General features: G+C 36.3%; 4 protein-coding genes and 1 long non-coding RNA gene across 5 annotated transcripts; 1 reads left to right on the top strand and 4 right to left on the bottom strand.

Annotated features, from left to right (window-relative positions):
* Positions 1-1689: 1689 nt before the first annotated feature.
* LOC131957353 (inositol monophosphatase 2-like) lies at positions 1690-6697 on the bottom strand. Its single transcript, XM_059322092.1, has 8 exons — positions 6601-6697; positions 5813-5946; positions 5030-5137; positions 4873-4918; positions 4461-4569; positions 3908-4013; positions 2985-3136; positions 1690-2591 (listed from the first exon to the last, which is right to left on the bottom strand). The coding sequence occupies exons 1-8, from the start codon at positions 6664-6666 to the stop codon at positions 2485-2487; spliced, it is 828 nt and encodes a 275-aa protein (XP_059178075.1). The 5' UTR covers positions 6667-6697; the 3' UTR covers positions 1690-2484.
* Positions 6698-10700: 4003 nt separating this feature from the next.
* On the bottom strand, positions 10701-21618 carry LOC131957345 (tonsoku-like protein). Its single transcript, XM_059322080.1, has 19 exons — positions 21588-21618; positions 20977-21072; positions 20602-20773; positions 20227-20444; positions 19934-20006; positions 19612-19783; positions 19329-19443; positions 18909-19051; positions 18241-18387; positions 17728-17853; positions 16950-17163; positions 16581-16642; positions 16256-16336; positions 15664-15900; positions 15197-15314; positions 14724-14883; positions 12707-14394; positions 12332-12575; positions 10701-12250 (listed from the first exon to the last, which is right to left on the bottom strand). Exons 1-19 carry the CDS (start codon positions 21616-21618, stop codon positions 11896-11898), a joined length of 4452 nt encoding a protein of 1483 aa, XP_059178063.1. The 3' UTR covers positions 10701-11895.
* Positions 21619-23831: 2213 nt separating this feature from the next.
* LOC131957337 (protein asteroid-like) lies at positions 23832-26370 on the top strand. The gene has a single exon (XM_059322071.1). It carries the CDS (start codon positions 23864-23866, stop codon positions 26291-26293), a length of 2430 nt encoding a protein of 809 aa, XP_059178054.1. The 5' UTR covers positions 23832-23863; the 3' UTR covers positions 26294-26370.
* Positions 26371-28042: 1672 nt separating this feature from the next.
* LOC131957358 (cholinesterase 1-like) lies at positions 28043-42983 on the bottom strand. Its single transcript, XM_059322098.1, has 9 exons — positions 42848-42983; positions 40530-40700; positions 40234-40318; positions 39631-39804; positions 38856-39071; positions 34638-34882; positions 29737-29994; positions 28852-28994; positions 28043-28271 (listed from the first exon to the last, which is right to left on the bottom strand). Exons 1-9 carry the CDS (start codon positions 42973-42975, stop codon positions 28183-28185), a joined length of 1509 nt encoding a protein of 502 aa, XP_059178081.1. The 5' UTR covers positions 42976-42983; the 3' UTR covers positions 28043-28182.
* A 2404-nt stretch (positions 42984-45387) lies between these two features.
* On the bottom strand, positions 45388-52459 carry LOC131957357 (uncharacterized). The gene is made up of 3 exons (XR_009389098.1): positions 52159-52459; positions 49215-49289; positions 45388-45593 (listed from the first exon to the last, which is right to left on the bottom strand). It is a non-coding gene; the product is annotated as an uncharacterized LOC131957357 (long non-coding RNA).
* Between the last annotated feature and the right edge of the window lie 8735 nt (positions 52460-61194).

The following is a 61194-nucleotide window of genomic DNA, read 5'->3' as shown; positions in this document are numbered from 1 at the left end:
AGAGGGCGCCCTAGACAGACCAGGACAGTGGCGGGGCGAGTCTTTTTTAAAGAAGTTAAAACCGCAGGGATGTCTTGGGAGACTGCAAAATACACAGCCGGGGACAGTCCCAAATGGAAGTATATAGTTGAGAATGTATGCACTACAAGTAGTAAAGAGGACTAAGTGAACCACATGCAGTGTTTCTTCCAGACTTTTTTCTCCGGGGGAGGGGGGGGGAGGCACTTGACATTTTCGTGGAGGGGGGGTGGACACTGGTAAAAGTATGGTTTCTATATATATATTTTATTTTGTTGGGGGGGGGGGGGGCGGTAGACTTTCTCCCCCCCCCCCTCTCCCCCCTTCATACGGGCAGGTAGAGACTAGTTTCCTAACTCAGCTTCCTGCTGAAGACGATTTTAATCAATGCATCTTTTATTCTTATATGTCCACGCAAAGAGTAATAATGCAGGACGACAAAAATAAATGAACATAAATAATAAGTGATAGATCATTTTATTTAAAAATCTGTAAAAAATCAAGGCATTTTATTCTCAAATTCCCCTTCCCCCCACCCCCACCTAAATTGATTATATTCAACAATTAAATATCAAACAAAGATAAACTGTGACTCTTTTTTTTTTATGTGACAGGCAGAACATTAAATCGAGCTTTAACATTTTTACAATTATTTGATCATTTTTTTTTTTTTCAATTTTAAAACAAATTCCAAAATAGGAATGTAATTTTACCAACATCCGGCAATGTTCTTCTGTGGCTCGTGTCCATTTATAGTTTTTTTTAAAAATAGAAAAACTTTTGGTAACATTAAAAAAAAGTTGTAGACCTCTGCGTGTCGGCTAAATTAAACTCAACAAGACATCGAAGCTAAAAGAGAATACTATCAAACTACATTATTTTTTTCTGACTTGTACAAATAAAGGGAAACAACCCATTAATTTTGTTTAAATATTCTTGTGGAGAAGGGAAGTAAGCCACCTTTAGAATTTTTTTTTTCTTATGTAACTGAGAGTGCTAAGACTGACCTATACAGCATTGAATTACCAAAAACTACAACTAAATGACAAAAAAATGTGTAGACTAAAATAACAAATACAAAACTAAGCAGTTTTCTTGGCTAATTTTGGACCCACTTATTTGCCATTTAAAAATGTGTATAGACTAAATGTGAGAAGAATATGGTACACAAAGAACAATTTCTATCTTCTATTCTTGTTGTAATGCCCATATAAACATATTATAACCTGATGTTCTTTACACAAAGAAAACAAAGAATAGATAAATATCAACAGGTACTGGAAACAGTGCTTAAGTATGGTGAGAGGATCAAGTCAGAAAAGTGTACTGATGTAGATACAGGTAGCACTGTGATCAGATACAGGTAGCACTGTGATACAGGTAGCACTGTGATCAGATACAGGTAGCACTGTGATCAGATACAGGTAGCACTGTGATACAGGTAGCACTGTGATACAGGTAGCACTGTGGTCAGATACAGGTAGCACTGTGATCAGATACAGGTAGCACTGTGATCAGATACAGGTAGCACTGTGATACAGGTAGCACTGTGATACAGGTAGCACTGTGATACAGGTAGCACTGTGATCAGATACAGGTAGCACTGTGATCAGATACAGGTAGCACTGTGATACAGGTAGCACTGTGATACAGATAACTCTGTGATACAGGTAGCACTGTGATCAGATACAGGTAGCACTGTGATCAGATACAGGTAGCACTGTGATCAGATACAGTCAGATACAGGTAGCACTGTGATAAGATACAATCAGATACAGGTAGCACTGTGATCAGATACAGGTAGCACTGTGATCAGATACAGGTAGCACTGTGATCTGATACAGATAGCAATGTGATCAGATACAGTCAGATACAGGTAGCACTGTGATAAGATACAGTCAGATACAGGTAGCACTGTGATCAGATACAGGTAGCACTGTGATCTGATACAGGTAGCACTGTGATCAAACATGGGCAAATAGGATGCTGTCAAACATTTAGTCACATTTAAACAATCATGAATTTGTCAGACTAAAACAACTATGACATTGCCACAATAACCACACATTGCCACACGAAAACACCAAGCATACAATTCCGCACTAAAATAGCCATGAATCAGCAATGCTAACTCTTACAATACATGAAATAAATGTATGATAGATATGTAACTATGGGATCTTATAAATAAATAATGATGCGACAAAATATCCACAACTCATGAAAACTTCCTGCCAATATCACAGTTTCCATAGTTTGAGACATTTTAAAAATTCTTATATCTATATATAAACATATCAATAAGCCTAGCTATTAATGTTACACAATTATTTCTCATCAGCTGAGCTTAAAAACTTCTGTACAAAAATATTTAAAAATGTATTAAAATATTAGTTATTTTTATGGACTTAACTAAAATACTGTAGATAAAACAATATCATTAATGAATGATTCGTGAAGAGTGTATCAGTCATAGCCCATGTCCAGATGGACGAGGGAGGCAGAGATCTGTTTGGCCAGGTCAAGCGTGCAGGCACACAGGATACGACAATGCAGGTAATCCAACTCTGAACCTACGTACCAAAAGATGACAATGTTACGCAAAATGACATCAAGTGTATAAATACATCTCGTATAATTTTTTAGTCGGCAGGATTTATTTTGAACTTATAGCGAACGAAAAACTATTTGTTATATCATCATCATCTTAACTCTTTGAAGACCAAGACAAATGGGGCAGATGAAGAAGAGTTTTTCCATTTTGATGTGTGGTCAGCACTATGCTTTGTTGTATACTAAATTTAAAAAAAAGTTAAGATTCATAAACTTTTAATATACTTTAGATTATTTTTTTCTTCCGTGTTTATAATTTGTGTATACAACAAGAGCATCTTAATTAGGGTTACAAAAAATGTTCTCAGCAACACTGGCCCAATTTTTCAGTGGGTTACTAATATTTTCCTTACCCGTGGGGTCCAACACAACAGCTCCTGCTTCACTAGCTATGAGAGCACCAGCAAGGAAATCCCATATGTGTATTCCATACTCAACATAGGCATCACCCCTTCCAGCCGCCACGTGAGATAAATTCAATGCAGCTGAGCCATATGCTCGTACTCTGTCAACATAAACAAAAACATGTGTCTTTATGCAGCAGAGCCATATGCTCGTACTCTGTCAACATAAACAAAAACATGTGTCTTTATGTAGCAGAGCCATACGCTCGTACTTTGTCAACATAAACAAAAAATGTGTCTTTATGTAGCAAAGCCATATGCTTGTACTTTGTCAACATAAGCAAAAAATGTGTCTTCAGAATTTCCTTAAATAAAGATATCTCACTTTTTAACTGCAAATTAAAGATGTATCAAATTCAATTATTTTAATTAACTGTCTCCCATATTCAATTACTTTAATAAATTATTTCTAACACAGTCATAATGGAGTCATACAATGCTCTCAAGCCAGAATGGAATGTAGAATCAAACACTTTTCAAAAGCATGTTGTCTGCAGCTAGACTCCTTTTAATTACATTCCTTGCCATGCCATGCACCAGCTGGTTTAGATATGAGGAGCAATATGGTCAGAGGTTGACCTATGGTCTGATACCCAGTTACTGAACTTGTGACTTTCATGTTAGTATTATTGTGTTCAACAGCTCGAACAAGCTAACCTTATTTAATTTATCAATAAATGATAAAATACACTAATAAAAAAACTGTATGTGTGCGCCTGCAGATCTGGAGACCAGTCCTGTACATCCATGAAGTTGGACTTGTTTAAATCCTCCAACATAAATACAATTAACAACAAAGATGAAGACACTAATTGAAAAATTATTTTCCTAAAAACTACAACCTTTACTAATGCTATAAAACTTTGACTGACCCATGTGAGCGTGTGATCATTGATTGGATGTTCTTTACTTTATCATTCACAACTTGTGGGTCTCTGGAGCTGCCGCCTTCCATGATGACAACAGCTTTTCCTAGATCTGGTACACAAAGCATTTGATAAGGTTTACATTGGTACATACTTCTACAAAATTTAAGTAGTTGATGCTCTGAAACAGGCCATGCTTAGGTATGGCTTACAGCATAGGCAGGACTTAATTATGACAATGTATTAGCAAACATAGCTAACAAACCCTGGCACTAATCCAAACTTTGATTCAAACCCTATCACCCCCCCCCCCGAGCAAAAAAGAAATACTGGTTAAAAATAAAGGTCCTAATACAATATGAGAACCAAAAATATTGTCAATCAGACAAACAATGACCCCCCCCCCCCCCCCCATTTTTCATTTTGCAAGATTTTGCATGGTTGATCAACACAGAGATTTAATGGTGATTAAAAACCTTAGAAAACTGTTGCTTTTAAATGTTATACAAGTACATAATAATCAAACATTAGTTATAAATTAATCATTAAATTAGCATACCAGTAATTTTATTGGCGCTCAATTTCCTGCCATTCAGGAAAGCACCTTGACCTAATCTTGCAGTAAATAACTCTTCTTTCACAGGTACATAGACAATGCCAATAACAACCTGAAGTTTGTATAATAAATAATACAATTAAACTTGTCAATTACAATTTAAAAACTTTATTAATGTTAAGATGCCTAAGTAAGCAGTTATACAATCAAGTTTGACTTTTTACAATGAAGATAAAAAATGAGCATCTTTTTTTTTAATTATGAAGAATAGTAGAAAACAATTTTAGAAATGCCCAACATAATCAAGATAAAATGCAACAATTTTTCCTTGTTAAATTACATAAAACATATGTTCAGTTTTTACTCTATTGTACTGTGTTAGTTTAAGGTATTACAATTAATTAAATAAACTCACTTTTTTATTTACTGTGACTGCTAGTGAGAATGAAACTTCAGGGATGCTAGAACATACAAAAATAAAAACTACAACCAATAAATAAATCCTAACAGATATTACTCAAATTAAAAATTACAAAGTAAAGCACTTTTTCAGAGCCTAAAAAAGAACTTACCTATGTACAAAGTTAGTGGTGCCATCAACAGGATCAATAATCCATGTTGGATCGTCAGTAAATTCACATTTTCGACCAGTTGAAGCTGTTGTCTCCTCGCCAATAAACCTTTTAAACAAACACAGAGAAGTTATAAATGATACATCTATGCTTGCCAGCTGTTTAACTGATTTCAACTATCCTAATTCTGGCTCTAAACTCAAATTATGACCCTAAACAAGATCCTTAAACAAATGTAAATGCAATATTGATTCCATACTGATATCCAAAGAATAACTTTATAAATCAACTTACAAAGTGAAACAGTTCAACAGATTTACATTGAAAAGTCAGTTTCCAAAACTTTTAAAGTGTATTTCTGTATTTGAGTTATTAGGTGTTTAAATTGTGAATAAATTATTACTTTCACTCAAGTATAGGCTTACTTTATTTGTTTATAAAACTCATGGAACACATTATTCAATTTCTGCACATTATTGTTTAGTACAACCCCACTTTTTGGTAGCACTTTTAATTTGTTAAAATTTGTTGATCCAAGTCAGTTACCAAAATTTAGTTCAAATTAATATTATTTAACAAGTTTCATAGAATACAAATAGGGCTACATAATCTAATGAAATGCTTTCCCTGATAATAAGAAAAAAAAAATTGTTCTATTTTTTGCCATTTGCGTTTTGGAAAGTGACTTGTCCATTTTAAATAAGAATATTGTGCTTTTTTTTTTTCAACAAACGCCTCTGCTTTAAACCATGCTAGATCTAAATATAAAATATAAATGCCTACTTGTGATTTGGGAACTTTGCTTTGATCAAAGAATGCACTAAAGTTTCGACTGCCTGGTCTGTTTCTGTTACTAGGTCAGCAGCATTCATCTTAGTATCAACATGTTTCTCCTTGTCAAATGCATTTCTGATCATCTAGGTAAAAATATTCATAATTTACAAAATACTGTAGGCCTAATAAGTTGAAGTTTATTAAACTGTTTATTTTTATTTTAAAAAAAGAAGTATAGGTTTTTAACTGTCTTTTCAAGCTAAAGTCATTATTAGACTTTTGAGAGGAGGATGGGGGAGTGGATTTTTAAAGGAAATAAGAAAGCATAGATTTATCATTTTTTAGGTGAAACATGTTGAAAAACATTTATTTTCATTAAAATTGTGGTTTTAGAGAATAAGGTACAACTTTGAGACATCATTTTAGGAGAGAGAACTCTGCCTGTTTGGGTTGGGGCAAAAAAAGTGTGATTTTATGGATGAATGTAGTTTGCAAGCATTGCTATAAGGTCTTAATTTAGAAAGACCTCTTTATAATTATTGTAATAAGCTATAGCTAATTTGAAACCAAAATTATATCCTAGGGCTGAAAACAAATGTAAAAATAATTGTGTTTAAAGCATCCTACAGCCTACAGTGACAGAACAATATACACAGCATAGAATTATACAGTAAATAGCCTACTAAAGGGCTGTAAATAATAATAATATATAGGCCTATTATACTGGTTCAATAACATGTAAATTATCAAAAGCAATTTGAATAAATGCTCATCTAAAAGAAAAAAAATCTGGTTACCTGCCCTGCTTGTTTGGCTACCTCCAATGCTGTTTCATAAAATTCATCCAACTCCTTTTCTGACATTTTCTTGTATTTGGTGTGTCTAGGCCTGTACTCTGTACTTATAAATAGAAAATAGATATATTATTCATTAGACAGACATGTCATTCTAGTCTGTTTTGTTTTAAGCTTTAGTTTTTAACTATTAAACTAAAAAAATTGGGCCAAGATCTAGTCTAGAATCTAGGCCTAATGACTAATAATTTACTAGCTCTAACTAGTATAACTACTAAATTAGTATTAGGTCCACTAGATCTAGGCCTCTAGAATTTAGATCTAGATCTAGTTCTAATCTAGACCCTAGTTAGTAGATCTAGAATTCTAGATTTTAGAATATAAAAACCTAGTGAATTACCCTGCCATAATTTAGGTGTTTTTTTTCTTTATTTTAATTTTGTAATCAAAGTGTCTATTCTCAGTCGACTGGGAATAGCCATATTAAGGCTATTCAGTCGTGACTGGTTTTTTTTTATACATTTAATCTGGGTGGATGATGTGCAGGATGGTGTAGGTTCAAACCCATCAAATGCTTTCATACCTTTGGCCTTTATTGTAGGGTGTTGGGAAATTGCAAGACGCGAAAAGCGAAATGGCGAGGTGGGAAAATGCGAGAAGGGCGTGAAAACGGTCGGTCACGTACCTTTTTGTCTCGCAAATTACCACAACCCGATACTTACGCTAGGTGGTGTTAAAATCCAAAGATTTCTGCGAAAAATTTACCCCACCCGATTTACAGTGGTATTTGGTGCAGACTTCAAAGACGTTTCGTTTACATTGTTAAAACTTCTGATTTTTCCGTCGCTAGACATACTGATGATTTGTGAACTCCCCCCATTTTTTGCGTCAACTTAGAATACCACCTTGTTCGAAACCGCCGACGATAGATCTACTTCTTTCTTTTGTGTAGAACGCTGAGATTTACCATCTTTGAAAATCACCGTGCCCGAATCTGATGCCGCCGCAAACATATTTTGTATTGTTGCATAGAAATATTTTGTATTATAGCAAGTACAACTAGCCATGAATACATGTTGCAGAATATCTCTACTGTTGACTAGATTATACCAATTCACAATGACACAGCTCACGTTTGTATAAACATGAGCGGGCTAGATTTTTAAAATCAATGTAGACTGAGACGGGATTTTCTTTTTGCTAACGATAGCGGCCGATGACAGTAGCACAGCTACGATGTTAGGATTTGTTAATAGATAGATCTAGATATAAATCTATCTATCTTCTTAGTATCTATATATGTAACGAAATCTAGATAAAAAAATAACAACATACAACACTCGTGTTAAAACAAACAAAAAAATGGTTTAAACTTTTTTTGCAAAAGGTGTCTCGCTATTTACCTTTGATTCTGCAGGTATGTCTCGCATTATCTTCTAGCATTTTCCCGCCTCACCATTTTGCTTTTCGCGTCTCGCAATTTCCCAACACCCTTTATTGTAGGCCCCCCATTATCCAAATAATTTTATTTTTTGCAGCTATTCATGAGAGGGTCACTTTTGTTGATTTTGTTTTTGTTTGTGACGTGACTGGCATATTAAATTTGCATAGAGAAAAACAACTTGGGAAAATTGGGATGGAAACTGAATAATTAATAATATAATATAAATATTATTATTATATATAGGCCTATATTATTATTATTAGTAATAACTCAGTTATTAACTGGTTAAAAACGACTTGCTATTTTTATTTTACCTTGGCCTAAAACTTATTATAGACTATAGATCTATTATTCTATACTATAGAGTATAGACTATAGGCCTACAAATTTTAAAATTAAATTAAAATTAATGTGAGTTGAATAGCACCGTAACCAGCGTAACGTGAACTACTAGACTAGAAAAGATGACTAGAATTCTCTAGATCTAGATCTATTACTTACTAACTATAGTAACTAAACTGAATAGTCCTACCTGTAACTAAAGATGGCCCATTGGTAAAATCACGATATAGCGTCGGAAATTATTGGGTAATGTTCGTTGAGTTTCGGTAACATTCGTTACTGTAAACCATAGTTTATTTGACCGGTGAAATAAAAATAAAGTCAAGTGCATTAAATTAATGTTTTAACTTAATTTACAGTTTAATTGACAGAAAATTAATAACAGATAGAAAATCTAAATATTATTAATAAACTCGAGTGTAGTAATTAATTATTTTTTTTTAAGAAACAGAAAAAAACCTGCAGAAGATTTGCGACAACCAGCTCTTGTTCTGTTAGTAAATAAGACGATTAGATTAACTAAAGTTAAAAGTAGTAAGAATAACTAGAATAATGTTTAGTAGCAGCAATAATTAGCACATACACTTAAAATAATTAGAAATACAAAATAATTAGCAAAACAGTATTTAAAATGCAACTAAAATCAATCCTTGCACATTTTTAAACATTATGTATTAAAAATAATATGGCGGCAAATAAATTATGGTTTACAGTATTTCCGGTGGTTTCCGGAACGGCTCGACAGACTACGCCATGGTTTTACTGTTTTTTACTGCTGTACAGTTCCGGAATAATAACCGACGCTATATCGTGATTTTACCGGCCCATTAACTATTTGGGTAATCCCTTAGTTTAGCGTCGGTTATTATTCCAGAATCGTTTAGCAGTAAAAAACAGTAAAACAATGCCAAAGTCTGTCACACACTTCCGGAATTCACCGGAAGTACTGTAAACCATACTTTATTTGGTGTCATCTTTTATTTTTAAACAGAATGTTTAAAATTTAGATAGATTTATTTTTGTAATCATTTTTACATTTTGTAATCATTTTTACTATTTTCGTAATCTAGATTTTTTTACTTGGCCTAGCAGCTAGATATCTAGCTACTAGTAGCTAGATCTAGATCTAATTAATTAATGGTAGCAAATCCGCTGCAAGCAAAAAACATTAAATTATTAGTATTAGCCTACATTTACTACATTTGACTTCATTATTTATATTTATATTAATATGTTTTATTTTTATTTTTAGATCTACTAATTTAAATCTACTATTATATTTATTCTTGTTTCCTTTTGTCGATTAAACTTAAAAAATTAAAACATTAATTTTAATTTACTACAATCGACTTTCAATTTATTTATATTTCAATGGTCAAATAAACCATGGTTTACCGTAACTCTAGTTACCGAGACTCAACAAACATTACCCGATAATTTCCGACGCTAAACTAAGGGATTACCACTATTTGAATAAGAAATATAGATATTAATAAGGGCTTACTTGTAACTTGTTTTACTAGATCTAGATTTCTAGAAATTTACAAAAAGTCTTGTGCTGAAATATATATATATTTATGTAACTTGAGTTCCAGCAGTGCAATTAAAAAAAAACTGAGAGTAGCTTCCCTTGATCAGTATCAGAGTATTCGATTATTTATAAAATCGCACATTTAATAGGGGTTGCGATTCCTAAAGCTTTCTTAATTTATACATTTGCCTAAAACAATAAAATCTACATTCATCTAGGCTAAGGGCCTATAATATAATATATTTCCTTGGTTACCTACAATTTTGTGTTGTAAGCCTATTTCAAGAAATATTTGGCCTGCTCCATTATTTAATTTTTAATGCAGAGTAAGAAAAACAAGGATTGGCTAGTTATGTCACTTGTCAGACCAAAAGTACAAAAAGCAACACATTTTTATTTATTTTATTAAAACAAAGATGCAAAACTAAATATAAATTCACATGGTGTATATTAATTTGTTTTACATGGTAAATAAAAACCCTCTGATAAAAAAAAAATTATAAACTCAGTTCTTAAAAAAAAACTAATCATTATTGATGACGGAATTAAGTTAAAAAACCTAACATTTAAATAGTTACTCAAATTTAAATTTAACAATAATAATGTACTAATTCTATTAAATGGTCTACGTTTTATTCGCATTATAGCTTTGGATAACATAAAACATCAAATTTGAAAAGAAGCATTTTTCATATTTTTTAAATAAATAATTTTGTGTGAATCTCAAAGTTTAACATCTTGTATATATATAGAATGTTCACGACTTTTAGATAGTAATTACAGCAGAATAAATGTACACAAGATTTTATTTACAATTTGAACCAATTTATCTAAGAACTGAAACATATTTATTCAGTCCATAAACATAATGAATAATAAAGAAACAACTTAGGCAAAAGATCGAATATAATGAATTGGCAAGTTCATTTTTACCAAAAGTAAGAAAAGAAACATTTAATTTTCAGCATTGGAAATAAAAGACATCCCACTTTGATTTTTCATCTTATTCAAAATAAAACGGACCTAAGCCCTTTAGAAATATGGGACCAACTAAACTTCAATATTTATTATTTAGTTATTAAATATCTACCTTCATTTTTTTTAAATCTCAATAATTCCATTTAAACGATGTCTATGTAGGTTAACTATACTCCAACAAACATATTTGGGCTATACTATTATACTTGTATAGCTGATAAATTTACAAACTAAATAAAAAGCCTCACCAAATTAAATAAATACAAAACACAACCCAATCGAACAGCCAGTCCAGTATTCTCTATACTAGCAAGTCACCCCCTAAAATGTCCTTTGTTAAACCTCAATGTCAGAGACCAGTTTAATAGATGAATGAAAGTGATCTTGAACACCTGCTGCCTGTGACATACACATTACCAGTTGCCACCCCAGAAAAGAAAACCTCAAGGTCACGGACCAATTAAGAGTACATCTAAGTTATGGTATGACACCATCCTGGCAGAAAATTATCACGTTTCAGCCACACATGGCCCTCCCCTGTGAGTCGCTTTGCACCTCAAGCTTTTTAGTGATCCTTATTAATTTTTTGACAATATTTTAACTTTCTGTGAAGCATAATATAGGTAGAGTTAGCAGTAAAATAATCATTCCTTAATGATTGTTGTTCTGATTTCTAAACTTAATCACATTTGAAAAAGGGTTAAAAATATTGTCTCATCATTGAAAAACTTATTTAGGCATAGGTGCTAAGCGACTCAAAAACACAAATGATTGCACATTTATTAGCAATATGTAAGGAACATATTACAAAGATAATTTTCAAAAACCTTTTGAAACCTTTTTACAAATCTATTTTTTACCCATGCATGGCAACAGTCGTTGATAATCTACACACCTACATCCAGTTTGGTATCATTTATAAAATGTTCCATAGCTTTTTTCCTATGTATGCCCTTATAAATTAGTATCACTAATAACACAAGTAAACATCACTTAAAAAAAATCAAGTTGATGAATTGACAGTCAAGGAAATAGACATTCCTACAGATTTAACTAACGCCTTCTCTTTCCAGAAGCTTTTCCATATACCAGTAACCACACTTGCATCTTCCGCTTTCAAACCCTTGCATGAAAAAACAAACTTTTTGAGTGGCGTAGAGCAGGACATCTTTGTCTTGAGAGCTTCTGTCAGCTCAGATCCTATGGGGGAACAGATGGAACAGCCACGCAAGGTCAGCTCTTCTAGGCAAGCTCCATCACCGGCACTTAAGTACAACAGCTTTTGAACACTTGTGTTGTTGACATTTGTGTTCTGGGACAAACTGAGTGAGCACAGTGACTTACACATTGCTGGCAGTCTGGAAATTTTAAAAAATAGATTTTTAATACTGCACAAAACAAAGTCTCAATTTAACCATAAACAGATAAATAAACAATACCTGTTCAAAAATGTAACTTCGGAGGGTGACAGCTGACAGCCAGCTAATGAGAGCTCTTTTAGGCAAGAAAATTCATTAGTGACAAAGTCCTCTAGCAGCTTGGACAAATCTCCTTCACATGAAGAGCGTGTGTGAGAGAGATCCAGGGACTGCAAGCAGTCAGGGTGTAGAGAGTTGAACAAAGCTGTGATACCTTCCATTTTTATCTCATTTTCGGAAAGGTTAATGTTCCCCATTCTGCAACCTGGAAGTAATAAGATTTTTAGTTGAGAGACTAAAAAACGTTCTTAAATTATTCTTTTTACCATTTTGTAAATCATAGTTTTAATAAATAACCAGTTAAAGTTTGTTGACAAATTTAAAAAAATAATTTACCATGTAATGCTTCACAAAATGAGGAGGTAAATAATCTTGCAGACAAGTTACAAGAAGACAGATTGAGTGCCCTTAGCTCTGGCAAACATCTGATGATGGCAGAGAGTGGCTCCGACACATCCCCTAGACAGTTGTGGCTCAGGTTTAGTGTTACCAGCGACTGCAAACACTGCTCCGCCTTCAGCTTGCAGGCCATAGTCTGAACACCAGCAACAGACAGGCCACACCCACCCAGCATCAGGGTCTGTAGAACAGGCAGACCAGACACAAGCTTCATCAGTGTCTCTACACCAGCATCACCCAGTCTGTTGCCATTCAAACACAGCTCTGTCAGTGTTTTCTGGCCATCCAAAGCTTGGAAAACTGGCTGAAGAAATGAAAAGGAGAGTCCTAAGTCATTCAATGAAAGATGGCCGGACGAGTCTGATTGCTTGAGGGCTGCCAGCACAGTTTTGTTTGGCTCACAGAGACAGAGTTTACACGCCTGGTCGTATCTGTCCTCAAGTCTGGGTCTTTCCCACGCTGTGATGTTGGCTGTGAGGACGTCGTTGTCCAGGATGATCGCATTGATCTTGTCGCTGGAACAGAGAAGGATTCCCTCTTGTGTGCTGAGGGTCACAGAGGGCAGCATGAGGAACATGCTGAAGTATCTCTGCCTGGCCTGCTGACACAGCCAGATGATGTTGTTCTCCTGCTCCACTGGCTGGATGGGGATCAACAGGATGTGGTCCCCCAGCTTTACCTTCACTCTGATGATGTCCTTGTAGGATGTTTTTTCATAATGGTTTATGGGGGGCTGCTGAGGGGTGCTTGTTTCCGTTGTTTTCACAGAATAAGGTTTTGTTGACGAGTCTTCTGGTGCTTGAACATTGACCGGGTCCCCCTGAAACAGCTGAGGTTTGTATCTAGGTGCTGTTTTACTGACTTGGTTGTTGGTGTTCAAAGAAGACAATTTCCCACGCAATACTGGAGATTTTTGTTGACTTCTGTTGACTTCTTGACTTGTGTTTTGATCAGAAAAGTCATCATTTATTAGATCAATCTGGCATAAAATATCGTCATCAGAATCCCACATGTAGGTTCCTACAGACGTCTGAGTTTTTAAACTGCCAACAGTAGACGAAACAGGACAAGTGTCGTTTGAGTTCTCGTTGAAGTCAGCAACATCTGAATCTACACTAACAGCATTACTTTTCCTGCTCTTGTCATCTTGTTTAAAACGCTTGACTGACAAGTCTGAAAATGTGCTGCAGCCTTCTCTTCCGTCTGTCATCCTCCCCCTTTTCTTAGACCCTGTTGTACTGCTGATCCTAGATGAGCTGGTGGTTAAAATACTGTTAACCACTGCGCTCTTCTTACACTTCCTTGCGCTCTTCACATCATCAATCAACCAGTCATCTCCAACATCATCTTCAACACTCAACAAAGCTGGTCTTTTATCAGGAGGGACATCATCTTCCCCCTGCGGTTGCCCCACATCTTGTCGTCTCTGTGCTGAGCTGCCTATAGAATCCATTGTTGACCGGTACAGCTTTGTGGCGTTTTCTGGGCTTTTGCTGAGAGTGACAGGGGAAGAAATGCTAGGGTGGAAGTTTGTGTCTTCTGATTTTTCTCCATCTGAAGAATCAGCCATCTCCTCATCCTCTTGAGACAGCGTCCGAGAGTGTTTGGACAATTTTGACTCCCTCCTGTAAAAACCAGGTAGAAAAAATACTCAAGATGATATATTGACAAACTATTACTTACATAGAGTCTACCCAATTCAACTGCATTAGAAAGTATGCTGTGAAAAGCCCATCACCAAAAAAATGCCTTTTTGTATGTCTAAAGCGATAACGACTTACAGATTTTGGCAAAATTTAAATCTTTAATTTTAATCACAATTACATAAAAAAGTTTATTTCTACAAAGAGCAAAAGATTTGCTTTTTAAAGTATACATTAATTATCCACATCAAACAGGCTAAAAATAGCAGAAAAATTGCTAAAATTCAGATATTATATAACAGCCATCTTACTTCTGTCGCATTTGTTCCAATCTTTTCCTCAACACTCTGCCAGAGACTTTATCTTTTCTTTTACTCTCTGGCACAACGTCTTCCTCATCTGTTAGGTCTGGCAGCCTCAAGTTCTGAGTTTTACTAGGTTTTGCAGTTCTCGGAGTTGAATATGAGGCACCTAATTTAGTATACAAATGGGAGGAATAACAGGAAAATAAAAAACAATTATTTCTTTTTTAACATATGGGTTAATAGTAACAAAATTGTGATCTCAACATTAATTAATATTAAACAGTATTTGTTATCTCTTTTAGCTAAAATGTACTAATAAAATGTACTAAAACAGAATGAATTAAATCAAAATAAATTAATAGAAAAAGACATTTGTGTTTGTGTCATTAAATTTTTTTTAAGTAAACACAAAAATATGTGACATTTATCCCACTTTTAATGCAACATCTATAGAAGCATCTACTTCATAGCTGACTTACCCATCTTGCTGATCAGTAGCTTCTCTGTGGTTTTATACTCAAGCATATCAGCAGCACTTAGTGTGCCTTCCTCATGCTCAGCATATCCCTCCAACAACCTGTCTAACGCAGTGTAACCCTGCCGAACAAAGAAAAAATGTACTTATTGTAGCTGCTAACTTGAAACAAAAGTATGATCAATTGAAATATATTTCAGAAACCTGATTAACACAACGTAATCCTCAAATTTTAAAAAGTAGTCACTTATTCCTAAGAAAGCAAAGTTATTTACATGAAATAGTTTGCCTTTTATAAATAAACAATATATAAATTTATCTAATGCTCATAAATGACAAAATTTTTAAATCACTTAATCCCTTAAAGTTAAATTAGTATTAAATGAGCTTATTACTTTAAAAATGTTTTAACATAAAAAAGTTAATGAAAAGTGGGTAAAAAAGCTTTAACCAAAAAAATGTATTTCTCACATCATCATCTTTAGCATCAACCTTGGCCCCTCTGTCAATCAGCAGTCTAACCACATCCAGGTTGCCACAATAGGCAGCATCTATCAGGGGAGTAAACCCTCTGCATTCATCACCTCCCCTGTCGTTGATGGATGCCCCTGAGTCCAGCAGGAATTTAACAATTTCAATGTGACCATTGTTGCAAGCTTCATGCAGTGGTAGCCAGCCACAGAAATCCCTTGGGTTCACTGGATGACCCTTTAAACAAAGTTCATAATAAGACAGTAAAAATTAATTAGCACTAGATTGCAAAATAAAGAAAGTAAAGTTTCCTTTCAAATATATTCGCCCCTAAAGCTGATGAAGTTGGGTTCATGTTACTTTGAACTCAGCATTTGAATGGATTGCGCAATATGCTCAGTCTTATTTAATTTCCCTAACTCGATTCATGTACTCATAAACTCAACTGCAGAAACCAAATTCAAGACTTTTAAGTCAGTAATTGTGTGCCCTACCTCCAGACCATGCTATAATAGGCAAATACTTCTTCATAACACTGAAAGTAATCAATGATAACAATAATACTGCTGAACATTGGAAGCAATGGGGTTACCTCTGCGATGAGAGATTTCACAGTCTTTAAGTTTCCTGTAATGCAGGCTCTATGAAGTGGTGTCTCGCCCTTTTCGTTTCTCTAGAATAGAAACAATTTAAACTGAGTTAAATAAGACTTGTTTAAAAACTTAACAAATGGATCCATTTTATAAACTCAAGTACATAAAAAAAATTTCAGTTATAATCTTTTGATATAAATCTGTATCTTACATTATTCAATTACCATGTTTTTTAACTGCAAGTTTTTAAAGAAGTTTTTATTTTAAAAAGTTACAATAAAAAACACAACAGGTTTAGGTAAAATGTTGTGTAAAAAAACATACTCTGGCAAGCTTAGATTTTTTACGACGTGGAGATGTATCACCCTTTTGGTCATCTGATTCATCTAGAACAAATGTAATAGGAGAATTTGCATAATTATTTTGTCTTTTCCAATGATTCACTCCAGTATTCCGCACATGTTTAAAAACTCTTTGAAAACACAAAACATAATGAAAACATTTTTAAAAGTAATTAATGACGATAATCATTTAGGGCAAACTAGATGTTTTCACACCTTCTAAATTCTCTTTAATTCTGAATTTGCTTTTATTTAAAAATCTTGAATAAATCTCAATGCAATTTACTGAAATAAGATTATTTTCAGTCTCTTTTAAGCATACTAGTTAAGGCAGATTAAAAAATAGTCTAACCAGACATGGTCAGTTCTGCAATACTTAAGTCCTCATCATCATCATCATCCTCTTGGTCATCTTTTTTATCGTCTTCTTCATCACTCAGGCTGTCTGTGTCCTCTGTAATGTTGTATTTCTCTTTTATAGCAGCCAGTTTTTTCTCTGTTTCTTGTAGGTGGGTGTTTTGTTTACAAAGATTTTGTAGCATAACCAGAGACTTGAGAGTATGTACCTAACATGGGAGAGAACAAGGAAAATATAGCTTGAAATTCTCTATTTAGCAACAAATAAGTTATTCCCTGTAGATGATTTTTTTTGTGTAATATTTTTCAATATCTATACTGCAAAATAACTCATATCTTTGATTTAAAATACACACATTACTAATATAACTGGATTGCAATTGAATGCCCTACACACTAATATTTATTTTAAGTAATTACTTATTTATTGAAGATAGATGATTACTTAGCTTTCAAAAAGAAAAAAATAAAGATTTGACTTTTTTGGGGAAAAAATATGCTGTCAGGTAAATTAATGATAAGAATTATTTTCCACTGATCCTTATTCATAGAAAATGAAAGAATGTCCATTTTTCTATAAAAATCATGGACTAGATTAGTATTAGCATAAAAACTTTAATTTTGGTTAATTCTATAGCCAGAAGACGCAAAATACCCTCTATAGATTAGTGGACTTTATGACATAAGACATGAGAACCCAACAACCTATCACCTATTAAATAAACCAGACATTCACATTTACTTCTCTATTCACCTGAAAATTTGTTAAATACCTGTAGTTTGGGGTGTTTGGCTTTCCTAGCGGCTTCAAATGCTGACAAGTAGACCTGACATATTTCTGCATACTTGGCACCTTTCAGTTCCTCCAGTTCTGCAATATTTAACAGAGTTCGACAACACTGAAAAAAAATTGTTTCATAATTAGCATTAATTGATTAATAATAACATTAGTCAAGCTAAAATGGTTCTTCAAATATTTACCATAAAGTTCTCAAGGATTTGCATTCTGAAAACACTAATATTAGCAATTAAGATATTCACATCCCCTTTTGTAAGTGACAGAATTGCCCAATAAGATAAATGTATTAAAATTGTTACTCAGATTCAGAACCAGGGCGGACTACCCTTTTCTGTCTTTACAAGGTGATAAATACTACATATCTATAATTGTGTTGTATAATCTAATATCTGCTTCGAATCTAACAAACTGGGTTGATATTTTACTATGTGAGAGTTAATTAAAATACCTGCTACAGAAGATAAATAATGAGAAACAGATGGGGTACCTGTTCATGGTCATCCTTGTGCACTGCTAACTCTTTTCTGTAGAACTCAATAGCCTTCTCATAATTTCTAACATCTGAGTAGGTCTGAGCCAGTGACATGTAGATGGCAGCTATTTCATCACTGGACAACAGGTGACCATACTCTGTCTGGACAATCAACATAAAAATTATGACAGCTTACAAACTAGTTCTGTTTTGACAATTTAATACATGAATTCATGCAAGAAGCTTTTGTTAATAAGGTTCTTGACCTATTGTTAGGGCAGTTAAGACAGCATTCATCATGGGTTTTTCAACAAGAGTTGCTGTTGTTAAGTTTGTGGTTTTGATAAGGGTCATGGTAACTAGCAGTTTTTGCTGAATGTAAGTTTTGATATGCCCTACCAACATCCTGACGATCTATGGGGCAAGTGAAGGGTTCAACTGGCAGTGTGACCTTGGCATATGAAGGGATGGTGTGGTCAGCTGCCTATACTTTCTCTCCTTAGAGCTAAGTAGAACCCGGATTCCACCTCAAGAATTTATGTTACCAGTCTAGTGTTATACCGCTGGGGCCACGCCATCCCAACCACCATCCTTACACGTATCGTAATTTGTGAATACATTCCAGATTTTACAAATGTAACTGCATTTGAATAGATAATGTTTCTAATTCATTTTTAACTTACCACAACTATATCATATTTTTTAATGGCTTCTTTATAGATTCCTAGCTCCACTAGACTGTCAGCAATTTTCTCATTTAGTTTGGCTTTTTTCTTCTCATCTGTTTCTGTCTCTAGGTCTTGCTCTGCTTCCTGTATTTTGGTCACTAGAAAAGTACTTTATTATAGTATTTCATACAGTATTTTTTTAATTTAAGTTATTTTTTTAATTTTTCATCACAACTACAGTTACATAATGATATTTGTTGAATAGTTATCTATCCTAAAAGATGTTTGCTCTGTACTTGTGTAACCAAGGCATTTTTCCTATTGACACAATTTTTAGATAGGAGTAAAGCCATATACACTTTCTTATTCATAATTTTAATTTTTAAAAATCTCCATAACCATCCAACATACAAATACCAATTTAGCTGTATTTACCATTTTTAAATGTTTTAATCAGTGATTCCTGAGTTATATCTGAGTCAACTTTAAGACTGTAGGCCTTCTTTAAACAGTGTTTGGCGGCCAAAATATCTCCAACACATACATGAACCTGAAATACAAAATATCTCCATTTTTAACAATTGGCCCAGTCAAGCATTTCATTTTTCTGTACCCCTTATTGCAGTCTGCCCTGCTTACAAAACAATATCTAGCTTGCTAGATCATGTAACAGCTCTGCACTTTTTAATTAAGAACTCATTATATATTTATCACCAACCTTAGCCTTTTGCGCAAGCATCTCTTTCTCTCTAACTTTGTCTCTAAGTTTATCAGCAAATTTGAGGGCCAGTTGTATTGACCTAAGGGCATTGCTGTACTGCTCATCATTCTCATACATGGTGGCCAGCCCTGAGTTACACATGTAGAGATCATCATCCAACTTACATTTCCTGAACAAAAGTAAACATTTGGCTTTTATTTGATATTTCAATACGCATTTTATTTAAAGAAAATTTAATAATATGTTAGTCAGGTGATACTATTGTTACAAAATTAGCCAGTTTTTTAATCTATTTAATAACGTGATAGATAAGACATACTCAGCTATACTTATGGCCCTTTTCATCATAGGCACAGCATTGTTTGCATCTCCCCTAGCATCAAACACATGTCCTACAGAGAATAAAAACATCATCTTTGTTTAATCAGACTTTTTAAAAATATTTGGAATAAAACAGAACATGGATGGTTTATAAGGTTAAAATCAAGCATTTATAATAATAATATAATAATAATATAATTTATAATACTTTTAATATATTCTAGTAATAAAACTGGATGTGTTTCACAAGCATTTATAATAATTTGATTTGATTTAATACAAAATACCTACCCAGATTCAGATACAGTCTACCCTTCATGGACATGTACTCTATCTGGCTGACTGATGCCTTGATCTTCTCACACACCTCCAGAGCTCTGGTAAAAGCTTTGTAAGCCCTATCACAAGCCAGAGAGGATTCCTTAAGATTCCTGGACTCCGCCTGGCACAAATACGTCCTGCCAATTGTTGCCCACGCCCTTTGTTCTTCCAAATAATTATTACACTCTCTAGTTTAAAAAAAAACACAGTAATAAACCAAGTCAGTATATACAAGATGCAAAAAAAATAAAAAAATAAACGTTTCAGTCAACAAAATTTAGATAAACTAAATGACTAATAAATAATTGTGAATTTTGTAAACTAAACACAAAATTCAAATATTACCTGGCCAATTCTAAATGTTTCTTCTGTAGTTTTAGGGCCTTGCTGTATTCTCCTAAAGAACAATAACATTCTCCTAGTTTTCTGCAGGATATAGCTTTGCCAATCGTGTCACCCAAGAGTTTACTAAGTCTGCGTTCTTGTTTGTGCTCTAGGATAGCTTCCTCAAAACGACCTGGATTATTAAATTAACTCTTTGATTATAGCAGAGCATTTATTTAAAAAACTAAAAAAGCTACACAATCTTAATGTTTGCACTAAAAGTGACTGACATTTTAAAATGTGTACAATCTGATTGGCATAAAGTCTGTTGGGTTTGTGTGATGTTATTTCTTGGCAAGCCTTTAACAAACAAAGAGTTACATTATTTATACAAACCATATTTTGAGTAGATTTCACCAATACAGTTACATAGTTGTCCTGCATCATTAAATTTATCTTTGGCTAATGCCCGAGCCTTGTCTCTAATGTAGCCTGTAAAATAGAATATTCAAACATTTAACTTTTAATTCAAGAAGGGGAGGGGGGTGGTATTGAAACAAGAAAGCTCTTTTAGTTTAATATTTAAAAATAAAGGCCTATCATCATTTACAAATTATACGCTTACCTGCTAAAGCATGATACATGAAATTTGTAATCTCATTACATAATCATTAAGCTAATCAATTAATTAGCTTAAATAATAAATATCACATGATAGTGAAGGATTGTTATGCTAGGAATACAAAGGGTCAACTCAAAATATCAACCTAGTGTCCTAGTCTATTTCTATTTACAGACTAGATCTAGATCTCTGATCTACTTTAGTTAGAGTTAGACTAAGATTACATCTTTATTAATATTATAGAATAATAAAAAGATCTAGATCTAAATTCTAGATCTAGTAACTTGATTGAAGAAAGTCATAAAAATGATGAAGAATTCTGAATAGCCTAAATGTAATATTAAATATTAAGATGATAAGATGAAGTTAGGCCTAATGAACTCACGATCAAGGTCCTTTTTATCTTCTGGGTCCATAGTTCACTAGCTGATTCGTCACTTGTGTGTTTCTGCTTCAAAACATAATCATTCACTTAAAATTAATTATTACATCAAAGGCCTAGCTAGATTCTTCTAGATCTGTAGTCACTCTAGCTAGACTCTAGCTTGATTGATTGCTACACTACTAGTACTAACTACTGGTCTAGATCTAATCTAGACTCTAGATTAGTACATCTAGTAGACTAGATCTAGGACTCTAGATCTAGATCTAGTTAGTAGCTAAAGGAGTACTGTGTAAAAAGTAAAAAGGCAGGTAAAGCTAATAAAAAACGTCTGATGTATCGACTCGTCGAGTCTATTTTATTTGGACAATATCGTTTAGTAACTTGGCTGTTTACCCTTGTTCTTTATTACACTATTTATTTATTGTTATTGTCTAGATTTAGATATCTAGATCTAGACTAGATTTTATATAGAATCATCTATAATATTATTAGTAATAATAGATCTAGATTCAGATCTAGACTAGAGATCTAATATTTATTTTGCTATCTTTTGTAGTCCAATCTGGAGTAAACATTCAGTCATAGAGCGCGCGGAGTCGTTGTAAAACATGAATTGAAAAGTAATCGAACATCACCGAAAACTTATGCAATTTTTTTCTAGATCTAGATATCTAGCTATTTGTTAATTGTGTGGATTTTTATAACATAATTTTTAGAATAGCCTGGTTTATTTTTTTAAATTTTAAACTCTGTAGATCTATAGAATCTACTCTATACTATTAAAAGTGAAACAATTTTCATGAAATGGTCTCTTCGATAAGTCGATACCCAAATAAATAAGAGTTACTTCCCTTGTAGGAAAAAAAGCACACGTCTGTGTTGAACTCAATAGTCATTAGATCTATATTATTATTATTGACTCACTATTATTGTAATTTGTATCCGTATTGTCAACGGTATTGTATATAGATCTAGAACCTAGGCTAGAATCTAGATCTAATCTAGATTTAAGTTTACTATTCACAAATGAATGCTGATCTAGATTTGGGTTTGAAGTGTGATGGTTTTATTAATTCTAGACCTGGAAATTTTTAAATTTAACACTAACGAGTAACGATGGTTGACAATCATATTTGAAGTATTAAACAACAGTCTAACAAGTTACACACAGTACTGACAGTAGTCATGAGTAGTCTAACTAATCTGTAATCACTGTAATCAGTTCAGTTAATCACATATCTTCAGTAAATTATTTAATATTTAGGCCTAGATCTAGTCTAGTAGATCTAGATCTAAATAAAATACTAAGACTAAGAAAGAAGTCAGCTAAACTTTGTTTGCTGTGTGGCCAGTGTTGGGTGGGCCTATTATTATTATTATTTGATTCAATAGTCAATAGGCCTTAATTTTAATAAATTAAATAATGTCACTTCATCTGCCCCATAGAATCTACATTATCTAGAGTCTAGAGAGATTATTTCAAAATAGATCAGTCAGACTCAGCTTGCACTTGGTCTCTTAAACTTAAAAGTTTTACTGACAAGTCTTTTGTCACTTTTTACTCAGTTTAATTAAGTTAAATTCCAAGTTTCATATTATTAGGTAGGCCTACTGAATTTAAGGCTAATTACATTAGGCCTATTATAAGCCTAACTAATTAGGCTAATTACTTAACGTCACATAACGAGATAATAAATAGAAATAAAAATTTTTAGGCCTAAACTTACAAGCCTAATATTGTTAATATTACTGAGGCAGACCCTCTTGTAAGTTGTATTCACTGACATTTGAATGAAATTAAATTTCCTCCTAATTTTACCAATTGCAGTTACACTGCAAGATGTATCACTTACAAGTTTTAAAACATACCAAAAATGTAAGGCCAAAACTGATTTTGGGACTGAAATAATTAAGACTATGGGTATTTGCAGTCACTTGTCTCATTCACTTGGAATAGATACTTCATAGCAATAATTATGATGGTTTTGTTTTATCTTTATGTCCCCACTTGATTATTTAAAAAAAAAAACATTTTTACATTACACACACAGCCTGACAACATAATTAATTTTTAATTTAATGATATTTTATACATTGTCCAAAGACTCCACAGTAGTTTGAACATGTAGTAATTATTCAAATTTATCTTCACCCATGTAATATCAAAAACATTGCTTGTTTAAATTATTTTATAATTTTTTTATTGTTTAAAAATATATTTCTGTTGTGTATATTCCCAGATTTTGATGAAAGATTCCTGACTGCATGTTAAAGAAATGGGTATTCGAGGCCTGACAGGGTTCATAGACAAAAACCAGCACCTGCTGCACCAGCATCAGCTCCATGACTGTCCCGTGGTTCTAGACGGGAACAACATCTACCATTACCTGTACCATGCCTGTCACGTGCAGTCCTACTTTGGTGGGGATTATGATATCTACAGGAAGAAGGTCGCTGAAACGTTTCAGTCCTTTCTCTTGTGTGGTATAACACCTTACGTTATCATGGATGGTGCATACACCAGGGACAACAGGAAGTTAAAAACATGCTTGACCCGAGCCACTTGTCGGATTAAACAGGTAAATGCTATGGCCTACAACCAGAAAGGACAGATTCTACCCGTGTTGGCTTATGAAACGTTCATACAAGTTCTAGAGGAATTGGGGATACCCCATGCTACTTGCCAGTTTGAGGCTGATCTTGAAATAGCTGTACTGGCCAACAAGCTCTGCTGCCCTGTAATAAGTAACGACAGTGATTTTTATATCTTTGATCTTAATGGGGGTTTTCTCCCTTTAGATTATATTGATTTCAGAGCATTACACAAAATAGCCTCCCCTGGTGATTCTTCAGATTACAGATTCCTACATTGTTATAAATATAACGTCGATGACTTTATTAATTCATTTGATGGGCTGAGTCGCTCATTATTGCCCGTGTTTGCAAGTATGCTTGGGAATGATTTTATAAGTTCAAAGGCTTTTTGTCAATTTTATTCACGCGTCAAAGTTCCAAAATTGGTGTCAAAAAAATTTGCAATGCCCCAGAGGCTAACTAGAGTCATAAGTGTACTTCATTGGCTACACACCCACGAGGATGATACTGACGTCTCTGTCATTAAAAAAAAGCTTTTGGACTTCATCAAACCCAGGCAGAAGGACAGAATTGAACAGAAACTTACGCTGTCTGTCAGCGGATACGAGGACATAAGTAAATTTAGTGGCTTTGATCTCTACCAGTTTTTCACAACTGGTGTGAAAGACTGGTGCTGGACTAGTAATGAAGATTTTTGTCGGTATAATGGAGCAGCATTTCCTGATTGGTTTCTGGAGTCGACTTGTCGTGGGGACATCACTCCATTTCTTCTTAACGCTGCCATCCTCCACAGAATTATTATCCTTACACAAGTAGAAAACTTGAGTTGTCCCCCTTCTTTCATTTGCTCAGCAGATATCAGGCAAATTATCTATGGAATTTTGTTCAAAGATGACCCACCTGGTAGTACAGAAAATAAAATATCCACCAAAAGTTTAGAAAATGCAAACAGTATCATCACTGATTTAACTGAATCTGTGAAAAGTATTGCAGATAAACCCCTCACACATGAAGACTCTGATAGCCTGTTTTTAGGTGTTGCCGATGAATGTGAAAATGAAACTGATGAAGAGATAGTTATTGAAGAAGAAGAATCTGCTAAGGAATGTGCGGAGAAGAGGAGAGAAAGCTGCGTACAGGAGTACAACAGGAAGAAGAGACATCTGCAGAAACTTTTTGTGGAGCCCTGCTACAGGCTGCAAGGGGCCAGCATCCCGGGCTTGAATGAGGTGGCTTTGTTGAGCCCCTGTGAAAAACAAAATGTACTCATGCATGTTTTGCAGGTTGATTCAGATTTCCTGGGCAGGTTTTCAAAAAACACTCAGCTGTACTTTGCCTGTGTCTTGTACTGGGTTCGTAAAGTAACCCCTAAAATAACATTTGGTCAGTTAGACAGCCTGATAGTCTGTGTTTTACTTTTGAAAGCACAACGACACCTCAAAAAAAGAAAAGCAGGGAAGAAAAGAACAACAGAACTCAAGGAGAAAGAAAAAAATTCTGCACTGCTGGAGAATAATGATGCTGAGAAAAGCAGTAGTGACAACGTGACCTTTGACATTGACAAGTTGTGTGTTGAGTGTAAACTGGAGGATCTTGAACAGCTGTGCCACAACTTAGACAAGTACCACAAAAAGTCACCGTCCTTCAACAACAACCACAAGTTCCAGCCTCAGATTCTCCATGCCTTCGCTCAGCTTCAAGCTGTGCTAAGTGACACCATTCATCTATACAAAGTCCTCCAGAGCCCTTTTACCAAACTGTACCCAGCTCAACTTCTAAATGGGACTTTTCTCTACAACTTTTCATCTGAGCTTACTCAAAGAACTCGGCCGGATGAGTTCATTACTGCCATGCTGGGTAGGTCTTCACCAATCAATGCTATGTACAATGAAATCAGAACTTTTCTCTTGAACTGTGCTGGGGTTGAGTGTTTTGAACCTACTGTAGTGGTGAAGAAGTCAAAGAAAAAGAAAACGAAAGCTAAGAGTAAAAAAAAAGTTGAAAAGGCTGTTGAAGATGCTGCTAACAGTGATGGAGAGAAAGAAGAAGAAATAGAAAGTATTTCTGGATTTGACATAGCTAACAAATTTAGCTTGCTTTGTATGGATTAGGAAAACAATCTGCTGTTTTGTTTTTTAAATGCTTGTACAGAAATTTTTAGTAGAAGTTTAATTTTGCCTGGTAATATTTTTTTAGCGCAATTTCCATTCTGGAGAATTGCGTTTATTAACCCGTCATTTCTGGATGTATGAATGTATGGATGGATGGATGGATGGATGGATGTGTGTCCGCAGCTTTAAGTCGTATCTCCTCCTCAACGAAGCAATATCGATGACTAGTTCCAAAAGCATTTATGTTAAGCAAGTTACGAGGATGAACATAGGCTATAAAAATTACGGGTTTCTTTCATGGATTTCCTGGAAAAGCCAAAAAACCTAGAAAAAAAGCAGTTTTTGGCCCATATCTCGGCAACCAGACCACTTAGCGACTTGAAACATGTACCAATCGATTCCTGCCATAATTTAGAACAATATTGCCGAAGAAAGTTTTCAAAAATATCCTTTCGTTCGGTCACAAAAATTTTTTTGAATTAATTAAAATTTGGACCGAATTAGTAGGCATTTTTTCCAACCACACCACACGCGTCATCACGTTCAATAGCGGCACCATCACGTTCTATGGCTTCGTCATCACGTTCAGTAGCTAGGCGCGCAATGGTTTTTAGTCATGTAACTCTATTGTAAATAAAACATGTAAAATACTGAAATTTTTTTTTAATAAAAAACGTTTTAATAACAAACCAATGGTTTTACTAACCCTGCTCTTGATTTACGCTACGACAGAGCTATTTTTAGATAACATAAGGAAATTGCGCTAAAATTGTCACTAGACTTTTTAATTAACTTGTTTAATTTTTGGAGTGGGCATTAAGAAAGTTTTAATTGGGACAGCATGACATAGCGGTAGAGCCCTAGATTGCTAACCTGAAAGTCTTGTGTTTGAATCTGAGTTCAAGTCATTAGAACATCCCTGAGTCCCCCAGCTCTGATGGGTACCTAACTCACATTAGGGAAAGTAAAGATCGCAGAAATAGGTGAACTCTCCTTCACTTGCTCCATGGATTGGCAGGTTCAAAAAGGGACTTTACTTACTACTTCTTTGGAGGAATGTTGTTGCTTCCCTTAGATTTGATTTCTGTATAGGGTTTTTATTAATATGAAAGTCCCTTCTTAATGTTTGAAAAGTTTAAAATATATTTTGTAAAAATAACTTAGTATACAGTGTGGATCATTTTTAGTCATTGTTTTTTTTTTTTACATTTGATAAACATAACTGTTTTGCTTTATAATTGTTGTATAATTAAGAAAGTATGAGCACATTTTAACTTATTTTAAGGTTAAAATTGTTAGTCATTGCCTCTTCAATGCTCTATTGTGGAAATGTGCAACTTTTTTATTACTGTGATATGTGCAGTATACTAAATGTTGAGTAGTTTATACTACAATAAAAATAATGATTTTTTTTGTTGTGAAACTATAGTCAAACAATACTGTCAAGTGAAAGTAAACATAAATCTCAGAATTCTATTTATCTATTACATCATTACTGGTTTTAGAGGTAAACTCTACTTCCCCTGTTGTATTGACTCTATTTTACTTAAGCTTGCTAAACGATCTTTTGTAAATAATAAATATATATATATGTATGTATGTATATATATATATATATATATATATATATATATATATATATATATATTCTACAAAATCATAATAAATTCTGTCATTGTGATGTCTAATTTCTATTCAAATAAATGTGTGATCAAGTTTTAAAAAACGAAACAATTTAAAAAGCATTTTATTAAACATTATTTATAATGGAAATAAGCTTGTATAAATGAACATGATTGTATAAAATATCAAAAGCGTTTGTATAATATGTTACAACTGAAACTACATTGTGCTAGAACTAACTTCTCTACAGAGACTGTTCACTCTATCTAAATTAACAAGAGCAATAAAATGGCAACAAGCAACATGAAGCTGAGGTCAGTTGACTTCAGTAAGGCACAGCTGTTGGTTGATTTAACTGAGGAGGCAAAGATAGATTGAATTGAATTTGCTGTTAAATTTTGTCATATTGTTTTCAATATAATTATTTTAAAAAACTATGCAAGGAAAGGTGTGAGCAAGAAGACATAGCAGATGTTCTACATAACTCCACCCTTACCTAAACAATCAGGAGTAACATGGTGACGGTGCTTATAGGTGTACTGCACCCCAACCACATGCCGTTATTTACAGACACAGCCCCCCATCACAAACCAAGTACTTACCTTGTCTTATTAGTAGTGGCACCCGACATCCACCTTAAACTATGTGGCGTCACTTAAAGACACCCCCCCCCCCCCAAAATATCACTCAGTTCACCTTGAGTATCAGTCATGGTACCTAACCTTTGTACCTCCGCCACCGTATCAGTCATGGTACCTAACCTTTGAACTTCCGCCACAAATCGAGTGCTCAGCTTGACCTAACAGTGGTTTTACCCCACGTGTAACCACGCCCCTCCCCCTCACACACAAATCGAATGCTTACCTTGATATTACATTTGTTACACCCCACACTTGCACCCCTATCCCCCATCCTACTACGAGTCTAGGACTCACCTAAGAGTTGTGGTACCACATCCTTCCAGTAAGTGCACGTGTCGCTCCTCAGGCCAGACTTCACGGTGTAAATGCTTGGCTGAACAATCTGCAGGTACTTCTGCTCGTTATGTTTATACTCTGGCCACACACTGCCTGGGTTCCTGAAATTGAGAGGGTGGAAGAAATTGTAAATCGACCGGTACATTAAAAGGTATAGGAAATAATCAAGGTTAGCATAACAAGAAAATAAGTTCGTCCTGCTTAGAATGGGTCATAAACAAACGCCTATGCTTAGACTGGACGGAAACTTTGGCGACGCATATTAGGGTAATGTTCAATGCTGTCTGCACTCGTTTCTATACTCATAACAGGGCAGGATTTTTTTCAGTTAATACAAAAATCTTTCCAACTTAATTTATCATTTAAAAAGTTACAGTCTATACACTATAGGCCTACACATCTGCATTCTAAAACAACAAATTGGAAGTTTGATTGCCGAGACATTAACTTCAGGAAAATCACCTAGTCTCACGAGCAAGGAATTTAATCTAGTCTGGAAATAAATCTCCACGTAAAGCTAGACTCAAACATCCGATTACTGGGTAATGGATATCAACGCAATGTAACGGCACTCAAGGTGACGGAGAGTCTAATGACCAAATCACTCAGCCAGCTTTGATGGCAAACTTGGCCATCCAATACATAACTCATCCAGTTTTGGTGAACGTCACCACCATTCCATAACTCACACAGTTTTGATGAAAGTCACCACCATTCCACAACTCACCCAGTTTTGGCAAACTTAGCCATCCGATACATAACTCACCTAGTTTTGGCAAACTTAGCCATCCAATACATAACCCACCCAGTTTTGATGAACGTCACCACCATATCACAACTCACCCAGTTTTGGCAAACGTCGTCACCCATTGCATGATGTCCTGGCTCATGACCTTCTCCCCGCTGGTGAAGTTTCCGCTGGTGTTTGACCACGGGGCGCCAAAGAAAAACGGCAGCTCTAGCCCGTGGGGTGCGCCGATCCACTGTGGCCACGGGAGGTTGCTAGCCCTGTGCTCGAGTGAGTACATGTACACGTGACCGCCCTGCCTGGAGAATTCTTGAGCGAACTCCGTCACCCCGCATTTGAAAAGGATGTCCCCGCTGTTGATTTTAAAAAAAAGGTTTTACTTTTTTCACTTTTTGTTGTTGTTAAAATGCTTCATAATTTGCCGAGAAAAAAAATGTCTTGTAATATTGCTAGTAATAGTGCCAGTAATGTTTAATTTTGTTATCTCCCCTTGGTTTCTAAACCGTTTAATTAGTTTTTAATGACTAATTAATTATCTAATTAAATTAAATATAGGTAGACTTTTATTGTTATCGAAGTAAAACGTATTTGGAAAGATATATATATATATATATATATATATATATATATATATATATATATATATATATATATATATATATATATATAAAATATAAATATATATATAGGCCTATGTATATATATATATATATATATATATATATATATATATATATATATATATATATATATATATATATATATATATATATATATATATATATATATATATATATATATATATATAATTATATATATAATCATAATAATACTATCACGACCAGGAATCCCAGTCAGGCTAAAACTCGCCTCTCATATGTAGATAGATGTATAAAACGGTGGTGATTTATTCTCAGTGCATGGCAGCCTCCCAATGTTTACTTCAGTGTTTAGCCTAGCGTGACACAACAAGTCAGGCATATCAGATGCCGACGAAGCACTGAGTCGGGTAATTACCCATGAAGAAAGGTCACATAACTATAGAAAAATGTTTTTCCCACACATTGAGCTATCATTTGAATTGAGCTGTAAAAATTCTTATGGTGGTTTTAAGATCAGCTCCAAGAATAGAATATCGTTTGAATAACTTGGGCAAGTACAGTGAATTCCTTGTTGGTGTGGTTGTGGAATGTGTTGTGGAATGTGTTGGTGTGGTTGTGGAATTTGTTGGTGTGGTTGTGGAATGTGTTGGTGTGGTTGTGGAATGTGTTGGCGTGGTTGTGGAATGTGTTGGCGTGGTTGTGGAATGTGTTGACGTGGTTGTGCAATGTGTAGGTGTGGTTGTAGAATGTGTTGTGGAATGTGTTGGTGTGGTTGTGGAATGTGTTGGTGTTGTTGTGGAATGTGTTGGTGTGGTTGTGGAATGTGTTGGTGTGGTTGTGGAATGTGTTGGTGTGGTTGTGGAATGTTGGTGTGGTTGTGGAATGTGTTGGTGTGGTTGTGGAATGTGTTGGTGTGGTTGTGGAATGTGTTGGTGTGGTTGTGGAATGTTGGTGTGGTTGTGGAATGTGTTGGTGTGGTTGTGGAATGTGTTGGTGTGGTTGTGGAATGTGTTGGTGTGGTTGTGGAATGTGTTGGTGTGGTTGTGGAATGTGTTGGTGTTGTTGTGGAATGTGTTGGTGTGGTTGTGGAATGTGTTGGTGTGGTTGTGGAATTTGTTGGTGTGGTTGTGGAATTTATTGGTGTGGTTGTAGAATGTGTTGGTGTGGTTGTGGAATGTGTTGGTGTGGTTGGGGAATGTGTTGGTGTGGTTGTGGAATGTGTTGGTGTAGTTGTGGAATGTGTTGGTGTGGTTGTGGAATGTGTTGGTGTGGTTGTGGAATTTATTGGTGTGGTTGTAGAATGTGTTGGTGTGGTTGTGGAATGTGTTGGTGTGGTTGGGGAATGTGTTGGTGTGGTTGTGGAATGTGTTGGTGTAGTTGTGGAATGTGTTGGTGTGGTTGTGCAATGTGTTGGTGTGGTTGTGGAATGTGTTGGTGTGGTTGTAGAATGTGTTGGTGTGGTTGTGGAATGTGTTGGTGTGGTTGTGGAATGTGTTGGTGTGGTTGTTGAATGTGTTGGTGTGGTTGTGGAATGTGGAATGTGTTGGTGTGGTTGTTGAATGTGTTGGTGTGGTTGTGGAATGTGGAATGTGTTGGTGTGGTTGTGGAATGTGGAATGTGTTGGTGTGGTTGTGGAATGTGTTGGTGTGGTTGTGGAATGTGTTGGTGTGGTTGTGGAATGTGGAATGTGTTGGTGTGGTTGTGGAATGTGTTGGTGTGGTTGTGGAATGTGTTGGTGTGGTTGTGGAATGTGTTGGTGTGGTTGTAGAATGTGTTGGTGTGGTTGTGGAATGTGTTGGTGTGGTTGTGGAATGTGAAATGTGTTGGTGTGGTTGTGGAATGTGTTGGTGTGGTTGTGGAATGTTGGTGTGGTTGTGGAATGTGTTGGTGTGGTTGTGGAATGTGTTGGTGTGGTTGTGGAATGTGTTGGTGTGGTTGTAGAATGTGTTGGTGTGGTTGTAGAATGTGTTGGTGTGGTTGTGGAATGTGTTGGTGTGGTTGTGAAATGTGTTGGTGTGGTTGTAGAATGTGTTACTGTGGTTGCGAAATACGTTGGTGTGGTTGTGGAATGTGTTGGTGCGGGATTTTTTTCTATAATGTTTTGTGCACACTGTACTGGTTGAGAGATGGAGGTGGGGGGGGGGGGGGGGAGTTTTATATTTGTTTTAGATAGCGACAAACTTACACGTGTGTATTTGAGGTTAGATAAGGATACACAATTAGACTGTGTCATATATGGGTGTGTAAATTAAACACGAGAAAATATATTTTTATGACGGAATGGATGAAATTCTAACATAGAGAAAAGGTGAGTCATCCGCTGGTCTCGGACATTACCCCCCCCCGGTAACCTAACCTATCCATATCTCTATCCCTAGTAGGTTAAGGGTCAATTAGTAGTAGTCCTATTGGGGGGGGGGGGGAACATACTGCAGTTTTTTGTAGGCGGGGAGGGAGGTAATATACAAGAGAAATTTGTCTTAGGTCTAAAGAGAAATGAACAAAAAGAATTTTTTTTTGTTGGGGGGGGGGGGGGGGGTAATGCAGTGGCGTAGCGAGGTCGGATGTCACCCGGTGCGGCACTTAATGGTGTCACCCCCCCCCCAGAGGCGTAACGACCCTTCCCGGGGACAAACTTTCAAATTTTCGATTTGCACCCCCCCCCCCCCATCAAACTTTCGATTTGCACCCCCCCCTTCAAGTTTTTCTCTATATATTTTGCTATTTTTGCCTTGGTGTCACCCCCCTAAATGGTGTCACCCGGTGCGGTCCGCACCCCCCGCACCCCACCCCCCTCGCTACGCCTCTGGGGCAATGTACAGGGGGATATTGATCTACCTGGTAATGACGGGTTGTGTTTGTGTGGGGGGGGGGGGGGAAGAGAGGGGCAATGTCCTGCTCCCCTTATATACACAAATCACGTGTTGAGAACTCCGGCCTAATGCAGCCAGTCATTGCACTTTAACACTGTACACACTCAATTCGTCGCTGTCTGCTTTAATCGTTTACAAATTTACATGCCGTGGGGTTTTAATTGGCTACTAACATACCAGACATTCCAAATTTTTTTCTATTCAACAGTAACGTTTTATAGCTCCGGCGTTTACACGTGTGACATGTATACTATACACGTCTAGAGAAAAAAAAACTAGCAGCAAATAAGTATGCAAGCGTAAATGGGGTGTTATTGAAATCATACTCGTTATAAAGTCTATGGTAAGCTTATAATAGTCATAGCTACTGCAATTGGCCTATAACAGTCATAGCTCTAGGTACATTTGGCCTTTAATAGTCATAGCTATAGATATTATATAGGATAGCTATAACAGTTGTAGCTGTCTAATTTTAAAAGTTTTCCACTTTTCTGTTAAAAATAAACCTTATAAATAATTCTAAAACAACAAACTTATCTATTCGACTAATAAAACACACATGTATTCAATTAGTAAAACACATGCAAATAAAAATAAATACAACACATGTCTATTCAACTAATACAACACATGTCTGTTCAACTAATACAGCACATGTCTGTTCAACCAATACAACACACATATCTATTCAACTAGTACAATATATATATATATATATATATATATATATATATATATATATATATATATATATATATATATATATATATATATATTCAACTTATACAACACATACATCTTTTCAACTAATACAGCATCCATATCTATGCACCTAATACAACATACATATCTATTCAACTAATACAACACATATCTATTCAACTAATACAACACAAAATCTATTGAACTAATACAACACAAATATCTATTCAACTAATACAACATACATAGCTATGCACCTAATACAAAGTCTGAATGGTGTCACTAGGTCGGGTGTTACCTGGTGCAGCAGCTGAGGGTGTCAACACCCCCAACACCCCCCCCCCCTCCAATAAATTTGTATTATTGGTCTGGTGTCACCTATTTCCCCCAACTATTTAATTACTTTAACTAGATAAAACATTTTTTGAACTGTAAATACCCCCCCCCCCCCCTTTAAATGGCTTCACCTGGTGCAAGTCTAGCCCGCCTTGTGACGCTACTGTAAAATCCAAATCTATCATTCAGAAATCGATAGGGCTGATTTAAATACAAAACACTAGCGCTACCCCTAACAAAATAGTCATCACAGGGTTTCTTTCAGGCATTTTCTAGGGGGGTACTTAAAATTTGAAATTCCTATGGGAAAGTGGGGGATGCTTAATTAGCTTACACCTTCTTACTCATTACTCAATCTAAACCTTATAAATAAACAACACATTTATCACAGAGCAGTATAAAAACCGCTGTGGGGAAACAAGAAATCTTCAAACATTCGACTTCCGGACGTGCAAGTGTTATAAATGTAAAATCTTTTTTCACCTTAGATCGTCAAGAACACCAATGTAATCAGACCTCCCACGCGCAAACTCGGCTGCAACGTTCTTCACGACGTTCGCCTGTTGGTAACTCGGGCCGACGGACTTGAGGATTCCGTCGACAATTTCTGGGTACCGGGTGGAGTTGATGTTGGGGCTGGATACGTTGAAGTCACCTGCGAAGCCGTAGAGTAGCCAATAGCTGCCCTCGTCTTTCACAACACCGGTCAGCAGATTTCTGTTACTTAGCTGGATATTGAAGGAATAGATGTTTGCAATGTAAAAAAAAAAAAAAAACAACAACAGTTTTTCTATCAGGTATCTCTTGAGGGGGGGGGGGGGGGGGGGGGGGGGCAGTCACCTTCACCCAAACGAAATAGAATTTGTATAGAAAATATATACTTTTGCCAGTGTCCGCCCCTCTCCCCCACCCCCCACCCCCACGCCCACCACGGTTATTTTTAGTCCGCCCCTTCCTATGAAAGTTTCAAGTGCTACCCCTTCCCCTCCTCCCCCTCCTCCTCCCCCTTCCACGCTTAGAAAAAGTCGGAAAGAAACATAAAGAACAAATGTAAAACTTTTTATAATAACTAGCTTAGCTGCACTTAAAAGCAGGAAAATAAATTAAACTTTCCTTCTGTAGTAGTAAACCAGTTGGTCGCTAAAATGTGTAAGAGATTATACGAGCTAACAGCCCCATTGTTCTAAAAGGAGACAGTTAAGCTCCTATTCAAGCGAGATTTTATAATTGCCTGTAACAAAGAATCAACGGCTTTCGAGTTGTTTTTTTTTTTAAATTGTCTTCTTTTAGTTTTAGAACACCCTCATTTCTATTGTCACAAATTTCATCCTCTACCCTCACAAAACCACTTATCTGACTCTCTACCCTCACAAAACCACTTATCTGACTCTCTACCCTCACAAAACCACTTATCTCATACTCTACCCTCACAAAACCACTTATCTGACTCTCTACCCTCACAAAACCACTTATCTCATACTCTACCCTCACAAAACCACTTATCTGACTCTCTACCCTCACAAAACCACTTATCTCATACTCTACCCTCACAAAACCACTTATCTCATACTCTACCCTCACAAAACCACTTATCTCATACTCTACCCTCACAAAACCACTTATCTGACTCTCTACCCTCACAAAACCACTTATCTCATACTCTACCCTCACAAAACCACTTATCTCATACTCTACCCTCACAAAACCACTTATCTCATACTCTACCCTCACAAAACCACTTATCTCATACTCTACCCTCACAAAACCACTTATCTCATACTCTACCCTCACAAAACCACTTATCTGACTCTCTACCCTCACAAAACCACTTATCTCATACTCTACCCTCACAAAACCACTTATCTCATACTCTACCCTCACAAAACCACTTATCTCATACTCTACCCTCACAAAACCACTTATCTGACTCTCTACCCTCACAAAACCACTTATCTCATACTCTACCCTCACAAAACCACTTATCTCATACTCTACCCTCACAAAACCACTTATCTCATACTCTACCCTCACAAAACCACTTATCTCATACTCTACCCTCACAAAACCACTTATCTCATACTCTACCCTCACAAAACCACTCATCTCTTCAATTCCCCCCCCCCCCCCCCCACCAGGAGCACGCCCACCACAACCATCCCAGGTCGAAAATAAAATAATTGTTATAGAAAATATGTGTCCCCCACCCCACACTCCCCTTTTTCCCGGAAATATCTGAAAGAAACACTAGTTCGAATTTTTTTTTTTAAATCAGGCGGTTAACTTGTTTACACCTCATTAGAAAATCCAATCTGGAATGTTCAACATTTGTAGTCACACTATTGAGTCTTGAACTTTATACACTTAAAGAAAATTTAAAGAAAACGCCCCTTTAACAGCGAACAAATAAATTATTTCTTTTTATTAAAGTAGCCTTATTATCACATTCCAAAAGTAGCTCTATACTAAAAATAGCTAAACATCATAGAAAACAGTGGGACCTCTCACGATGGTAAGTGTTGGCTTTATCCTTCCCAAAACCTGATGCGTATGTTTTATTTACAACTTAATAAAAACAAACATTCAAAATCTGTCGACTGTGTCCTGTGTTCTTAGAGACTATAACATACTTGTACACCAGTTTTTCTTTCTATCAAAGTAAAACTTCATATTTCGCACGCCCTGTGTAAGTTTTTTTTTTATTCATGACTGACGAAACATTAAGTAGTTGACAAATTGGTTTACCATAGAAAACAGTTAAAAATAGTGCTTGGTTAAAAAACGATCAGTAAGGAATGTCTTTGTTAACCCAAAAAACTTGTTTCTATTGAAATATTTATTAAAGACTTGGAAAATAACTTTGCTTTTCATCATGGGTTAGTGTCCCTGCTATTTTTTAAATAGATTTTTGTTTTCCATTATAAAACAAATTTTGATCTTTATTAATCTTTCGTATTTAACAAAACAATATGTAAGTAAGTGGAAATAACTAATATATAGGTCTCAAGCAATTAACCAGTAGTATCCTAATATATAAAAGCCCATGTGCGCACTTCTCTCTCTCTCTCTCTCTCTCTGTCCGCAAAATATTTTCGTAGGGTATCACATCAGAATCTTCAGCGATATATGGAGAACTTGACGGACTTTTGTTGAAAATAATATGGTAAATGTTTTAAATGTATAACCAACATTTTATTTAAAGAAGAAAAATATAAAAAAATAAAGGCGTATTCGAATGTAGAAAAACAGTTTTAATTATGCAACAGGAAAAGTGTTTATAGTTGTTAAAAAGAACCCATGAAACAATGACGTCACTAATGTTTATACATTAACTAATGACGTCATCTGCCGAGTTTAGAATAAAAAGAAATTAACTATTTCATTCAAATTTGATTTAGATCTACGTACGCTATGAAATGTATACAATACAATTTTTCCGGCCTAAACTTACAAAATTTATTTTATCTATTTGGATTCTAGATCTAGAGATTCTAGATCTAGACTAGATCTAAATCTGTGCAAAAACTAGACGTAGATGCTAATCTAATAAGTCGCTAGGATCTAGATTTAGACTCTATCTACTCTAGAATCTATTCCAAAAATAAATTTCTATATTAAACTATTTCAGGCCTTAATTATTTTATAGAAATCTTTGTTTGTTTAGCTATGGAACTGGCTAGTTTGGGATAAAAAAAAATTAATACTCCATATAAATAGCTGAAATAGCTGAAATGATAGTGTACTTTATACCACGCAGGTGGCGCGGGATCGAGACACACCGATTCGAACTAATTTTTTTTATATATGTGAATCTTCCAATTTTAGACTAAAGAAAGGAACTACTTCATTCAAATTTGATTTAGATCTAGATCTATAGATCTACTCACCAAGACGTACGCTAAGAAATATATACAATTTTATCGGTCAAACTAATACAAATTACTTAAAAACAACATAATGACCATTGAATAGCCAGATTTTTAACGGAATCATTTAAGTCACTTAATCAGCGTGTGCCTATATTATGTTAAATGTGTAGGATTTTTAGGTAATTAGTTATTTCTTTGCTTTGTCACTAATATTGTTCAGCGTGTAGTAAAGCACATTGCGTTTTGACCAATAATTATTTCATAAATTATTTTTCTCAAACAAGTACAACATTTTAAAATATATAGGCCTATAATTCACGTGAAACGGGTACCGATAGCTAGTTTCATACTAGTACTTCAGAACTTTTTGTCTAAACCTTAAAGGTATAACACAGTATGCTACATGTATGCAAGTAATGAAAATATGGTAGTTAGCTTATTTTATAAAGTACAATTAGACAATGCAACTATAACTGTAAGTAAAATTGTATTCTGTTATATTGTACTCTTAAATTTTACTCTTTCACGGTGTATTCTATAGTTTGGACCGAGTCAATTGTTTGAACAACAATTTAATTAAACAAGAACAGCTAGACCTATTTGTTTTACGGACGGGCTGGGTGGGCAGTTCTACTATGTGGGCATAACTCGGACTCTCTCTCTCTCTCTCACACACACACACACACACACACACACATATATATATATATATATATATATATATATATATATATATATATATATATATATATATATATATATATATATATATATATATATATATATATATATATATATATCTTGATGAATATCAACTGCTCTATTCTATACTAACCCTATCTCGAGTCATCAATTCACTCGGATGTTTGACCAAAAATTGACCATCTACGACTGGAGCAAACGGCAGATCAAAGTAGGATTCCACAAGCCCCCACTGGTTCTTGACCAACTCGATGGGTTTTGTGTCTCTAAGGCACTTCATGGGGTCTGGTTGTGTACAGCTGACAAAGTTGGCTAACTTCTTGGCTCTGTTCATTGCTTTATCTGTTGGCTAAACGATCAAAAGTTATTACAGTTTTGGGAGGGTTGTAATTATAACATTATAACCATAAAGTTAAGCGTTACAGCTTGAATTATTAGGTGTTCTCCCATTTTTAATTAAGTTTTTTTTTAAAATAATGTCAGTTTCATGCTAGTAGTACCATAAACATCACGCCGATTTGTAGATTGGCTTTTGATTTGTAGCGTCTAAAAATGGGAGGGGGTGGGGGGGGGGGGGGGGAATGACGCCACTGTTTGTATTTTTACACACACTTGGCATTCAATTCTTAGCTCTTAGACTCTGACGCAAGTCTTGGTTGGATACAAAGAGGAGGAGTCTCCCGTATAAAGAATTAGAGTTTATATACTCAAATGAGTTTCAGACTTCACTAATGTATTGTTTAATTAAAACTTAACACTACTATCTACACTATTTAGAACAGAGGTGTGTTCAGATTTTCCCCAGGAGGTACCCATGCCATTATTTAGAACGGAGGTGTGTTCAGATTTTCCACAAGATGTACCCACTCCTTTCCCATAATTTTCCTGTAGAGTCAGTGAAGACATACCTGGATTGCCCAGTATGCAGTTGGAGAGCCACTCATCATCATGGCATTCTTGAAGTACTGGCTGGAGTTAGTGGACAGGAGATGGAACCCCACGCTAGTAGCTCCTGCACTCTCCCCGAATATTGAGATGTTGTTTGGGTCCCCGCCCATGTTTTCCGCGTTGTCGTGAATCCACTGGCAGAATGGAAATATTTTTTTTTTAATTTTATCATGTTGGTCTACATCAGTGTTTCTAATTTGTTTTAAACGGTCTAGTATTATTATTAAATTTCAAAACTAATGTCCTGTCACCTAATGTCCACTCAACTAATGTCCACTTAACTAACATCCACTTAATGTCCAGTGAAAAATTTGCGTACACAATTTTTTTTTTGTAAAGAAAACCATCGAATATTAGATGTCTACAGAAATAATCCCTACCTTAAGTGCCAAACATATCTATAGAGATAATCCCTACCTTAAGAGCTGTATCTGTCTATGAAGATAATCCCTACCTTTAATGCCATACATGTCTACAGAGATAATCCCTACCTTTACAGCCATACCTGTCTTTAGAGATAACCCCTACATTGCACCATACCTGTCTATAGAGATAATCCCTACCTTTAGCGCCAATTGCTGGTCCAATAGCCCGACATTTCCTGGAGCTTCAGAGCTGTTCATAAACAAGAAGCCGAGTGCTCCAACCCTAAAGTTGAGAGGACATTTTATTATATCTCCAGTGACTATATATACGTATATATATATATATATATATATATATATATATATATATATATATATATATATATATATATATATATATATATATATATAGTGTTGTGTACGTGATAACGTGTATGTATTTATGTATGTGTGTCTGCCGTAAAAAGAATAATTAATTCCACTTGATATTTTACCTGTAGTTCATAGAGACGATGATGATGTTATTTTTCCGAGCCAACACGGCACCATCATACATATCCAGTGTGGAGGTACCACCCCAGAATCCACCTCCGTATATCCAGACCAAGATGGACTTGCGTTCTGTTGTGTCGGGGATCCAGGCATTCAGGTATAGGCAGTCTTCACTAGGGGGAGAGGACTGGACATTAGGGGAGTGGACATTAGGTGAGTGGACATTAGAGGAGTGGACATTAGGTGAGTGGACATTAGGTGAGTGGACATTAGGTGAGTGGATATTAGGTGAGTGGACATTAGGGGAGTGGACATGAGGTGAGTGGACATTAGGTGAGTGGACATTAGGTGACTGGACATTAGGTGAGTGGACATTAGGTGAGTGGACCATAGGTGAGTGGACATTAGGGGAGTGGACATTAGGTGAGTGGACATTAGGTGAGTGGACATTAGGGGAGTGGACATGAGGTGAGTGGACATTAGGTGAGTGGACATTAGGTGACTGGACATTAGGTGAGTGGACATTAGGTGAGTGGACCATAGGTGAGTGGACATTAGGGGAGTGGACATTAGGTGAGTGGACATTAGGTGAGTGGACATTAGGTGAGTGGACATTAGGTGAGTGGACATTAGGTGACTGGACATTGGGGGAGTGGACATTAGGTAAGTGGATATTGGGGGAGTGGACATTAGGTGAGTGGACATTGGGGGAGTGGACATTAGGGGAGTGGACATTGGGGGAGTGGACATTAGGTGAGTGGACATTGGGGGAGTGGACATTAGGTGAGTGGACATTGGGGGAGTGGACATTAGGTGAGTGGACATTAGGTGAGTGGACATTTAGTGAGTGGACATTAGGTGAGTGGACATTAGGTGAGTGGACATTAGGTGAGTGGACATTAGGTGAGTGGACATTAGGTGAGTGGACATTAGGTGGAGTGGACATTAGGTGAGTGGACATTAGGTGAGTGGAGATTAGGTGAGTGGACATTAGGTGAGTGGACATTAGGTGAGTGGACATTAGGTGAGTGGACATTAGGTGAGTGGACATTAGGTGAGTGGACATTAGGTGAGTGGAGATTAGGTGAGTGGACATTAGGTGAGTGAATATTTGGTGAGTGGACATTGGGGGAGTGGACATTGGGGGAGTGGACATTAGGTGAGTGAATATTTGGTGAGTGGACATTTAGTGAGTGGACATTAGGTGAGTGGACATTAGGTGAGTGGACATTAGGTGAGTGGACATTAGGTGAGTGGACATTAGGTGAGTGGATATTTGGTGAGTGGACATTTAGTGAGTGGACATTAGGTGAGTGGACATTAGGTGAGTGGACATTAGGTGAGTGGACATTAGGGGAGTGGACATTAGGTGAGTGGAGATTAGGTGAGTGGAGATTAGGTGAGTGGACATTAGGTGAGTGGACATTAGGTGAGTGGACATTAGGTGAGTGGACATTAGGTGAGTGGAGATTAGGTGAGTGGACATTAGGTGAGTGGACATTAGGTGAGTGGAGATTAGGTGGCTGGACGTTAGGTGAGTGGACATTAGGTGAGTGGACATTAGGTGAGTGGAGATTAGGTGAGTGGACATTAGGTGAGTGGACATTAGGTGAGTGAACATTAGGTGAGTGGACATTGGGGGAGTGGACATTAGGTGGGTGGAGATTAGGTGAGTGGACATTAGGTGAGTGGACATTAGGTGAGTGGACATTAGGTGAGTGGAGATTAGGTGAGTGGACATTAGGTGAGTGGACATTAGGTGAGTGGAGATTAGGTGGCTGGACGTTAGGTGAGTGGACATTAGGTGAGTGTAGATTAGGTGAGTGGACATTAGGTGAGTGGACATTAGGTGAGTGGAGATTAGGTGGCTGGACGTTAGGTGAGTGGACATTAGGTGGCTGGACGTTAGGTGAGTGGACATTAGGTGAGTGGACATTAGGTAAGTGGACAATAGGTGACGGGGCAATAGTAGAGGGTTCAGGAAACAGGTAGAATTTTAGGGAGAGTACCTATTCCACTTAGAGGTGGTACTTTATGCAAATTAAGAGAGATAACTTATACAACTTAGGGGAGATAATTTATAAAACCTAGGGGAGATAACTTATACAACTTAGGCGAGAAAACTTATACAAATTAGGCGAGATAACTTATACAACTTATTAAACGAGAGAACTAAGAAAACTCAAGGAAGGGAACTAATACAACTTACAGAACATAACGTATACAAGACAAGTGAGAGAACTCAAAAGAGAAACACAGATACTATTGAAGGGCGATAACTAAAAGTTCAGGCGAGAGAACTGAAGCTACTGTTTGATACCTTAAGTAAGTGTTTGCGTTCCACGCGTCCACGGCGGGGGCCCTGTTAAAAGTTTCGTCTATCGTCTGCCAGCAAGAGTTAGGTCTCACTGTCGTCTTGACAGTACTGGTCCAGGATTTTTTAGGCATCGGTGGCTGGAAACACAGGCAACATTTGACGGGGTGTTGTGATTAGCCGTACACGCAGAATTGATTTGCCGTACACGCAGAATTGATTTGCCGTACACGCAGAATTGATTAGATAAATTAGCTTTTCCCACAGAATTGATTAGCCATATTAGCCGTACCTACAGAAATAATTAGCCGTACCTACAGAAATAATTAGCCGTACCCACAGAAATGATTAGCCGTACCTACAGAAATGATTAGCCTTACCCACAGAATTGATTATATAAATTAGCTTTACCCACAGAATAGATTATATAAATTAGCTTTACCCACAGAATTGATTATATAAATTAGCTTTACCCACAGAATTAATTATATAAATTAGCTTTACCCACAGAATTGATTATATAAATTAGCTTTACCCACAGAATTGATTATATAAATTAGCTTTACCCACAGAATTGATTATATAAATTAGCTTTACCCACAGAATTGATTATATAAATTAGCTTTACCCACAGAATTGATTATATAAATTAGCTTTACCCACAGAATTGATTATATAAATTAGCCGAACCCACAGAATTGATTATATAAATTAGCTTTACCCACAGAATTGATTAGATAAATTAGCTTTACCCACAGAATTGATTATATAAATTAGCTTTACCCACAGAATTAATTTTATAAATTAGCTTTACCCACAGAATTGATTATATAAATTAGCTTTACCCACAGAAATGATTAGATAAATTAGCTTTACCCACAGAATTGATTGATAAATTAGCTTTACCCACAGAATTGATTAGATAAATTAGCTTTACCCACACAATTGATTAGCCGTACCCACAGAATTGATTAGCCGTACCCACAGAATTGATTAGACGTACCCAATAGTGGTTTTCGAAACAGCTTATAAGAAAGGGTAAAGAATAGGTTTAATGCAAGGTTTAGAGCTAACGGTTGGGTTAGATTTAGGGATAGGGGATGTTTTAAAACTAGGGTTAATTTAGCTTAGGAGTTGTAGCAACTCTGAGTTTAGTTGTAAGTAAAGTTTCCCTTTGAACCATTTTGCAAGTGAAGTAGAGTTCACCTGTATCAGTGATAGTGTGGTTAGCACTATGCCCAGCTGCCTTTACTTTCCCTAACGTGAACGTAAACCCGGATTCGAACAAACTACTGAGTTTAGTTATATGAAATTATGTGTAATTTCGGTTAATCGCTCAAGACAGATTTAAGACGATTTAGAAAAAATTCAAAATATCAGTAAATTACGTTTCATGAAGTATTTTTTTAGAAACCTCGTTATTTGAAAATGTTTATTAATTATAAAGCACAAATAATAAACGTGTTATAAAGATACAGTACTCCCCAGTGTTGTCGGTGTGTGGTCATACGTACAGAAAATAACATATGTAACCAAGTTACTGTACACAAATTACATTCTGATTTTTTTTAAATGATTTGTGAAGAGACACGCTGATGACAAACTGTGAAATTATAATCGGCCTTCATCACACGATAGACGCTGACGGGAAAATGTGAAATTATAATTGGCCTACTTCACATGATACACGCTAACGGGAAAATGTGAAATTAAAATCACATGATAGACGCTGGCGACAAACGTTGTCTTTATCAGCGAGGAAAAAGCCATCAAGACTTCCTGATCTCTGCGGCGATATCAAGCTCAGCACACTGAAGAAAGGGTCAGCCAAGTATGACGTTAATACAGATGGACGGGGGACGGGACGGGGGACGGGGCGTGACTATAGTCGAATATTGTAGACACACTTGGACGTGTCCATTAGGAAGCTCACACGTTAAAAATGTAACATTGATGATCATACCATATGTAAAAAAAAAAAAAAAAAAACAGAAGGATTTAAATTATTCTTAAAGTTATACCAGTAGTACTGGGATACGGAGGGGGGGGGGGGGGCGGCTGCTGTGGACAAGAGAAGCTAAGTGTGAGGCTGGAATTAATTACTTGCTTGGGCGTCTTAAACGGACGATCGCTGAATCATTCAGCCCAACACACTGCTAAGCTAGAACATTTTAAAAATGTGGCTTGCCTATAATAATTGTCTTCTAAAGCTCGATCATATTTTAGACATGTAGTTTAGAATTACACCCAAAGTTAGAAAATATTAGAAATGGGGCTTGCCTATAATAATAGTCCTCTAAATCTCGTTAATATTTGGACGCGTAGTGTAGAATTTCACCCAAAGCAAGGACATATCAAACATGTCGCACGTTTAAAATTACCCCCATAGCTAGAAAACGGCTAGAATGGCTCTACACATCTAGACAATACTAAATATGCGACCTGTCTAAAATACTTAACAAATTAGGTACTTAAAATACTCTCCAAAACTGGCGAGTAACCAATACTTTACCGTGCGAATAGAAAGCACGAAAACTTACCTTAAAACGGAGATCCCCGATAGGAGGTTCTGCGAAAGGAATTCCATAAAACACTTTCAGCGTGACACTTTCACCTGACCCTGGGGGTACCAACATGCCAGATACCGTCCCCAACGTTGTATTCATGTCAACCGACATCTGCGCCGACACCATCACCACCAGCGACCACAACAGCAACAGAACCATCCGTGTCTCCATGTTTTGGTGTCTCCCTGCAGGTCACATTAACACGTTAGGCAACAGCAACAACAGCGAAATGACATGTTCAATCATTGTCTAATTAATGCAAACATCCCTCATTAAGCTGTCAAGCTCGACTCAGCGTGTTTTAATTAGAGTCGCATCAAGGATGTGGAGAGAAGACGACAACAAACAAAAATCATCGAGATATAAGAGACAAGTAACGGGTTTATGTCGGCTAATTGAGAGACACAGATTGTGTCAACGTTGTTGTCTACATCTTGTGTCAACGTTGTTGTCTAGATCTTGTGTTGGCTGATTTAGAAACAAAGATTGTGTCAACATTTATGTTAAGCTTATGTCGTCTTAATTAAAATCACATATTGTTTCAACGTTGTCGTCTAGATATTGTGACAACGTTATGTTCTAGATCTTGAGCCGCTAAATGACAGATTGTGTCAACGTGGTAGTTTAGATCTTGAGTTGGCTAATTGGGAAACATAGATTGTGTCAACATTGTATGTCAAGCTTATGTCAACTAAATTAAAATCACAGATTTTGTCAACGTTGTTGTCTAAATCTTGTGTCAACGTTGGTGTCTAGATCTTGTGTCAACGTTGTTGTCCAGATATTGTGTCAACGTTGTATGCCAATCGTTGAACACAGTTCGGATGAAACACACCTAACTAGACAACACTTGAACCTTTTTCTATTGCCTATCATATGCGCATGTGCATATAACTAGTTACACACACACACACAATATATATATATATATATATATATATATATATATATATATATATATATATATATATATATATATATATATATATATATATATATATATATATATATCACCCAATCACCTCACGGAACAGACACGCACTAGAACACACACCCCCACTCCCAGCTGTATACATCTCCCCCGACCCCCCCCCCCCACACACACCTACCCAATCCATTTCTGGACCCACCCACCCACCCACCCACCTTCTGAAATTTCTTATCTCCATCTAGCCCCCTTCCCCACACGGTTATCCCACTACCTCCCCCCCTCCCCCACACTGGTCCTCTCCACCCCTCCCTGGACCCACCATTGGAACCACCCGCTTAGAACACCACATGACCCCCGTCTTTTCAGACAACCTACGAGAAAGCAGTCGATGGAAAGATCGAGCCTTGAATACGTCATTCCAACGCCAGCAATACACGGCATTTTTCTACAGCATTCATCTACATCAATAGCTTATAAAAGAACATCGCGTCCACAATCTTTTCAAGTCAGTGTAATATCACTCGGGCTATTGAAGGCAGCAACACCAAAATGTTCGGTACGTAACACAAGTTACAAGGGCTGCGGACAAATACCTTTAAAATATTTTTTCTGGTTGCTATTTTAATCTTGGGGGACGGAGAATAGGAAAGCTGGGGTTCGAGAATCTTGATCTTACTTATATCAAGATTCTTGATGTTGCGGAGGTCAGAATTTTTGATGTTTCATATATCAAGGGAAGTCTAACCGTTTGTACACATTTTTTTGAGATTAGACGTGGGGTTCAAAATTATTGGTGTTATTTGTTCTTCGTTATTAATTATAATATTGGAAGGGATTTAGTTAATTATTACGTGTCAACTTGTCATGGCCCGTTTTACTTCTATTTCAGCCTGCTTTTCTTTCTTGATTTGGTTCCATACCCTTTGTCTAACCAAGAACAAACTACAAGACAACAATAGTATGGTTATGGAGTTGTCTCTCCTAGATGGGTTACTGTCCCCTGCTATCGAGTCTTAACTTCCAAGGGGTTCGCACTCGAATGAATGACAAGGATTATTATCTTACGAGGAAAAATAATCTTGATTTAAAAAGAAAATACAACTGTGATATTATGGATATTATGGAATGACAAGGATTGTTATCTTACGAAGAAAAATAATCTTGATTTAAAAAGAAAATACAATTGAGATATTATGGATTCGATACGTCAAAAAAGGCTATCTATGTAACATTAAGTCTTGAGATCAAGTTACAGTTGAACGGTAACTCTGCTTAAAGCTAAACGTTATACAAGTTTCAACTGAAATTAAAAACATCGTATTACAAATGTCACATTAGTATGTTATTGTTATGTTATATTGCAAATGTGACTACTTATGATACATTGCAAGCGTCTGCAAATGTCACATAGAATTTTTTTTATTATGAAATTTTCCGAGATTCAGATGACACATTATGTCTACCCATTCCACTTTGCACACTATTAATATAGGTATGTTTCGCTGTATTATTATACTACATTTCTGTTAAAGTGTAAACACAATTTATTGTTTATAATTCGTTCTCTATTTTAACTTTAATGTTTAATTGGATGGCAACTAGACCTCAAACCTCGCTAATCCTTTCCTATTGGTCACTCAACACATTCCACAGGTTATAATATTATAATAATAATAGTGTAGATGATATTTATACATCTCGTTTTACAAATCTTAAATTTAAAATTATATCGAATTTTAAAAGTCCACTCCCTAGATCCGACTCTACAAGGCCGACATCCCACTACAAAAGCCAGTTTGTAAATTCACAAAGTTAATAAAATAGATTGGATATCAACATAATAAGGAATACCCGTCAATAAAACATATTAGGTAACATTCCAATAAGGAATAGCCGTCAGTATAATAGATTAGGTAACATTCCAATAAGGAATAGCCGTCAATATAATAGATTAGGTAACATTACAATAAGGAATAGCCGTCAATATAATCAGAGTTTCTTCCAGGCATCTCTTCGGGGGGGGGGGGGGGGCTTCGCCCCCCGCCTCCCGGAAATTTTTCACCGCCCCCCCCCCCCGAACGAAATGAAATTTATATAATTTATATAGAAAATATATACTTTTAACAGTGTCCGCCCCCCCCCAGGAGAAAGTCTACCGCTCCCACCCCCGAAAAATTCAAGTGCCCCCCCCCCCCCCGAGAATAAAGTCTGGAAGAAACACTGAATATAATAGGTTAGGTAACATATCACATAGCAATACAATAAGGAATAGCCTTCAATAAAACATATCACATAGCAATACAATAAGGAATAGCCTTCAATAAAACATATCACATAGCAATACAACAAGGAATAGCCTTCAATAAAACATATCACATAGCAATACAACAAGGAATAGCCTTCAATAAAACATATCACATAGCAATACAATAAGGAATAGCCTTTACAAGCGTAACAATTCTTATCTCTGATCACCATTGTTATATTATTCGCGTCGCAGTGTTAAGTGTTAAGTACCGTGTGATAGCATCATGCGTCGAAAATTAGAATTCACGAACTGAATTTTTTTTTATCCACTTTCTCATGGATATAGGCAAGTACGCCTACATATACATTTAACTTCCTGCTTACGAGTCAAAACAAGCACATTTTTAAATCAAATTTATTTTAAATTAATCAGCTGACAATAAAAATTTAAAATCAACATAGTTTTTATTTTAAATTAATCAGCTGACAATAAAAATTTAAAATCAACATAGTTTTTATTTTAAATTAATCAGCTGACAATAAAATTTTAAAATTAATACAGCATCTTATTTTAAATTAATCACCTGAATAGTTTAACGCACGTGAAATTAGTTTCTGTTTAATTTACCTGCTAACGTGTGTCCTGATCAGGTCACGCTTGAAAGAGAAGCCTGCAACGCCCGTAACACAATTTTTAATCCCGCTGAAAAAAAAAATGTAATTTTGATAAGAATGTTGCAGACTTTAAAAAAAAAACCTTCTTTAACGTGGGGTTCTACGTGGTGGAAGGTTACAGCGGGTTAAAGTTAAAAGGGTGGATGTGTGTGTATGTTTGGAGGGGAGGGCCGGGGTCTTTAAGGTTATCAAACGCATTCCTTTCAGTAACAAATATCCGGTGAGTTTGAGCCTAGTTTTTTTGTTGTTGTTTTTTTTACCGTACGGGTGAAATACTTGGTAACCTTGACCTATTGGAATTTGATATTTTACTGTTCAAAACAGATTTTGAACAGGAAGTGTGGATTGAGGTATCGTAATAGGCCAGTCACGGCAACTAAAACTGAGGTATCGTAATAGGCCAGTCACGGCAACTAAAACTGAGGTATCGTAATAGGCCAGTCACGGCAACTAAAAAAAATGTGGACTGAGGTATCGTAATAGGCCAGTCACGGCAACTAAAACTGAGGTATCGTAATTGGCCAGTTACGGCAACTAAAATTGAGGTATCGTAATAGGCCAGTCACGGCAACTAAAAAAAATGTGGACTGAGGTTTCGTAATTTACGACTGAAGTATCGTAGTAGGCCAGTCACGCTAAAGTATCGTAATAGGCCAGTCACGGTAAAAAAAAAATTCAATAATTTTTTTTAAACTTTTTTCTGTAGGGGGGTGGGAAATAGCGTAGTAATTGAAATCAAAGAGAGTGTCAGAGCGATCTCCAGAACCGCATTAATTATCATAAATTACACTTAACCTATAAAAAAAATTTAAAATTTCTCTGCATAACGGAAGTTGGTTAGGTCAAGGTCGAGTTTACACTAAAGGTGTCTTGTTTCTTTTTACCGGCTTTCCATAGAGCACCCGACGGAGCACCCTGCCACCCCTTCCCCTACCCCACCCCCACACCCCTTGGATTTTACTGACGCCTCCGCCATTATGCCACTCAATTTTAACACCCACCGTGCATTCCGGTATTTCAAGATGACACTTGTGATGTTATATTTTTATACATACAAGCTCTGTGTTTCTAGAATGATTCGAATGCAATTTAAACACCTGTCAAAACGCAATTATTATTTTTGTTTAAATTGTTTTCTTATTGCACGGCAAAAAAACCTGTCTTTTTCTTGTGCTTGCAGATATAGTAAATTAACAATAGGCTAGCAGGAATAGTTATGGCTAGCAATAGGCTGGCGGAAATAGTCGTAGGTAACAATAGACTGGCGGAAATAGTCGTAGGTAACAATAGCCTGGCGGAAATAGTCGTAGGTAACAATAGACTGGCGGAAATAGTCGTAGGTAACAATAGACTGGCGGAAATAGTCGTAGGTAACAATAGGCTGGCAGAAATAGTTATGGCTAGCAATAGGCTGGTAGAAATAGTTATAGGTAACAATAGATAGGTAGAAAGTTATAGCTATCGGAAATAGTTGTAGGTAACAATAGCCTGGCAGAAATAGTTGTAGATAATAATAAAAAGACTGGTAGAAATAGTTGTAGATAATAATAAAAAGACTGGTAGAAATAGCTGTCCATTATATTTAACTTCAAGGAGGAGATAATTTCTAGTAGAACTCATTGAAAAATATGTTCGTACATAAGCAAACACTTTACCTGGGGGGGGGGGGGGTAGATTTTATGACGAAGTTTGATATGGGAAGAGAGTGAAGCTTAAAAACTTTGACTTAAAGCAATTTTTCAAAAACAAAATTATGATAACATTGAAAATAGCTGAGTAAAATTAACTCATAAAAACGTTTTAATAACACGCTTGTGTGTAATAATGCACTAAAAAGTAGAAAATAAATTGTTTTCTTTAAATATATGATAATACACTACTATTTAAATTACTATAAAGAAAAGCGTGCCAACTATGAAACGAATCTGTCAGAAGAGCCCAAAATTTATCTTGGACGTTTCGATCTATGACGACAGACAGACTGTCGACGGACGGACGACAGAGGAAGCAAGTTAAATAAAAGCTTGTAAAAATAGCTTTATTATTTGTAAATACGTTTAAATTATTTTAATCGTAAGCAACTCATTTTATTTTTGAAAAAAAAAAACCACATCTTTTGAGTGAGTAAAATCGTTTAAAATTGTGTTTCGCCATCTATAGACAATCCGGTAAGTAAATGACCGTTGTTTGAACTTGTCCTGACACTTAATTAGCTCAAGACTAATTAATCTAATGTTTAACCTGTCGTTGTGTGTGTTCGTAGATTATGAGCAAAAGGAGAAAAAGTGAAAATGACAGATATGGTTGCAGAGGAAAGGGAAAACGTCAAGGTATGGAAACAGAGATACCGATACCGATACCGATACCGATACCGATACAGGTACAGGTACAGGTACAGGTACAGGTACAGGTACAGGTACAGGTACAGGTACAGGTACAGGTACAGGTACAGGTACAGGTACAGGTACAGGTACAGGTACAGGTACAGGTACAGGTACAGGTACAGGTACAGGTACAGGTACAGGTACAGGTACAGGTACAGGTACAGGTACAGGTACAGGTACAGGTACAGGTACAGGTACAGGTACAGGTACAGGTACAGGTACAGGTACAGGTACAGGTACAGGTACAGGTACAGGTACAGGTACAGGTACAGGTACAGGTACAGGTACAGGTACAGGTACAGGTACAGGTACAGGTACAGGTACAGGTACAGGTACAGGTACAGGTACAGGTACAGGTACAGGTACAGGCACAGGCACAGGTACAGGTACAGGTACAGGTACAGGTACAGGTACAGGTACATACACACATACACACAGGAACACTAATACAAAAACACCTAACTCTGACAACGGCAACGTACCTTTCAGGTAAGCGCATCCGTCAGTACTTACCCACTCACCACGTTACCTTCCTACAGCTTTGAATTTCAATGTGTCAAGTGTTTATGCTAATTATCCGCCATGTTGTTTTTTTTTTTAACTATACCGCAAACACGCGTAAAAAGAATTTAAAAACTTAACTTCACACCCTTTCAATGGTTTCAGTCTTTTAGTCCAAGTTTCTATGCGGCCCTAGATATAATGCAAACCTCGCACAAAGATGATAACAACATGTACCGTAACGTTGATCGGGTACTTAAGAATCGACAAACTTAGTTAACGAGAGCCTGTGGGGGAATGTGAAGGAAAACTTTAGGCCCAAATCCCCGCGAACGTCTATTTTTTTTTTTTTTTTTGTATCATAGACTTTAAATGACTACAGTTGGATGAACAAGTTTAAAGAAATAAATTTCAAAAACGGCTACGGAACCCGTTTTGATAACTGGTGTTTGGGGATTTCATTCCTGCCAGCGATTCTTAACGTCTCCACCCCTACAACACAAACACACACACACACAAACACACACACACACACACGTAAGTACACATAGATCTACATAAAAACACTTTCACGCCGTTACATATATACATAGACATTTTCACACCTACATACACATACATATATACAGTGTCTATATATGTGTATAAATATATTAATTTTTACATATACTGATACATGTATACATATATATTGTATGTGTGCACATACGCATGTATGCATATATATATACATATATATATATATATATATATATATATATATATATATATATATATATATATATATATATATATATATATATATATATATATATATATATATATATATATATACAAAAAGAAAAAGAGACATGACTGATATATACATATATATATATATATATATATATATATATATATATATATATATATATATATATATATATACATATAGGCCTATATATATATATATAAATATATATATATATATATATATATATATATATATATATATATATATATATATATATATATATATATATAAATATATATATATATATATATATATATATATATATATATATATATATATATATATATATATATATATATATATATAATATATATATATATATATATACATATATACGAATATATGTTGTTGGTTATGTACCAGATAACAGCAAAACAAACTTCTTATCTTTTAATTGTTGGTACTAAAAACATATTTTGTATCACTTATAAAATGTTTAATTACCTTATTACAATTATTTTTTAGCAGTATTTGAGACCTATATTGATCAAAGAAACTATTTTAAAAATCTGTAATTTACCTTTGTCTATGTTCTCAGGTGAGCTGAAATACCTGTTCCCCTTTTCAATCAAGCTTTTTATTTTATTTGAAATGAACTAAAGAAAGCAACTTGCAGTTCCGTTTTTTTTAATGCAACACTACATGCACACGAAAATGAAAGCCCCTAGCTTGTGACGTCACAGTACTTACCTGTGCAGTCCTCCCCTCCCCCCCCCCCCATCCATGTCACCTAGGTATGTCATGTCTACCTGTATTGATATAAGGCTCGAGTTACAAGGCAAACTGTCAAATTTGGTTAACCTGGGTCTCACGCCCTGCTGAGAGGTATGCGATGTAACTCGTACAATCGACCTAGACCTGGCTAAGTGCTGGTGGGCGTGGTCAGGTCCTGATGGGCGTGGTTATGTCATTTTGGGCGTGGTTAGATCACGGGGCGTGGTCAGGTCCTGATGGGTGTGGTTATGTCATTTTGGGCGTGGTTATGTCCCATTTGGCGTGGTTAGGTCCTGATGGGCGTGGTTATGTCATTTTGGGCGTGGTCATGGCCTGATAGGCGTGATTATGTCATTTTGGGCGTAGTTAGGTCCTATTGGGCGTGGTCAGGTCCTGGTGGGCGTGGTTAGGTCATTTTGGGCGTGGTCATGTCCTGATAGGCGTGGTTATGTCATTTTGGGTGTGGTTAGGTACTATTTGGCGTGGTTAGGTCCTGATGGGCGTGGTTATGTCATTTTGGGCGTGGTTAGATCCTGGGGCGTGGTCAGGCCCTGTTGGGTGAAGTTAAATCCTGTTGAGTATGACTATATCATGGGAAGCCTAGCTACTTCCAGTTGAGGTCGCCAAATCATATTAGGTGTGGTCATGTAGGCCTACTGCTGGGCGTGTTAAGATTCTGCCAATAGTAGTAGAATCATGGTAGTCAATGCTGTCGTGTTGGGCGTGTCAATATTTTTTGGGGCGTGTCTTAACTATGTAGGATGTGGCAAATCTTTATGGAGACAGGGTAAATTATTCAAAACTGTGTAGCAACACAATTATGATCCCTAAGGTGTAAACAAGTTCAAATGGACGGTAACATTCTATTAGTGGTTACAAAATTCTGTTGAACATTTAAGTTTTATTAGACAGGAAAGCTGCTTTGGGCGGTAAAGTTTATCAGAGGTAAAGTTCTTATAGGCTGCTATATTCTACTGGTCATAACGCTCTATGTGACGTTATATTGCAATGAGTAAGTCCAACTCAACTTGACAATGTTATTTATTTTTTTACGATTGAGCTAAGATTGAGCTAAGATTAAGCTAAGATTGAGCTAAGATTAAGCTAAGATTGAGCTACGATTGAGCTAAGAGCGAGCTACGATTGAGCTAAAATTGAGCTAAGATTTAGCTGAGATTGATCTAAGCTTGAGCTACAATGAGCTACGATTGAACTAAGATTGAGGTAAGATTGAGCTACGATTGAGCTAAGATTGAGCTAAGATTGAGCTACGTTCGAGCTAAGATTGAGCTAAGATCGAGCTAAAATTGAGCTAAGATTGAGCTAAGATTGAGCTAAGATTGAGCTACTATTGAGCTAAGATTGAGCTAAGATAGAGCTAAGATTGAGCTAAGATTTAGCTAAGATTTAGCTAAAATTGAGCTAAGATTTACCTACGTTCGATCTTAGATTGAGCTAAGATCGAGCTAAGATTGAACTAAGATTTAGCTGAGATTGATCTAAGCTTGAGCTACAATTAGCTACGATTGAGCTAAGATTGAGCTAAGATTGATTTAAGATTGAGCTAAGATTGAGCTAAGATTGAGCTAAGATTGAGCTAAGATTACAACCGCTGGTGATCCAGGCAGACTCTATTCATATCAGGGCTACAGGGGAAACTACTGGACACAAAAGTGGACACACGTATATGCTGGCGCAGCTTGGGAGGGGGTGCTGTTAGGGTGGGTGGAGGGGGGGGGCACTATTACACTACAACAGATGTAACCCTTTTCAGCTTCCGCTTCCTTTGGGTTCGAACCCATGACCAGTAGTTACACTCTACCAGCCAACACGCCCAACCATTGGTTGGTCACGTGGCGTTGAACACGAGTGTGACCCGGGGCGTGTCGACCCCCTCAGGAATTTCTGTTCCGATCCCCTGCGCACGATGATGCGCATTTCGAATCACTAAAGCAAAACTATCTTTCGGCAGTTTGCAGGAGTTGAATAAAAAGAAAAGCCTTTCATTTGTTTTCTTCTATTTACGTAACTTTCAGAGAATCACGATCCATCACATAAAAAGTTTAATACTATACTTTTGCTTGTGTGCTTTAGTAATCGTTATTTTAAATGTGGTACTTGTCGACTCTTTGATTCGATACCGAAGGAAACGATACTTTAATTTGGAATACCGAACCATGAAATCGAATTCTTATGATCACCATATATCTTAGCCAGAAAAAGCAATATGAACAAAATGTGGTATTTCAACACCAAGGGTAGACTCAGGTACAGAATATAGTCCGAGTAAAGACAGTAGAGACAGTAGAGACCAGAGTTTCTTCCAGGCATCTCTTAGGAGGGGAGGGGGGGGGGGACAAGCCCCTTCCCCCCCCCCGAAAAACTTTTACCGCCCCCCCCCCCCCCCCCCGAACGAAATGAAATTTATATAATTTATATAGAAAATATATGCTTTACACACACATATATATATATATATATATATATATATATATATATATATATATATATATATATATATATATATATATATATATATATATATATATATATATATATATATATATATATATATATATATACATATATATATATATATACATATATATATATATATATATATATATATATATATATATATATATATATATATATATATATATATATATATATATATATATATATATATATATATATATATATATATATATATATATATATATTTAACAGTGTCCGCCCCCCCCCCGAAGAAAGTTTACCGCCCCCCCCCCACCCGAAAATTTAAAGTGCCCCCCCCCCCCCCCCCCCGGAGAAAAAAGTCTGGAAGAAACACTGGTAGAGACAGGGGACGGAGTGGTCCTGCTAACCTGTAAGTCTCGAGTTCGAATCCGGGTTCAAGTCCCTGGTCATACCCACCTCTGATGGGTACCTAACTTACGTTAGGGAAAGCAAAGGGCGGGCATAGTGCTGACCACACTATCTCTTCATATGCCGAGGTCACAATCAAGTGAACTCTACTTCACTTGCCCTATAGACCGTCGGGTTTGAAAAGGGAACTTAACTTTAAAGACAGCAGTTTCAACCAAGCGAGAACCGAGCCAACCATTCCAAGCGGCACCAAATCCAACCGCTTTATATCTTAAACATTGAGCTTATCTTAACCATTGTACCGGTCCTAGCACAAAGCGTAACTCTAACGTTTAGAGCAGGGGTCTCCAAACTAAGGCCCGCGGGCAAGATGCGGCCCTCGAGGTCCTCTCATCCGGCCCTCGGCGATTTTTTGTCCACGGAATAAATGTTTGTTAGAGGTGGCTGAGAAACTATGCCCAGAAAATTCAAAACAATTTGAAAATGTAGCTTTGGGTGCAAATACCATTGCCCGCCGTGTTGCAGACATCGGTGAAAACATCGTGACTCAAATAGCGAAATTGCAAGCAAGTTTAGCAATTTTTTAATTGTAATGGATCAGTCGCTGGACAGCTGTTCCACATCTCAACTGCTTATATTTATTAGATGTGTGGATGAAGACATAAACATAACACAAGAGCTTGCTTCCCTACATAGAATGTATGACACTGTTACCGGAGAGAATATAAATAGTTCAAAGACAAGTTAAAAGATACAAACACAGAATCGCAAATTTTTCTGAGCAGATTTTTTAAATTAAGAAAGGAAATAGGTGACTTCCTTACAAGTAAAGGCACACGCTGATGTACTTACTGTCTGATGAAGAGTGGGTATAGAAATTGGCCTCTGCTGCAAACATAAAAAGTCATTTAAATTTTCTGAACCTAAAACTACAAGAGATGGAAATTTAGTTTCTGATCTATACATCCACCTAAAGGCTTTCAGATCCAAACTTGTCATGTTTTGGGAAGACGTACACCCAACAACTTACGCACTCTCAGAAGTGCAAAGTCTTTAGGCTGAAACAACCACGGAGTTCCCCACGTCATTTGCATTCGATATCATCAAAGACTTCAAGCTGCAGTTTCAGTAGCGTTTTTTGACTTGGATTCAAAGGCAGAAAAAGTGAGACTGTTTCAGAACCCATTTGAAGAAAATGTGGCCAGTTGCAAAGGTGAACTGCAGCTGGAGGTCACTAGAGACACGTTCAAAGAAAGGCGGGTGGGTTTTTATAAGTTTTTGCACAAGGAAGACTTTCCTAATATTAAAACTTTTGCATCCAAGTACCTTTCAAATTTTGGAACAACATACACGTGTGAACAAATATTTTCCAGATTGAAATACGTGAAGAACAATTTGAGAGCAAACTTGGACCTCGAGTGTGATTTTGGCCACCGAAAGTATTTCTTTCAGACTTTTTCCTCCGAGGGGGGGGGGGGGGGACACTTGAAATTTGTATATATTTCTATATAAATTATATTTCGTTAAGGGGGGGGGGGGCGGTACACGTTCTTCGGGGTGTGGGGGGGGGGGACGCTGCCACCCCGAAGAGATGTCTTGAAGAAACTCTGGCCCCCGAACTAATATTTGATAGTTAATGCGGCCCTTGGGCTGAAAAGTTTGGAGACCCCTGGTTTAGAGTATCGATATCTACGAGACCAGCCATACAGCGATATGGTTATGGGCCCATCAGCTCTCTGTTAAAAATTATATGAAGCATTTATTCGTATGTTAATGTGTGTGGTCATCTACATTATAACGTTGGTGAGGGGTGAGGAGTGAGGGGTGAGGGGGGTGGGTCTCTGGAGGTGTGGGAACCGGAAGCAGGGGAGGTAATTGTGAGATGAGAAAAAATTAAAAACCAATTTGTATTTAAATAGAATAAGTGTTACGTTACTTTATAATCGGGGTAAGAAGGAAGGTGGGGCGTGGGAGGGTGGGGGTGACTGAGTTTTAAGGGGTTTTATTTGTGATGATATAAGACGATGATAAGGAAATGGGACAGAGGGGGCGGGGTTAAAAAATCAGCTGACGAAGCGTGATGACGCTTATCTACCACCGCTGTACCGATTCAGCAGAGTTTTGGTGGCCGACTGCCATGGTGACCCCTGGGGGATTGTTTGCCGTCTGGTGCCTGTGGGGTGACGTGTCAGTCAGCTCAGTGGCTTGTTGAGATTCGCAGCGTCATCCGGCTGTACTTTACACGACCACACACCGCGTCATGCGGCTTTTCTCTCCTCAACCACTCACCACGTCATGTGGCTGTCTTCTAGTACCACACACCGCGTCATGTGGCTGTATTCTAGCGTCATGCGTCTGTCCTCTCCTTGCGGAGTGCTGCGCTTGTCAAGTATTTTCTCAGATGTCTGAGAGTCCAATATTTGTCTATGTCAGAGTGTATGTCTTCACCTTAGTTGGGGGTCGGGGGGGGGGGGTCTCCTTGAGGTAGTGTACCCTTACTTCCTTAAAACCCGTATAGGAGATGGTGCATTAGCACTTTCAACACCTAATTTGAAGTTGTCTATCATCACTTTCAGCATATTTTTATGCGAAGCTACACATTTGACAGGTCTTTCTTTACTTTACAATATGCAACAGGTTTTTTTTTATATAGCCGATACAAAAGGTCTTTTCATGCAAGGTAGAACAGGTTATGCCAAAGCTCTTGGACGGCCTGTTTTTAAAAAAAAAACAATGACAAGGGAATATACGTTTATGAATGTTATGAAAGATGTAACTAAAAAAAAGAATGCAAAAGGCAGTTAAATAACATATTGTACAAAAAATAGTTGAACTGTTTTCATTGAATATCAGAATATATTTATACATTCCATTTAATTTAAAATATTCATGGGAAACAACCGATGACAATTCTACTACAACTCGTTAATACCAATAGCAAACTGTCTACTTTAAATTACAAATATTAAAATTACAAATAAATTACAAATTAGAAATATTTGTATGCTATCTATTTCTTATCACTCAAAGAATAAAGAATTACCATTTGATAACACAACCTCACCCTCCACCCCTAAACAAGCTCCTCCATAGGTCACAACCACGGGGTACTGAGGCTACTTTATTGAGACCCCTTGAGCCATGTAATCAAGTTTACACTACCTTCCTACCTAATATTTACACTGATGATTCAGTCTTCTCATGGCAAACAGTTCGTGTGATGTCTATTCTACCCCGCGTGTTTTCGGAGTTGGAGTTGGTGAATAGGAGCACGAAGTCATGTGTGAACTTATGGCTTTGGGTGTGGGTTCAAACCTGTTTATTCACTCCCACAGTCGCTTGATGGACGCCAGCTACTTTTTGTGTGGATGGGTGGGGGGGGGGGGGGGGGGTGACACACATAGGCCCATTCGTCTCCAGATTTACTTGGGTAATTAGTTAAATTATTGCGTGAACTAATTTCATTTAACTATGAAATATTTTAAAATATAAAAATCAATTATAAAAACAATCCTTGTGATTACTTTGATTTTATTGTAGATTTCCTGAAATCAAGATTTTGAAAAATTTTGACGTTTTACAACCTTCCGGAGTCGGAAAAACATACTTTTCTTATCCTGTCTGTCTGTGTATGTCTATAAACACGATAACTTCAGTATAGTTTCAATTATGTTGACCAAATTTCATATATGTATAATACCAAATTCGTAGTTTTTTTCTATCACCCTTTGTGAGGGTGGGCCGGCCAAGGAAGACATGGAGAAGAACGGTTGAAGAAGAGGCGAGGACAGCTGGGCTCACATGGGCACAGATAAAGGGGGCAGCCCAAAAACGAGTCCGATGGAAATGTGTGGTTGCAGCCCTTTGCACCCCAGGGGCCACAAAGGAATGATGATGATGATGATGATGATGATATCACCCTTTGAACGATTTTCTATAACCGGAAGTGACGCGTCTCTTAAAAACCGATAACTCAAGTATTTTTAAATTAGATAGATGTAATAACAAAAGCATTGGCTATTACCAGTAATCCGGTACTTTACTCCATTTCCGTGCGAACACTATCAATTTAGAACTGTTTCAGTTACGTAAACGAAATTTCAAATTTTGAGTGACATCTGTTATCCGGAAGTGGTATTTTATTTTACTTCTGTGTTCTCGAAATACTAAAATACCAAATAACTTCAGTTAGCTAGACGAAATTTCATACACAGGTATATAATCTTATTCGCTGTTTTAAATCAAATTTAAAGTGTATTCCGGTGACCGGAAGTAGTACTCAACAATATTTCCAATTTCTCAATATTTCCTTTAAAAAGTACTAATTTTCCGCGAAACTATACTCTTACTGTTGGCGTTCAGTTGGTGCGCAATTCTTTTTAATTCGCGATTCTATTTGTCATAGTCCTAGAAGTGCCATCCCTCTACTGTTATATAAGAATATACGAAAAAGTTTAGAGGAGATCACTGCCGCTTTATTATTGAGATCCAATCATTTATCCAAAAGATCAGGATTCTAGCCTTTCCTTCTCAAAAAAGACACACACACATACAAACACACACACACACATATACATACATACATACATACATATATATATATATATATATATATATATATATATATATATATATATATATATATATATATATATATATATATATATATATAT

The sequence above is a fragment of the Physella acuta genome, unplaced genomic scaffold (genome assembly GCF_028476545.2).
Source record: "Physella acuta isolate Inbredline_101_S28 unplaced genomic scaffold, ASM2847654v3 ptg001234l, whole genome shotgun sequence".
Classification (NCBI taxonomy): Eukaryota; Metazoa; Mollusca; class Gastropoda; family Physidae; genus Physella; species Physella acuta.
This window is presented reverse-complemented; position numbering and strand designations above follow the sequence as displayed.

Bases quoted from the DNA above. Each gene is read 5' to 3' on its own strand.
- LOC131957353 (XM_059322092.1), bottom strand. From the start codon at position 6,666: ATGTCAGAAAAGGAGTTGGATGAATTTTATGAAACAGCATTGGAGGTA. The intron at 4,919-5,029 runs GTAAGTTCTTTT...TGTATGTTCTAG, and splicing joins ACCACTAACTTTGTACATAG to CATCCCTGAAGTTTCATTCT. The intron at 3,137-3,907 runs GTCAGTCAAAGT...TTATGTTGACAG, and splicing joins ATGATCACACGCTCACATGG to AGTACGAGCATATGGCTCAG.
- LOC131957358 (XM_059322098.1), bottom strand. From the start codon at position 42,975: ATGCCTAAAAAATCCTGGACCAGTACTGTCAAGACGACAGTGAGACCT. The intron at 29,995-34,637 runs GTGAAAAAAGAT...TAAAATCAACAG, and splicing joins GGTGTTCTTGACGATCTAAG to CGGGGACATCCTTTTCAAAT. The intron at 28,272-28,851 runs GTGAGTCCTAGA...TTGCCTCCTCAG, and splicing joins TGTGGTACCACAACTCTTAG to TTAAATCAACCAACAGCTGT.
- LOC131957345 (XM_059322080.1), bottom strand. From the start codon at position 21,618: ATGGACCCAGAAGATAAAAAGGACCTTGATC. The intron at 20,007-20,226 runs GTAGGTATTTTG...TATTCTCTGTAG, and splicing joins TAGACTGTATCTGAATCTGG to GACATGTGTTTGATGCTAGG. The intron at 12,576-12,706 runs GTAAATTATTTT...TATTACTTCCAG, and splicing joins ATTTTGTGAAGCATTACATG to GTTGCAGAATGGGGAACATT.
- LOC131957337 (XM_059322071.1), top strand. From the start codon at position 23,864: ATGGGTATTCGAGGCCTGACAGGGTTCATAGACAAAAACCAGCACCTG.